The 72,089-nt window shown below is 40.8% G+C and overlaps 3 protein-coding genes across 9 annotated transcripts in view; 1 reads left to right on the top strand and 2 right to left on the bottom strand.

The window, feature by feature from the left end:
• The window catches only part of LOC306890019 (uncharacterized protein), a gene marked incomplete at its 5' end in the record, with an annotated part of 24,230 nt that extends 21,107 nt beyond the window's left edge, over positions 1-3,123 (bottom strand). The window contains 5 exons of the mRNA XM_079449474.1: positions 764-1,030; positions 1,126-1,278; positions 1,863-2,078; positions 2,618-2,884; positions 2,961-3,123. Coding sequence (XP_079305600.1) covers positions 764-1,030; positions 1,126-1,278; positions 1,863-2,078; positions 2,618-2,884; positions 2,961-3,123 — 1,066 coding nt within the window. The remainder of the gene's footprint in view (positions 1-763; positions 1,031-1,125; positions 1,279-1,862; positions 2,079-2,617; positions 2,885-2,960) is intronic.
• Positions 3,124-3,882: 759 nt separating this feature from the next.
• Positions 3,883-18,345, bottom strand: LOC306889455 (vitellogenin receptor Yl-like). The gene is made up of 20 exons (XM_079448421.1): positions 18,222-18,345; positions 17,198-17,317; positions 16,352-16,582; positions 16,008-16,121; positions 14,998-15,117; positions 12,151-12,276; positions 11,867-12,070; positions 11,617-11,785; positions 11,353-11,521; positions 9,815-10,040; positions 9,348-9,467; positions 9,050-9,268; positions 6,550-6,870; positions 6,239-6,457; positions 5,987-6,154; positions 5,258-5,530; positions 4,967-5,182; positions 4,600-4,806; positions 4,250-4,516; positions 3,883-4,165 (listed from the first exon to the last, which is right to left on the bottom strand). The coding sequence occupies exons 1-20, from the start codon at positions 18,271-18,273 to the stop codon at positions 3,924-3,926; spliced, it is 3,783 nt and encodes a 1,260-aa protein (XP_079304547.1). The 5' UTR covers positions 18,274-18,345; the 3' UTR covers positions 3,883-3,923.
• Positions 18,346-37,109: 18,764 nt separating this feature from the next.
• On the top strand, positions 37,110-61,012 carry smad2 (SMAD family member 2). Of its 7 annotated transcripts, none has more exons than XM_079448251.1 (12): positions 37,110-37,437; positions 37,670-37,748; positions 38,681-38,953; positions 52,031-52,120; positions 52,837-53,030; positions 56,124-56,258; positions 56,354-56,428; positions 56,623-56,676; positions 57,990-58,202; positions 58,394-58,531; positions 58,637-58,781; positions 58,942-61,012. In XM_079448251.1, exons 3-12 carry the CDS (start codon positions 38,715-38,717, stop codon positions 59,063-59,065), a joined length of 1,407 nt encoding a protein of 468 aa, XP_079304377.1. In that variant the 5' UTR covers positions 37,110-37,437; positions 37,670-37,748; positions 38,681-38,714; the 3' UTR covers positions 59,066-61,012. The 7 variants fall into 7 exon arrangements, with proteins under 7 accessions (XP_079304377.1, XP_079304379.1, XP_079304374.1 ...); XM_079448253.1 differs by having other exon boundaries at positions 38,559-38,953; positions 56,354-56,416; XM_079448248.1 differs by having other exon boundaries at positions 38,559-38,953.
• Positions 61,013-72,089: the final 11,077 nt, after the last annotated feature.

The raw sequence follows: 72,089 nt of genomic DNA, 5'->3' as shown, positions 1-72,089 counted from the left end.
CTGTGTAGAAGCAGCAACAGGCCGAAACTGTAGAAATCAGTTTGTTTGAATGAATTATTGTGGACTGATGAAAGCAAGATTTTTCTTTTTGGGTCTAGGGGTCACAGTGTATGGGGTTGTCTGGCTTTAATTCAATGAAGACCGACAGTTTGTCACAGTACACTGAAGCATGGTGACGCAAGCATCATGCTATGGGGATGTTTCTCATACTCGTGTTGGGCCTATTTATCAGATTCCGGGGATCATGGATTAGTTTAGTGCATTAAAATACCTAGAGGTCATCTCTTATGCCAAAGAGGAAATGCCCTTGAAATGAGTTTCAACAAGATAACCACCCCAAACTCAACAGTAAGCGAGCAGCATCATCATAACGTTAATCTTGTTGGTCTGGAATGAAGTGGCCAGCCCAATCTTCAGACCTTAATCCAATATTTTTTTAACAGCCTAACATTACTGATTCTTCACTTTCTGTAGAGCAGTACCAAATTTGTCATTTTTCGCTTCATGTTTTATTTAGAAAAGAATGTGCAGTGTTCCCAATGCATTTATGTATTGAAAAAAATTATTAGGATTATATAATGTATATAGACTATCAGGGTTCTTTTCCTATTGGCATGGGCGAAGATTTTTTAACTGCTAATATCCTATGACATTTGACAAGTATCAATATCTACCTAAACCTCCCCAGACCACCCGTCTAAAATAAAACATCTGCTTGACTGACAAGTACATTTTCTTCCCTGTGTTGCTAAGTACATCCTACCTGCTTTACAATTAACACTGCAGTCGGCTTCATCAGATCCATCCTTGCAGTCCAGCTCTCCATCACATACATGACTGTACAGGACACACTCTTGGCCATCTTTACAGGGCTTAGAGCCCACACGACACTTTAATGATGCTGTCATTAAGGTTGTAGGAGCCGTAGTCAGACAACCAAACTCATCAGAACCATCAAGACAGTGAGAGTGCCCATCGCACACCAAATTGCTCGTCACACACTTCTTTCTGTCCTTGCACAGGAAGTCACCTGGAAATGACGCATGAAATTCTCAAACGGCAAAAACAGTCCATCTAGTTAAACTTTCAACACAAGAAATGTAATTTAAACAAGACATGTATTACTGCGATATGGACAGTTGCGAAGGCACGGTCGCTCATCAGAACCATCCGGGCAGTCTCTTCTTCCATCACACAAATATTGTTGCAGGATGCACAGTGCTGTCCCTTGACAAGCCACATAAGGAGTCTTGCAGGGTGATGGTGGGGTTGGCATTGCTAAAACCGTTGGGAATTATTCAGAGAGACGGATTGTGCCAAAATTGTAAAGACTGCACAATTAGCCCATTTGAATGGCACCAAGGGCTCACTCACACTGTCCCAATTGAACCACGCCCTGGCACGTGAGCCAATCAATCGTGGTTTGTTAAAGGGGCGGTTAACCGCAAACCGGTAAGAGGATGGAACTGAAAGCATTAATTTTGTTAAACCTAATGTAACGCTACGTATAACGATCCGTTTTATTCAAATAAAGTATGCGGGATGTATAAAAGCAAAATGTGCCATTTACACTCAATTGCTCCCGTATGACTGACATCATAGTGGACAGGTCTTCACAGGGTGGATGAAATTGAACACACCTGATAAACCACAAACTGAACATTACAATGAATTCCATTGTGCTACGAGAGATTTTTTTAGCTTTGAAGTAAATATAAACAGTCGCATCATAATGATGAAAGTATGCTCGGGTGCAGATGGTAAAGTGCAATAAGCACATGCCAGTGGGGGAGTGGGGACAATCAGACGTGGTTGGGAGCAACCGGGCCAAGTGTGAGTACAGCCTAACACGGAGGACTTACCACAGTCAGCCTCATCGGAGCCATCCCAGCAGTTTCTCATCCCATTACATACGAACACCTCTGGGATGCAACGAGTGTTTCCGTCACAGCGCATGCTGCAGCTCTTTGTGGGTTTCCAGCATCCTACTTCATCTGAATGATCCAGACACTGATGAATCCCGTCACATACCTGCCTAAAGTCAATACACTTCTTTCCCTGAACGCACTGAAACTGACCTGTGAGAATTCAAAACAGCATTCTCTCTTAGCCAATAATGGACATATCAAATTATTTTTTATTACTGTGCATGGCTTAAGTGAGCAATTCTTAAGCCTTAGATTTGTTTGTCACAAACAAATCTATCAGCCAGATTTCCGCATACAAGAACCTCTAGAACACTAGTGATGTAACTTATTATAATCTATTTCGAATAGTGATGATTCAAGCCGGTTGAGATGTTATTTTAATCACAATATATGTTTTGAACAGCAGGATCATTGTTTACTCCAAACTTGGAAAACGTGGATATGCTTAAACATTCAAGAAAAGCACAGGCAAGTTTTCCTGGATTTTTTTTACATTTTAAAATGAACATACAAAGACTTCGTTTTAAAATTATATATTTTTGTCAAAAAAACAATACTAAAGGCAGTTAAAGAAAATGAAGTTTAGTTTATTATATTAAAATTAATTTTCTAATATGTCAACTCATTTTGAAAAAATAAATTGCGAATCGCATAGTTACATCCCTATTAACAATCAATCAGAAATTCACCTGGATTGCACTGAAGCTCACAGTCCTCCTCATCAGATCCATCCTTGCAGTCCATCTCTCCATCACACACATGACGGTGCAGGACACACTCTTCCATGTTTTTACAGGGTTTAGATCCCACACGACACTTGAACGACACTGTGGTTGAGGTTGTGGGAGCTATTGTGGAACAACCGACCTCATCAGAAGCGTCAAAACAGTGAGAGTGACCATCACACACCAGATTACTCTCGACACACTTCTTTCTGTCCTTACACAGGAAGTCACCTGGAAACAAGACACAGTTGAGTACACAATTTATTTATTCAACGCCATATCAGCACTTGAGGAACTGTCATTTCACCTGGAGAAGCACATGCATCTATACAAGAAGCTTCATCTGCTCCGTCAGGACAATCTCTTCTTCTGTCACACAGCTGAGCCTGAGAAACACATACTGATGTTCCCGGACACAGAAAAGAGGGACTTTCACAGCTTCCCTGAGAGGGTCTGGATATAGCTGTCATGATATACAATACAAAATGTACCTTAAATAAAGCTTTACAGAAAGTTTAACTAAGGACTTCAGGTCAATATATACACAAATTACTACAATAATTGCTGTCCATACTATGAACAATATTTTTTACTTTTAAATTTGTAGTTTTCTTTATAACCTTATACAATTTTTTTGTATTATTGAGTAAATGTTAAAGATTCTTGATGAACAAAGACAAAACGTGTAAACCTATCACAGACTTTGAGATCACAAAACAAAGCTCTGTGCGAAAAAAGCATTTGGATTTCGGTTGAGGGAACCAGCGTGGTGCTTACTTCCGGGTTAGACCACAAAAATACATTCTATCTAGTACCTCAGAGATGAAGCTCATTTAGTAAGCTTTCAAATCAGATATAAACAACTATGACGCATTAGCATCCGTTACTATATGCCGCTATACTTCGGTCGTCCACCATATTGGAACGGTGTGAGCCGGTCCGTTAACACACAAAACTACTGTGTATGATTATGAAAACATTGTTGTGTGAACAAACATTATATCTGCTACATCTACATATGATAACAGCAAATGTTATCCCATTTTTAGGGAATTTAAATCCCCGTGGTTTTCATAGCCATGGCTGCACGGTACAGTGTTGGGCATTCTAGTCAACTGTGACCTGAAATCAGTAGACAGTTTCAAGATGGTGTCTACGTGCCTGGAGCTCTTGAATGCGTCATCTAGTTTCAGATGATCTACATTTACTTGAAAAAAGGGGTCATCTCACGCAATTTAATGTTTTCCTTTATCTTTGGTATGTTACAACTTCATCCAAACATTAGGTGCTGCTCACCACAGTTGACTTCATCAGCACCATCTTGACAGTCCATGATCCCATTACAAATGAAATCTTCAGGAATACAGTGCGTGTTCCAGTCGCAGCGCATGCTGCATATCCCAGAGGTTTTCTGGCATCCAGTCTCATCTGATTTATCCAGACACTGAAAAGTTCCATCACAAACTTGATTCTTCTCAATACATCTCCCATCAGACGTACACCGAAACTGACCTGTCGTAATTGAACGAATTAAGATAATGTGATTACTATGAAGACGATGGACAAAAAGTGAATTGGAAAAACAGATATGCCAACCTGGTCGGCACTGACGTTCACAGTTTTGTTCATCTGATCCATCCTTACAGTCCATCTGTCCATCGCACACATTTCTGTACAGGACACATTCTCTGCCATCTTTACAGGGTTTAGATCCCACACGACACTTTAATGATGATGCGGCTGGTGTTCTACTGCCCTTGATGGGACAACCAACCTCATCAGAACCGTCAAGACAGTGAGAACGGCCGTCACACACCAAACTCCTCTCCACACATTTCCTCTTATCTTTACAAAGGAAATCACCTAGCAAGGGTTCAAAGATGTCAGCGATTTGCAAATTTGGGAGAAAAATACAGAATCCAAGATAGATTACAGTAAAGATTTACCAATTTTTGCACAAGTATATATGCATGAAACTTCATCAGAACCATCAGGACAATCTAGCTTCCCGTCACACAGGCGAGTCTTAGTGATGCACAATAATGTTCCTGGACACATTATAGAAGGACTCCTACAGACTGGACGGCGAGAGGCAACAAAAGTCGACACAACTTTGTTCTCCACCAAATTTAGATTTCCACTTTTAGTTTCATCTGTGACAATAAGGACGATGGAAGGGGTTACTTATTTTAATGAAACTGGTTTAAAGTAATTTCGCAACTAAGGTTACCTTAGTGCTGCAAAAAAAAGATGATTTTCAATGGGCATAAACAACAATACACATAAACCTCCATCCGCTTAAAGCTCACTCACTGCAGTTTGCTTCATCAGTGGCATCCATACAGTCCTTCTCTCCATCACAGAGGAAGCTCTCAGGGATGCAGCGTGTTTTATTATCACAGCGGTGTTTGCAGTCATGCGAACGAATGAAGCAGTCAGTTTCATCAGAGCGATCCTGACATTGAGGTGTGCCATCACACACCTGCTTTTTGTCAATACACATCCTCCCATGAGCACAATGGAACTGATCTATGAGGAAACATTTGGTGCAATGTCAAACTTACACGTACCGAGTGGCAAAGTTACAAATGTTTTCGGTTTTACCTTGTTTACACTGATGTTCACAGTCATCTTCATCAGACCCATCCTTACAGTCAACCTCTCCATCACACACATGACTGTACAGGACACACTCACGGCCGTCTTTGCATGGTTTAGATCCCACACGACACTTGAATGATGATGATGTAGTTGCTGAGGTTGTAAGAGCTGCAGTAGGACAACCAACCTCATCCGAACCATCAAGACAGTGAGAGTGACCGTCACACACCAAATTTCTCTTGACACACTTCCTCCTGTCCTCACAGAGGAATTCACCTAAAGGTAAAAATAACAACATTTTTGAAGCACAGATCCTTGTTCCTCTTTTGATAGGGCCATTAAACAATTCATCCCTATTAAAATCGCAGCCAGAATAAAAATATTATTATAAACACATTCACTTAAAGAAAAGCATGTAAATACATGTAGTCAATCAGATGCGGGTGAAGGTTGCATTTGTTATACAACTGCATTTTCTTTTAGAGTCAAATCATAAAAAATACTAAGTTCTTTCCTCCAGTGGACCTTGCATATCAAATTCGCACATGGCGTCACACAGCCCTTGAGATGTAAATCCTTGCTATATAAAGGGCCATGTATTTCTTTGTGTACATGTTTGCGTTTATAAATTCAAAATGAATATACATGTGTTCTGTAAACACAAACTTATTCTCAATTTGATAAATCGAGTTCAGCAATGAACTCACCCTACCTCCTGCCGCACCACATTACCTGGCTTCGCACACATGTCCACACAGAAAGCCTCATCAGATCCATTAGGACAATCACGCTTGCCATCACATTGCTGAGACTGACTGATACACAACGTTGAACTTGGACATAAGAACAGGGGGCTTTTGCAAGTCACCTCGGTAGGACGCACATCTTCAGCCATGTCATCTGGAAAAACGAAGTTAAACAGAACAAGGTTATACAAAAGTGGTCACAATGATAGGTAGACCTCAGATTAACTCCATTACAAACCTTGTGCGACCTCCCTGAGAGCAACAGATAAGCCAACGATATCATTTTCGACAGCAACCCCTGAGATACGAGTTCGATCTTTGCGATTCCATACTGATAGGACGTTTCTGAACAAGGCCACTACATAGGGTTCATAAGCAGCCACAATTGAGCCAGGAATAACCCACTCTTTACCTCCAGAGTATTTCCTAGTCTTTAGAAGACTTAAGACCTGCAAGACTAGAGATTTAAAAAAACACCACAGTTAGCAAAACTAAATACATTTTCAGGAGTACACTGATAGTGATTGTAGACAAAAGGTTACAACGCACAAGAGCCGGCATTCCAAAGAAAGCTGTTTGCTTTTCGGTCAAACGCAATTCTGCTGAAACCATTTTCCTCCAAGCTGAAGACGGCCTCTGGACTTCCACCCATCAAACCCAGTTTAATTCTCATGATCTGACCTCCCTCAAGCCAATAGAGCTTTCCTTTCTGCCAATCCACAAAAAGGTCAAGGATTGCAGATCTGGCTTGATATAACTGTCTGGAAATACTCTCATGAAGGGGGCCAATGGTAGAAACACCGATGGAAAGTTCATCACAGGCCAGCCAGTACAGATTCCCAGTCTTCTGATCCACACGGACAATGCAAGCTGCAAGTGAAACAGGGAATGTCAGAATATAATAGGAACAAGTACAACTAAAATGTTTGGTAAGAATCGGTTCATCACATCTTTATCGCAAGGGTTCAACTTTGCTCACGATTCTGTACTCACAATGATGATTGCACTATAATATTTCTTCCTAAAAATTATACATCTGGAAGGAAAACTTGCACAAATACATATATGTAATAATGTCAGATGCAAAAATAAATGTCTACAACGTTTCTGTAAATTTTTTTACTGTGTTTGACTGTAGCATTTTAACGGCAAAAGGGTTGCGCTGGCGGTTGTTAGTAAATCTAGCAGGTCACATGTTGACTGCTTGAACAATAAGCTTGAACATTCACTGTAAAAATTGCCATAGCTCTGACACAATGTATCACATATCGAAATACAGAAATGTATATATTGAAACAGTCTGAATACATTTTAGACACTTAAATGGTAAAATAAAATATGTAAAGGGTGGAGTGAACCATAAAACAGATTAATTTTGCGCTCTTAATTCCCAATGTTATATTATATTATATTTAGTGCATTCGCCCGATCCCTAGATCAGGCAAAAATGTAGCCTACCCAAAAAGGACCCTTCGATCATGGTGTACTTGCAATTTTTCAAATGAAATATATTAAATGTTTATTGTATTATACAAGTTTGTATAACAGAAAAAATGTAGACGGCCAAACGAGTTGTTTAAAAGTACAAAGGCATCGCTTTAGTATTAAATTAAGTTAAATACATTTGTTTCTAAGTTTAATAACCTCATGAGACCGATTAAATTGAACAAGCGTGGCCATTAGATATACCCAAATTCATTAGGGCTGGGCAATTAATTGGAATCGTTTTTTAATAATTGAATGAAAGTTGTTTGTCAATGCGTAATCGTGTTAATCATGAAATCAGTATTGGCAAAACTAATCATTTGTTAATTATGTCATTACGGAGATCATTTATAATTTACAATATAATTGTCATAATCAAGAAGCCCTATTATAGCTCATTTATAACTAATGCACCACAACAAAGATGTGATTTCATAAAGTGGAACAGTACTTGTACAATTCAATTTTATTTATATAGTGCTTTTCACAATTTGCATTGTTCCAAAGCAGCTTTACAGGGGAAAACGAAAAACTTAAAAAGGGTAAAACACCGAACATGAATAGTTTAACTTGTTATAAAAAAGACATAGTAAATAATATCTAATGTCAGCATCTCCTGGTGGTTTATGTAGCATATTCTGCATTAAGTGAATGCTTGGCTGAAAAGATGAGTCTTTAATCTAGATTTAAATTGGGCAAGTGTGTCTGGAATAGCCTTCCTGATATTATTCGAGGATCATTGTTTAGGTGCTACGTATGAGAGAGCTCGACCCTCTTTGGTGGATTTAGTTATTCCAAGTATTATCAAAAGTCCTGCGTTTTGAGATCTTAGATGATGGGTTGTAGTGTGATAGAAGCTCTGTTAGGTAGGTAGGGGCTAAACCCTTTAAGGCTTTATAAGTGATTAAAAGAACTTTAACGTCAATATATACTTAATGGGAAGCCAGTGAAGGATTGATACAATTGGGGTTATGTGATGGTATTTTCTGGACCTGGTTAGAACTCTGGCAGCTGCATTCTGAACTAACTGTAGTTTGTTTATTGATGATGCAGGACAAACACTAAGTAGCGCATTAAAGTAGTCAAGTCTTGAGGTCATAAATGCATGAATAAGCTTCTCCGCGTCAGCAACACAGAATATTTCGTAACTTGGCAACATTTCTTAGGTGGAAAAAGGCTGTTTTTGTGACATTTGAGATGTGATTTCGAAATAATTTTAATACCGTTTCCGAGGGGCAGCATGTATATGGAGAACAGCACGGGTCCCAGAACCGATCCCTGAAGTAATTCATAATTTACTTGCGTTAGATCTGAATTTGTGTACCAGTCATGACAATTTGGAAGTCCAGAAGACAACATACCCAAGAAATATCCTACAACTGCTACAATTTATCCTAATGCCTGCATTGATCGAATGCGTACTGTATACGTAATGGTGTTATCAGTTATGCCCGGACATGTTGCAGCACAAAGCAATAGACAACCTAGCAAGGAGGGGTGATATTCACATTCATAGAGCTTGTAGAGTATGCTTTGGATTATAAGTCAAATGCTTACGACATACCAGGTTTTAATGTAAGAATGTACTCCGACATGTCCTGATAAAGCCCGTTAGTCTTCACATGACCTGTCCCGTTACACCAAACCACAAATCCACGTTTCCAGTGCATGTCGAATGCCTGAATGTCCTCATCTGAAGCAAAGAGTTCAGTTTTGACGGTGGTGTTCCCCGTAAACTCCAGACTGTAAATGACTGTGGCAGTTGCATAGGCAACCTTAAAATCTAAAAATTGGAGAAAACGAGTAGTCAAAAGGCTTCCTTTGCTTGTACAAAGATGTCAAAATAAGGGGAAATAACGAACTTTCACAAGTCCCATAAGCCACAGGCAACATTCCCTCAGGACACAAACAGGTGAATCCAACAGGACTTTCCTTGGATGGCAAACACAGCTTGCAGCCAGAGTTTTTACATGGTGAAAAACCTATGTGAAAAAAATGCATACCACAGCACTTAGTTTGGTCAAGACCACATCGTGTAACTACAGAATTTTTCAGAAATTAAACATTAAGGGGCAGTTTCCCGGACAGGAATACACTAGTTTAACTAAGGCCTAGTCCTGGTTTAAGATGCTCCAAGTCGTTTTAGAATAACATGCTCTACAAAAAAAAAAAAGAGACCAAACAAACGAGTTTTAAGATTTACCAGTGCTTTAAGATTTACCAGTGCTACAAGTTGTTTCCGATCAAGACACCTCAAGCCTAGACCCAGACTAACGTAAATAAGCCATGTACAGGGAAAAAAAAACACCACTTAAGCAGCTTTATTCACCTTTAGGCTGCTGAAGTTCATGGTAGACAGTCAGGACAGGGAGTGACGCTTTTAGGAGGAACTCATATTTAGCAGAGGGTAGATTTTGAGGAGCTTGCCAGAGTCTCTTTTCATCTGCCCAGTAGAACCAGCCATTGAACACTGCCAGGCTCTGAGCAGGACTTCCTTGAAAAAAGTTCCGAAACGTGTAGCTCCCAGAACCATCCGTCCTGATACTCTCAATTGACTGAAACCGAGGGAATTAAACATAGTAAAGCAATCTTTTTAATAATCAAAGCAAAATTATAGTACTTATTTACATTTAGCAGACGCTGTTATCCAAAGAGAATTACATTGCATTCTCCTATACATTTATATAGGATAATACATTTATTAGTGACACAAGAGCAGTGTGCTGTCGAGTAGTTCTTGCGGGACTGCGATGTCATACACTGATCTGTCTGCACGACGACGCATGTTTAACAATTCCAGTTAACGCTATGTCATTGCCATAGAAACCAAATGAGATGTTGCAGAAAACGAGAGCGTGCAATGGGATATACAAAACTGATCTCGTTAATAGAACTTTGCGTAGATTTCACCCTTAAAGTGTGCGCACGTACAAAAGGAAGATTTTGTACGCCAGAAACGTTGCAAAATTCCTTTTTTAAATCCAACTCAGGGAAAGACTGTGCGTACGTGTATCTCCACCCCTTCTCCTCCCTGATATAACCAATAACCAAATACTGAATATACAACGCCTAGTTCAACTCTGCATCACCTGCATATCATTTCCATAATTTAGTTTAAGATTAATTATAATGCACTTCACACTCCTCTGTCATTTAAACGTGCAAGATCCCACAGGAAAAGGTTTAAATATTTCACTCTTATTAATGGAGTTAATCAAGTGTGTGTATAAAAGAGAAAGTTTAAAATTATTCTGCATGGATTTTTAGGCTTCACTCCTACCAGTAATAATGCGTACACATGGTCCAGTAGTGAACAGTGTGATGGTGAGACAGCGCTGAATAAATTATTAATTTATTCGAGAACTAATTTTGATACATGATTTGAGTTGGATTTTCCACTCTGTGCAAGAGCAAACACAACTGGATTTAATCTTCATGATGACGTGGATCTAACGTATGATAGTGTAAAATTAAATGTATGCAAGGTATTAATACATAATCAATCTTGTCCATTGGAGATCACCAACTAACCATCGGTGTCGCCACTACCCCTTGTCTCCAGAATGTGCGTAGCCATGGGTCAGAGTTTGCGCATATTCTCCGGTCAAGTTTGTTTCTAATAGGTCACAAGCTTTGTGTGGAAAGAGGCATTCGCACGTTAACAGCCTTGTTTATAAATGTTGCGTTTGCACAAAACAAGACCCCACAGAGTAGTAAAAATCAATCATTTATATTAGATTCCAATCAGATACGCATAAATCGGATTTTGACTGACAGTCTGAACATCAAAAGTGTTCAAGCCAATGATGACTCTTATTGCAACTACTGTGAACGTATAAACAACCAGTAAATCAACATACAACCCACCATTTTGAATTCACTGATCCAATACAACCGTCGAGCTGCCACATCCAACGCAAGACCTTTTGCTATCTGTGCAGTAACAAAAATTAGTGTTGTCCGATTCGAACCATCCATTGCCGTCCTCTCAATGGTAATCTGTTCACTCATTCCTTTATTAATCCAAAATATAAAACTGCAAATAAAAAAAAAAAAGTCAAATATAAGACTCAAAAGCTCACCCAAAAATGAAGGCCCTACTATTGACTTATAAAGCAGTGTATACTTTACCTCTCAACTGGACTGAGGACAACGTCACCTGGGTCTGTGTCTTTGGATATGACTACACCCGTAGAACTACCATCAGCGGAACCTGTGAAAATGGCTTTTTGTGTTACACTCGTCCAATAGAGCTGCCCAGTAAGCCAATCACAAGCCAGACTGCTCACACCAGATTGCCCTAATAAATGGAGGAAAAGGGGGTTTTGGTATTGCTTAATATATTTTACAGTGTCTTACAAAGTCTCCCACAATAACTAACCTGAATATAGAACCATGCTCTTGTGGTTGTAAGCCTTGTGAATGTTTCCATGGTTATCAGCCCAATAAATAAGGTTCTTTTGAATATCATAGGTCAGGGCTATTGGGTCGCTCTCAATTGAAAGAAGTGGCTCAAACACCCTAGTCTTAACATTCACTAGCCCAATAAACAGTTTCCTGAAGGTCAAAATCTTCACCGGGATCCCTAATGAAAAAATGTCATACGTTAATGGTAATTTATGGCATTTATTTTCATTTCAGATTTTACAAGCAATAAATGGCTACCTTGAGCTTCACAAGATCCATTCCCAAGAGATTTAAAACCATTCTGACACAAGCAACGAAAAGAACCTGGTGTGTTTCTACATAAGTGCATACAGGGTCCAAATGACTGGGAACATTCATCAAGATCTGGAAAAGTACACAAAATTTAACATTGCGTATTTGTTTACAACTTTTTAATTTAGTAGTAATGGCTTAACGCAAATAAGTGATTACATAGACTGTTGTGTAAAGTCGATCCTGTACAAGGCAAGCATACTATAAATATTTCCCCCAGATTTTCATAAAATTATATATTTACATTTCCCTTTTCTTAATGTGATATGGTACACAAAATAAGTAATGATATTTGCAATTTTCAAATTGATGTAGTGGAAATTAGTTAGATAAGACAATTTGGCAATCAGCCTTAAACTGGCCAACCAATGAGATTGCTCAAGCACAAAACCGTCTTGCCGAGCACAAATTGACAAGAGTAAGCAAGAGGAATTATTCTGTGAATGTCAGAAGCATAAAGTTGCACGACGCCACCTTGTGTACCGACGTATTCCTGGTCTTCATTTTGTTCAATCGAGTACTTTATTTATCGCAAATGTTTCCCACTATTTGTAAATCATGAGAAAATCGTTTACCACAGACACATACCATGTCTGGGAATCGCCTTTTAAATGCATCATAATTGAGTTAACAAAAAAACTAGATGGAAAGCCTGCAACAAGGGACTTGGGACAAGTCAAGAAGATAAACTAAGAGTTAAAACTATGATCAATTCAGTTTGATGTCTTGCATGTGTATTACTAGACAGGTGAGCAACAGGTTTCGATTCCTTTACTGACAGAAAATGTACGATCATTATAATCGATCAACAGTTCGAATGTCATTTTCTTAATTTAACCTCATGTGTCATGTATTCATTTATTTAATAAGAAGCTTCGTTTGCGTTCAGACCATCTGACTTAAAATGATAAAATGAATGTTTTACTATTATTTCTAATAAATATGAGTTATGACATTATTTTATTATATTTTATGACATAACGTTTTTTAAATGTTGCGCTTTATGACATCCATAAACATGATCTCATTCACGTCTGATTGATTACCATTAGTGGTCGAGTTGAAGACTACAGTTCACATAATTCAATGCTCCTTCACAGCTTCAAGCTTTGCAGTTGTTTTGAATGTGCGCCCTCCAGCGGCAATATTTACATATTAAGTCAATGAGTGGTTCAGTCATGTTCTTCAATCATTTTCTTTACGTGTGTGTGTGGTGTGTGTGGTGTGTGTGGTGTGTGTGGTGTGTGTGTACACACACACACACATTTAAATAAAATACATATTCCCATAACAATGAAAGATTTTAAAATCATGCAGTCCTCTTATGAAAACATTGTATTAATTTTATGATGTCATAAGACTCACTTTTTTTAATGTACTTTATGCACTTAAAATGATATCTGATGACATTATACAATTGTTTTGTAAACAGTTGTCACATTTGAGCAGCATTAAAGATAGCTTTTGTTGATGTTGACGTGGACAGGAAAACATTCTTATTTGTTAAATTAATTGATTACATGTACAGTGAGTATTTAATATAAAAGATAATCTATTAACATTAATAAAATTAATCTGGAAATCACTTAAATTTGTACTTAAAGATTTCTAAATAATTATAAATTTATCTGTTTGATTGAAAGTTTTATTGATCACTGAGATCGTTTACATTTAGTAAGCTACATTTGCCATGCGGCTAAGTGTTAACTGTTAGCTTAGCTCACTTTATCTTCCAAGTAGCTTTCCCTACACTGAGAGCATGCCCATCAAAGTGCTTTGTTCAGGTTACAGAAATTCAGCGGTGCAATGTGTTTGTCCGCAGAATTTCAGTGATGAATGTTATATAAATGGTGGATATGATGCAGGATTTGTTAAGACCGGTACAAACGATTTAAGATACAGTTCATGAACTGGGAGCTAGAGACCCCACATTTCCTTTTTGGAAATAATCGTACAGCTTCATCGGTCTTTTATAAATGTGATAAAATTAAACTTCTGAAATATGCAGTACTACAAGATTAACATGACATTGGAAGAAACTACTTTAATAGAGTACCTCAGAACTGGTATATTTTTGTTGCAACATTGATCGAGTGACTGTAGTGTAGTGTGTTTATAACCTTGCTAGCTTTTTACGTCTGCCGATTGCATTTAGGCTTCAAAAATAACAAGTACTGATACTTGATAGAGAAAACTTGTAAACATCATGAACATTTGTTAAATCCCAGATCTTTCAAAAGTCCATGGGGAAAAACTCGTAGGTTTCAGTCGTGGGAACCAGCGCTGCACTAGCTTCCGGGTTGGCCTACAAAAAAAATTGTCATCTCTGAGGTACTCGATTACGCGTCCAGTGTTTTTAGCCAGCGCTTTGGAGGCACAGTGTTTTCCTGGCAGAGACGATTTGGTGCTCTAGAATATTCATGGCAGCATTTCATTTTGAACAATATTACTACATATAAAAAAAGCAGTCACCAGCCATATTAAATTCTGGGCTGCTAGTAAAAAGTGACAGTGGCGAGCAATGAGTTTTAGCCAAACGTTGAACAGTTTAAAAAACCGGTATATATAACGATACATATAGTGCATCAAAATGAAGTGTCATCAGTTCAGCATAAGAGGACATACCACTTATAAATGCTTTACACACAATTTCAACATGGTCGGGAAATAAGGCCCATTGCTTGCCAGTTGGGCAAAATTTTAAATGCTCTCATTTGCAAGTCACTCTGCTATAAATGTAAATACAAAACATTAATTCATTTCACTGAAGACAAACAGAAAACTTGAAATTACCTTTGCAATCAAGTCCATTTGCGGAGAGGGTCATTCCACTAGGACAAGTGCACAACGCTCCCCAAGTTTGATCCACACAAGTATGACTACAGCCACCATTTGCATTTCTACAACTTTTACCTAGGAAAGATAAAAAATAGGAGGACTAAGGCCCAATAGGCATGTAAAAAATATTTAAACTGTGGCATTTTTAAATTATAAATGGTGATATCAAAAATAGCCTTTAAAAAAAAACTGCAACATATTTATCTTGGACATGACATCAGTGTGCTGTGTTGTGCATTATATGACAAAAACGACAGTAGCAATCTGTTCACACATTCACCAAACAATCGATCCTCAGAATAGGTCTCGCTTTTCGTTTTTAGACCAGCGGCTTACAGGGTTGCACAGTGTACCGGTGCTAAAGTAGCATCATAAATGCCTAGTCAAAATACCAGCTGTGCCTCTATTTTTGAAACTTTAGTATCGTAGTACTGTATTTAATGTTGCACATGCGCATTAATAGCAAAAAAGGCAGATGTAAGTGTTCAAATAACTGTTTATCTCCTAAATGAATGTGTGTTTTGAATGACTCGGCCGAGATATTGATTCAAATTCGCAATTTGAAGGAGTTGGTTAAATGATTCACTAACGCCGTAGAAAATTGACACCACCTATTATTAGTATTAGTTCTGCATTTAAAGTAAGCCTAATGTCTTACATATAAAGATTGCTGTATCAATAAAATTTCTCCCACATTTGAATTAGTTCCCACGTAAAAATGATCTAGTGTACATTACTATTTACTACAGTAAATAGACTAGCGTTTTTGAGTCTTACCATAGTAAATACTAAAGTGTACTACAGTATATGGTACCGTGACAACCCTAGCAGCTTATTGTTGCCAACAAGCATTAACTAGCACTATAAAAGGATGTAAATCATCAGTATAAACATTAAATTTACAGCAATGAATATGTTATTTAAGGTTTGCGATATGGCTCTGTATATTAATCAGGATCTTGTACCACATGTATGAGGCTCATCTTTCCTATCCGAACACTGAGCAACTCCGTCACACATATCTCTCTGGGTTAAACATCTCCCATCAGGACAGCGGATGTTCATCTTCCCGCAGGAACCTATAGTGAAACGTTTAAAACAAAAACAAGTAATATGATTCCTGGAGTATACAGATGACAGATATTAGATCATGATCATGTAAACAAAGTCTTCTATACAATCCTCCACATATTTGGTAAAACTGACAAAAACGGAAGGTGTCTTTTCAGTGAATAACAAAGTATACAGACTATGAACGACACAAGGCTAAGAAAGAACTTTTTTGGAGAAAATACCGCTTACAGCTTACCACAAGCTTCTTCATCCGAATTATCACCACAATCATTGACTTCATTGCAGAGAAAGTCTTGTGGGATGCAGATATTGTTCCTACACTTCCAGTCACTGGAAAGGCAGCCTGACCTCCAGTCACAATCCAGCTGATCTGAGCCATCAGAACACTGGGCCCTCCCGTCACAAGCCAGAGACTCCTTCACACACCCGGAACCATCTGCACACTCAAAATCTCCTGGTGGACAGGCTAGTGGGATACATTTCAATTGTGGTGTGCTATTCTTGCATTTAATTGTTTAAGACAGTGAAACAGCAAGCAAACTTAACAGAGGAGATGATGGTGAAGAGATACAGCTTAAAGAGTACATAACATCAGATCATAATTACATTTCATGCAGTGGGTAATGTTGCCGTGTTTGAAAGTAAGCAGTCTGCAAAGTTGTAAACCCGAAGGAGAATGAATCAAGTTATAGGCTTGGAAAAAAGACTTGGGAGTCGAACCTGAATCACACAAACAAGTTGTCCCTAGTCCGTTACTCAACCCCGCCGTGGCTTTACGTCACTACATTTAGTCCCCGCCTACGTTTTGCTAGGACTGCCCGCGGAAACTTCACTCTAAACACCGTAGCTTGTGAGCTTCATTCGCAGTAGACCAATCAAAACCATCTGAGCAATAAAATCAGAGTAGGTTTAGACGGATGAATCGCAGAAAGAATCATTTGAGAGTCGGTCAAGTAAGGTAAGAATAATTGCCTATTATTACAAAATAGTGTTTTTACACCCTTGTACATAAACTAGGACCTTAAAAATCTGTAGTTATGTACTCTTTAAACAATAAGAGCAAGTGATATCTGGTACATACAGCAATCCATCTCATCAGAGCCATCTTGGCAGTCACTAACACCATCACAGTGCCATCTGTGTGGTATACACACTCCATCATTACACTGCCACTGATTTCTGCTGCAGTCTCCGCACACACCTGAAATCACATGCACACGCAAATTCCACAGCATTTTAGCTGTAACTTTTACACAAGTAACTTTTTCATCATTTGCTCACCCTCGTGTCATTTCACACCTGTATAAATTACTTTGTTCTGATGAAAACAGAGAAATATATTTGAAAGAATGTTAGCACTTTTCAATTCTGTGACATCGTTGACTGCCATAGTAGGAAGAAATTGTAGTCAAACCATTTGGGTTTTTAAATTCTTCAAAATATATCACTTTCACATATATCACAAAATAAATACTTTTGTTCTACTTTGGAAGTGAATGTCACAGAACTGAAAATTGCTAAAATTCTCAGAAAATATATTTGTGTTTAACAGAACAAAGTTGTTTATAAAGGTTTGAAACAACCTGAGGGCAAGTAAATGATGAACTATCCCTTTAACACACACAGCCCCAAAATCAGATTTGTTGTCAAAGCGTGCCTTTAGGGTAAATAAGAGGAAAAGTGGAACTGCAAAAACATAAAAAGGAATATAAACGGTTTTGTTACGATTTTTGTCGATGTTTCTGCTCGAATAGTAAGTTTAATTGCGCCCTGCACAAGATTGTAATGGATTGTGAGTGTTGGCGTTTTTTCGTTCATTTTTATCTTAAAAACGCTGAAAGGGATCACACCTCAGTGCATAGAAACGCGATACTATCTTCAACCACACTTTAGGCACTACGATTGCTCCCTTTACATTTTAAATACACCGCATACAGACGGTATTTTATATACCGAATGTACCAAGCGCAAGCATTTGTAGGTACGAGATCACATTCTGCTCTGCTTAAACAGATCGTTTGGTACGTGACATCTTTTTTGATCCTTACAATAAGTTAATACAGCATTTACGACAACAATAACTGAGTACGGGGTGAAATATCTACCTGATGCCAACATAAACACTGCAATGCAGCAGATGAGAAGCCACGCGTCCATCACACCTGTACCTGTTTGGTACGCGCATGCGGGCCAATCAACTACAATCTGTTATAAAAGATTTCGCGGCGCGCGCCATCATGACGTCATATTTTCTTTTCATAACTATCGGCTGTCTTGAACCTAGTGAGATGCCTTCTTTTTTATTGAATTCAATTTTAGGTATTGAACAAACAATATTAACTTACAATTTTCAAAAGGAAGACATATTTGCAAAATACAATAAGTAACAGTGACAAATCCTCAAATCAAATATACAATCAAGAAAGAAAACAAAACAAATAAATAAAAGAAAGAAAGAAAGAAACATTTATGTAAAAGTAAGATCTTGCAAGGGGTAAAGGAGCTAAAGTACGCTACACTTAGCTCATTGAAGCTATTGGCTACTGTAGAAGCTTTTACATTTAAAAGGGTGCATGAAGCAGCAAGAGCTTTAAGTTCATTAGCAAAATGTGGAAAGGACGGGGTGGTTTTCAGAAATCTGTATTTATGAATGAAGTATTTAGCAAATTCCAAAATATTATTAACCAATATTAGTAGTATTGTGGACAATCTTTCTTAAGTACACCAAACTTAATTTGTTTGTATGCGAGGGGATTTACACATGTAATAATACATGACCGTTTACTGTACAATTGAGACCAAAACTATTTTGAGTGATTACAATAATAAAAAATATGTTCAGTGGTTTCAATATTCATTTCACAAAATTGACAAGAGTTTTCTCCGATATTTAATTTAAATTTCAGGAATTCTTTGGAAGGGTATGCACTCACCTAAAGGATTATTAGGAACACCTGTTCAATGTCTCATTCATGCAATTATCTAATCGACCAATCACATTGCAGTTGCTTCAATGCATTTAGGGGTGTGGTCCTGGTCAAGACAATCTCCTGAACTCCAAACTGAATGTCAGAATGGGAAAGAAAGGTGATTAAAGCAATTTTTAGCGTGGCATGGTTGTTTGTGCCAGCGGGTACCACTCATCTCCACTACAAATAGGAATTTGAACGAGCTCACCAAAATTGGACAGTTGAAGACTGGAAAAATGTTGCCTGGTCTGACGAGTCTCGATTTCTGTTGAGACATTCAGATGGTAGAGTCAGAATTTGGCGTAAACAGAATGAGAACATGGATGGTGGTGTAATGTTGTGGGGGATGTTTTCTTGTCACACTTTAGGCCCCTTAGTGCCAATTGGACACTGTTTAAATGCCATGGCCTACCTGAGTATTGTTTCTGACCATGTCCATCCCTTTATGACCACCATGTACCCATCCTCTGACGGCTACTTCCAGCAGGATAATGCACCATGTCACAAAGCTCAAATCATTTCAAATTGGTTTCTTGAACATGACAATGAGTTCACTGTACTAAAATGGCGGCCACAGTCACCAGATCTCAACCCAATAGAGCATCTTTGGGATGTGGTGGAACGGGAGCTTCGTGCCCTGGATGTGCATCCCACAAATCTCCATCAACTGCAAGATGCTATCCTATCAATATGGGCCAACATTTCTAAAGAATGCTTTCAGCACCTTGTTGAATCAATGCCGCGTAGAATTAGGGCAGTTCTGAAGGCAAAGAAAAAAAGAATTTTATAGTTTTAAAATGAACTTTCACTTTAGGGAGACTTGGAAAGGTAAGATAATTCATTCTCAATTCCTTCACCTCTTCTGGGTAAAGATCTTTGAAAATATAGTAACGTCTAACTCTATTTGGATGAAGTCTATCAATAAAAACACATCTAATTGTCACCGGGTGAACGAACCAGGAACCGAAGAGAGACTGCGACTCGTGTTAGGGGGAAGAAATGCCAGTGCGACACCAGAACGAGCGCCAGCTGAAGCTAATGATTAGCGCTTCATTGAAGCATGTGCTTCAGTATAAAGAGAGAGGTTGAAAGCATGGTAGAAACGAAGAGGAAGGGGGGAAGAGAGTGTTCGTGCAGTTGTGAAGCACTGTAGGAATACTCGAGGATCATCGTAGTGGCAGTGAGTGGTGAGTGAGGAACAGAAACTGTACCAGCTGGGGAGACCATCGAGTACGGGTTTATCGTTTGGAACTACTAACCTTTGGATCATTCACCCTAAGAAGAGGAGAGAAACGAGTTGATTAATCGCTGTAAAGAGAGAGTGAGTTTGCAGTGTCTGATAGAGTGAAACCAACACGTGTGAGGATTAACCAGAGTGATTTATGCACGAGTGTGGTGAGATCGAACAACTGTTTTCTCTGAGTCTCTGATGGATGAAACTGGTCTATAACCTTGAAGATGTATTCGAATTGAACTGTCCCCGTAGTTGTTTCCAGGTCCCTAACGATCGTGTGCATGGCGTAGAGGAGGAAGGAGAATTCAATGCTCCGTTGCTGCCACGAATCACGAGCACTGTATCCCGCCTCAGCGAAAGCCCAGCCTTGCCAATTCTTCCGATGATGCCGTTCCAGTATATCCAGAACGAGAGTGGAGGCTGGTAAAGTACCCGGTTTTTGTCTCACCTACTACTGCCTGCCTCACTATCGAATTGTCCGTCCCTTACAGGGAGTTAAGAGGGAGCTACTGTGACGAGTTGGATGGTGGCTTTGTGAGCACGTTGACGAATCCAAGTCCAGAAGCTGCCTGCCCCTAGTAATTCCACGAGTCTGACGACGAGGAAAGTCCCGATCGGTCCCACGAGCCTGCTTAGAGAGGAGTATACTCACCTGGAGAACGGAAAAGTACCTACCGGCACCCCCCCTTCCTCACTTCATCAACGCTACAGCCACAGGCCCACCAAGAGAGGAATATCCTTACCTGAAGGACGGAGAAGTACCTACCAGCCCCCGCTTCTTCATTGCATCAACGCTACAGCCACAGGCCCACCAAGAGAGGAATATCCTTACCTGAAGGACGGAGAAGTACCTACCAGCCCCCGCTTCTTCATTGCGTCCACGCTACAGTCACGAGCATCCCCACCCCTGCTTTTATCCCTTTTTAGATTAATAAAGAAACTTACCTTTTTAAACTCATCCTTGTTGTCCGCCTCTTGGTGTTCTCTGGTGTCTGCTCCTCCGGAGTGTGGTAAATAACCCTCGGCCCTGTCACCGGGTGACATAACTTTTGGCGTAGTCGGCAGGATTACCACTCGGGGTTGAGCGGCCAGAGGACCCAGGATGGCGGATGAGGATTTGCCAGCCGCCCGGCAGCCGATGGCATCTATATTTATGGGAGCCCCGTGGGCTCAGAAGTACGGTGGGCCCGGCTCAGAGTTGAGCTTGACAGACTGGAGAGTGCAAGTCGAGTACCTGGCCGGACTGCAAGGGCTCAGAGAAACCCAGAGGATACAGTTTGTGCTGAATTCGCTCGAGGGGGAGGCAAAGAGAGAAGTTCGAGCAGCACCTGAAGCCGTCCGAGCCACTACACAAGCGATCTTTGAGTTCTTGTCCAGACAGTATGGCGATTCCACTCCCGTGGCAGTGTTGCGGGCTCAGTTCTTTAACTGTAAGCAGGGACCTGGGCAGACCCTGCGAGCATTCGCTCTGCGACTACGAGAACAGTTCGCCAGGTTGAAGAGTCGGGAGCACCATGGTCTAGGAGATGAAGAGACATTATTAAGAGACCAGTTCCTGTTGGGGTTACGAGAAGGTCCAGTGCGACAGAGTCTGAGATTGCAGCTTCGACGGGACGCAGCACTGACTTTCGAAGACCTACGTAAAGAGGCCCTAGCCCTGGAACAGGATCACCACCAGACCGTGGAGTCGCCGGTGTGTATGGCTGCAAGTGGTACTAGTGCCCCAGTACTGCCTGAACCGACGGATTGGAAACAGGCCTTACGTGCAGAGTTGATGAAGGATGTTCGAGAAGAAATGGCTGAGTTCTCGAAGACTCTTCTGGGAGAGATCCGTCGTGGACGGCCAGAGCCCCCGCCTTTGCTCCGAGACCGGTCGTATTCTGACGGGGGGAGGGATCCGGGGAGACGTACCGGCCGACCATTCAGTTCCAGGTTCCAGTGGGATGGGCAAGGGCGCCCGATCTGTAACAACTGCGGAGAGCCAGGACACTACAGCCGCCAATGCGGCCCCCGACGTAACTCACAGGGGGGTTTTTTAGGACGACCGGCCACTGTGGGTCAAGTGGTCGGAAACCCCCGTATGGACCCCTTTTTAAGCTCAGCTCCACGAGACGGCCTGGTGGGACGTTGCCCCCTCGTGGAGATTAAAGTCAATGGAGTTACTGTTCGGTGCCTGGTAGACACAGGATCCCAGGTCACCATGTTTGCCGAGAGTCTGTCTAAAGATCTGTTCGATGCCCATCACTTACTTGAAGCTGAAGTCCCCTGGCTCACCCTGCGAGGAGCAAATGGCCTGAACATCCCCTATATCGGATATCAGGTGACCGACTTTGAGATCCAGGGCACCACGATCCCACAGAAGGGAGTGGTGATTGTGCGGGACTCCTGTCTGGGGGAACATCGAGCCTTGTTGGGGATGAACGTAATCATGGACTGTTGGGAAGAGCTGTTTCGCGTGGGTCCCCTTCGTTCCACTTCTGTAGCCGAGAAGCGAGAGTGGGAACGTGTCATCACCGACTGTCGACGAGTACAGGTCGCCAGCTCCCAACAGGATTGGGAGGACGTTGGCCGAGTGGCATGTCGATACGCTGTCTCCATTCCTGCTCGGAGCGAGGCTGTGGTCTGGGTCCGTCTTCGGGAGCGGGCCGATGGTCCTGAGGAGTGTGTCCTTGTCGAGCCCCACTGGGAATGTCAGGCCGTCGAAGTTGCTCGGGGGTTAACGGTAGCCCGTCGGGGCCGAATTGCAGTTAAAGTGAGAAACACGAACACTTACCCTGTCCAACTCTATCGTCACCAACGGTTGACCCGTATCACGCCAGTGAGTTCCCATCAGGTGAGGGAGGAGCAGGAGGTTCGCTTCTGCCAAGTAAGCGCAACGGTGGTTGAGGTCGGTTTGGCAAGGGAGGAATCTGGTCATGGACCCGCTACCCACAGCATGCCGACCCATTTGCGGAGTGAGTCCCTGCAGGGGGAGGGCCTACAAGAAGAGCAGACCCACCAACTTCAGAGCTTGTTGGTCAAGTGGCAACACGTCTTCTCCACCCACGATGAGGACTATGGGTGCACCGACATCGTCAAACACGTTATACCTACCGGAGACGCTCCACCCAGTCGAGAGCGGTACCGTCCGGTACCCCCGACTTTATACTCCGAGGTTCGTGCCTTACTGAAGGGGATGCTGGGACGTGGAGTTATTCGGGAGAGCAGCAGTCCATGGGCCGCCCCAATTGTCCTGGTACGAAAGAAAACGGGCTCTTGGAGATTTTGCGTGGATTATCGCAAACTGAACTTGGTCACCAAGAAGGATGCTTTCCCCCTGCCCCGGATCGAGGATTCCCTTACAGGACTGACCAATGCCGCCTGGTATTCCACCCTTGACTTGGCGAGTGGCTACTGGCAGGTACAGGTAGAGGAGCAAGATCGAGAGAAGACCGCCTTCACCACCCCTTTTGGCCTGTTTGAGTGGGATCGCATGCCCTTCGGACTCTGCAACGCCCCTGCGACCTTCCAGAGGCTGATGCAGCGATGTCTGGGGGGACAGCTGATGGATTCCACCTTGGTATACTTAGATGACGTGATCATCTATTCCCCCGACTTTGACTCTCACCTGTTACATCTGGAGCAAGTCTTCCGGGCTATGGAACGGTATGGACTGAAGCTCCAGCCAGGGAAATGCCAGCTCCTTAAGAGGGAGGTCCAGTTCTTGGGGCATCGAGTGAGCGCTGCAGGAGTGGCTGTTGACCCGGAGAAGGTGTCCGCAGTACAGGGCTGGGTTCCACCAAGGACCGTCAGGCAGGTGCGGTCTTTTCTGGGATTTGTCGGCTACTACAGACGCTTCATAAAAGACTTTTCAAAAATTGCGAAGCCCCTGAATCAGCTGCTGGTCGGATCCGGTTCTTCACAGAGCCGGAGTTCCCCCACGATTACTTGGAGCCCAGAGTGTGAGACCGCCTTTCAGAGGCTAAAACAGGAGTTGCTGCAGGCCCCCATTCTGGCTTACGCTGATTTCACCCGACCCTTTGTACTGTACACCGACGCTAGCAACAGCGGACTGGGAGCCGTACTGGCCCAGCGACAGGACGGAACAGAAAGGGTCATCGCCTACGCCAGTCGGAGTCTCCACCCAGCAGAGCGGAACGACGCCAACTACAGCTCTTTTAAAATCGAGCTGCTGGCCTTGAAGTGGGCTTTGTGTGAGAAGTTTAAGGACTACTTGTGGGGAGCTGAAGTGCTGGTGGTGACCGACAACAGCCCATTGGTCCACCTCCAAACCGCAAAGCTAGGGGCGGTGGAGCAGAGGTGGGTGGCTCAGCTCGCCAATTTCAACTATCGGCTGCAGTATCGGCCAGGCCGTGAACACATAAATGCTGATGTTCTGTCACGATTACCACCGTCAGGGGAAGGAGGAACCCCAGAACCAGAATCAGAGGAAGGGCTGATGGTAGGGATAGTGGAGGTACCTGGAACACGATCGGAGGGAGTACCGGCAAGTTGGGGATGGGACCCCCACCGATGGAAGGAGAGGCAGGAACAGGATGAAGGGTTGGCTACCCTGCGGACCTACCTGGAGCGGAACAAACTCCCGGGGATGGATGAACGACGGGGACAGCCCGTGGGATTAAAGAAGCTTCTGGGGCACTGGAAGCGACTGACGTTGCAGGAAGGAGTGATCTGTAGGTCTGTCTTGGACTCGAGGACCCACGAGATGGTATACCAGGTGGTGGTGCCTGAAGCCCAAATTCAGCCATTGCTCCAGGCCTACCACGATCGGCTAGGACATCAGGGTCAAGAACGGACGGTATCACTGCTGCGCCGGCACTTTTTCTGGAGCGGGATGGAAGAATCAGTGGGGAGGCACGTACAAGGATGCCCCCGCTGTGTGTTGTTTAAGTCCCGACGAAACGTGAGGGCCCCCATGGTTCCGGTGAGGCCCAGAGCCCCATTGCATATGGTGGCTATGGATTTCTTGACCTTGAGTCGTCCAACAGATCGTTATCAGAACATCTTGGTCGTTACGGATTTGTTCACCAAGTATGCCTGGGCCATACCGACCTTAGATCAGACCGCCACCACCACTGCCAACGCTCTGTGGAGACATGTCTTCCAGCCCTTTGGATGTCCCGAAACACTCCACTCGGACCAAGGGCCGAACTTCGAGTCCTGTGTCATCCAAGAACTATGCCAACTGTACGGATGCAGGAAGACCCACACCACTCCATACCACCCACAGGGAAACGGGGGATGCGAACGTTTCAATCAGACGCTTCTGAGTTTACTGGGGACTCTGGATGCGGACCACCAGGGTTATTGGACGGATAGCCTCCCGGCCCTGGTGCAGGCCTATAACAACAGCGTCCACAGCACTACGGGTTATGCACCTGCTTACCTGATGTTTGGGAGACATGTGCGTTTACCCATGGATCTGCTCCTCGGAGCAGCAGTGGTCGAGGCCCCCGCCACCACCACCGAATGGGTACACCGACACCACCGCCAACTCCACTCTGCGTATGAGAAAGTGTCCAAACATCTCGACGTGGCCGCCCAGAAGAACAAGCGTCTGTATGACCGTACTGCCAGAGAGGCCCCCTTGTTACCCGGAGAACGGGTGCTGGTGCGAGATAACCGGCGCCAGGGGAAGGGGAAGCTCAGCGACCGGTGGGAAACCGTGCCATATGTGGTAGAGCAACGACAGAGACCTGACCAGCCCGTCTATACCATCCGGCCAGAGGGGAAGGCCGGCCCTGTGAGAATCCTGCACCGAAACTTGCTTCGCCCCTGCCCTAACTATCCGCGGCAAGAGACTGAGGAGCCGCCGGCGCCTGTGGCCCCTGCACCACCTTGGGTGGGTTGGGCTATGTTCCCTAGAGCCCCTACTCCTGAACTCAGGGAGGAAGAACCCGCTGCTCCAGCTCGACGCTCCCAGCGGGAGACCCGAGGAGTACCTCCTATCAGGTATAGAGAATAGGAGTCTAGACCCCGTTCTCGGGACTAGAACGGATCCGGTGGGGGAGGATGTCACCGGGTGAACGAACCAGGAACCGAAGAGAGACTGCGACTCGTGTTAGGGGGAAGAAATGCCAGTGCGACACCAGAACGAGCGCCAGCTGAAGCTAATGATTAGCGCTTCATTGAAGCATGTGCTTCAGTATAAAGAGAGAGGTTGAAAGCATGGTAGAAAAGAAGAGGAAGGGGGAAGAGAGTGTTCGTGCAGTTGTGAAGCACTGTAGGAATACTCGAGGATCATCGTAGTGGCAGTGAGTGGTGAGTGAGGAACAGAAACTGTACCAGCTGGGGAGACCATCGAGTACGGGTTTATCGTTTGGAACTACTAACCTTTGGATCATTCACCCTAAGAAGAGGAGAGAAACGAGTTGATTAATCGCTGTAAAGAGAGAGTGAGTTTGCAGTGTCTGATAGAGTGAAACCAACACGTGTGAGGATTTACCAGAGTGATTTATGCACGAGTGTGGTGAGATCGAACAACTGTTTTCTCTGAGTCTCTGATGGATGAAACTGGTCTATAACCTTGAAGATGTATTCGAATTGAACTGTCCCCGTAGTTGTTTTCAGGTCCCTAACGATCGTGTGCATGGCGTAGAGGAGGAAGGAGAATTCAATGCTCCGTTGCTGCCACGAATCACGAGCACTGTATCCCGCCTCAGCGAAAGCCCAGCCTTGCCAATTCTTCCGATGATGCCGTTCCAGTATATCCAGAACGAGAGTGGAGGCTGGTAAAGTACCCGGTTTTTGTCTCACCTACTACTGCCTGCCTCACTATCGAATTGTCCGTCCCTTACAGGGAGTTAAGAGGGAGCTACTGTGACGAGTTGGATGGTGGCTTTGTGAGCACGTTGACGAATCCAAGTCCAGAAGCTGCCTGCCCCTAGTAATTCCACGAGTCTGACGACGAGGAAAGTCCCGATCGGTCCCACGAGCCTGCTTAGAGAGGAGTATACTCACCTGGAGAACGGAAAAGTACCTACCGGCACCCCCCCTTCCTCACTTCATCAACGCTACAGCCACAGGCCCACCAAGAGAGGAATATCCTTACCTGAAGGACGGAGAAGTACCTACCAGCCCCCGCTTCTTCATTGCATCAACGCTACAGCCACAGGCCCACCAAGAGAGGAATATCCTTACCTGAAGGACGGAGAAGTACCTACCAGCCCCCGCTTCTTCATTGCGTCCACGCTACAGTCACGAGCATCCCCACCCCTGCTTTTATCCCTTTTTAGATTAATAAAGAAACTTACCTTTTTAAACTCATCCTTGTTGTCCGCCTCTTGGTGTTCTCTGGTGTCTGCTCCTCCGGAGTGTGGTAAATAACCCTCGGCCCTGTCACCGGGTGACATAATATATTTGTTGTTGAATTTATGATCTCTAATAGATAATTCACCTAGAGAAGGAGATGGGAGAGAGAATGTCACATGTAGTGTGAAAGAATCCCCTTTACTAGTAACACCATTTTTTTGGGTATGGCATTTACAACTGTGTAAAACTCTTTAGGATGACATACAATCCCATGTTTCAAACAAAAATGAGATGCTCATCATCAACCCTGCTTACTATCCAACGTAAATAGTATGTTGAACTTAGAAATGACCAGGATTGTCTATTGTTTTAAGAGTTCTGTCGATTCAAGGTACCCATCGAAATGTGCTACTTCCCCCTACGAAAATTAACCATGTTTAAAAAAAAACCCATGGTTTTACTGCAGTTGAACCAAAAACATGGCTGCTGTTGTAAACCGTGGCTGGTCACCTCAAAATAACCAGGGTTTTTAAAAACATTGGCAGTAGCAAATTGGCTAGCCAATAATCAATGCACCAAAAAGGTTCTGCGCATGAAGCACAATTTTGTTCTTCGTTGCCACGCCCATCTTCAAGCTTTAGGTCACGGCTATCCTTTGGTGAATTATTTTAAAAGTTATTTTGCTTCACTGACTTCATCATTATTCTGAAACGTGCATGTATTAACACCAGTAATGCTATAACTTTACCTTCCATGAGTTTTCCCAGCATTTTCAATATGTTTGTAATGCCTTCACAAAGGAGACGTCGGGCAATCTCGCCTTAGGAGAGCACTGCTGATTTTATTGTCAAGGAATATAAGTATTATTGCTTATAAATTAATTGTACCACAGAAATGCATTGTTAGCCCATGCACCCCTACACTTGTTCCCCATATTATTGATAAGTGCAGACCTACTTATTAATTTATTTTCATGAAAATTATATAGTAGGCTACAAATGTAATTGTATTGGCATGCCAACTATGCATTAATACGGACTATAAAAATGTGAATCCATGTTTTCAGTGAAGCAATAATGTGAAGTAATGTTTAATTTACAGAAAACTATAGAATAAACATGAATAAAAAATACATACAGTTGTAAGAATTTTTTTATAATTATCAATACATATACGTCAAATAAATCAAAGCTTTATTTAAATCTATTGTTGTAACAAATTATCCTGTATCTACTGGCGTTGAACACCACATCCTCCTGCCATCTCGCAGCTGACCCCCATCGCCACCTTCATGATTTTAGCATGTGCTCATCTGTCCCTGTAACAGTCAAACAAGATTCAAGTGACCTCTGTGATCTGTGCTCCATACTGCATTTAAATGTGGAGGTAGTTTCACATAACTCGTTGTTTATTCAACTCCATTGTTCCTGTATTCATCAATGGACAAATAAAATATATACATTATAATAACCCAGTTATAATATAGGAATATAGGAACTGGAATCCCCTAGTTAGGCCTGGTTTCCCTCTGAGGTTTTTCTTTCACCGTTTGCATACTGTTTTGCACTGTTTGACTGGCCGAGGGGCTGCTAGAATTTTGGTTTTATTTAATTAACACTGCATATAGGAATTTATAGTCTGTCTGATATTACCTTCTTATCTTGGGTGTGTGATTCTAGGTGATGGCGTGTGTGTGTCTGTGTGCGCGCGTTTGTTTGTGTATGTGTGTGTAGCTGCCTTCTGTATTTTCCCCTTTTTTGTTTTGACTTGTATAACCTTATATGTTTTGCTTATAGTCAATATGTTTTCTTGTAGCCTACAGCTGCTTTGTAACAAAGAAAATTGTAAAAAGCGCTATATAAATAAAGTTGACTTGACTTCAAGTTATTACTGAGAGCCCCTTTTGCTTCAAGCATATGTATACCACTCTTCATCGCTGAGATCATCTGTACTTGTGTGTTGGCCTTCAGGAACAACATGCAACAGTGCATCAGCGATTAGCATGTCTCTCCCATGTGTGTATTGTACAGTGATGTCATATCTCTGTAGTTGAAGTCTTGCTGGGATTTGCTCAGTGATTTTTTTTTTAAAGATTCCAATAGCTTAAGGTAAGGAGAGTTCGGGACGAGTGCCGCGAGGCAGGGCCGGTGGCGTGAGTGATAGTTGGAATCAGCTGTGCGTCCACCGGTCCTGCATATCTCACGGAGAAGATCGGGAGCTTAAGAGGACAAGCGGCAGGACTGTTGACATGTGTTTGTTTTATGGCCGGCATTCTATCTTGAGGTGGCTGCGCGGCTTTAACTTCCGTGTTTATTGTTTGTTTATTTTTATTAAAGTTTGTTACACAGACGCAGGGACAAACAGGAAACGGGACACAGGTGAAACAAACATACAGTAACAGGACACAATGCATTATGGAAAATGGAGTCTAAAACCGAAACACAAGCAACACCCCTAGTTGGGATAACATTCATCTGCTTTATAAGTGCCTGCCAATTACAATACAGATTAGGCATTATTGTATATACAAATAAATAATATATATATGCTCTCCTACTTGTAAATCGCTTTGGATAAAAGTGTCTGCCAAATTAATAAATGTAATAATCTATAATAATCTAAATTCATCTGAAGATTGAGTGCTAAATAACAAAGCAGCAACAGTTAGAAAGTAACAATTCCTCGGGAAAGCCAAAGACCGACTCGACTTTATGCAGCGCTGGGCAGACAGAAATCAAAGTACCGCAAGACCAATTAGAAAGCACTGCTTCCTCCCTCATGCTAAGACCTCAAGTCTGTCAAATGGACCCTTGTCGACTAGTGCCCAATAGGTCTGCACTTCCTGACGTCACCAAGTGTGGACTCGGAGGAGGTCCACAAGGCCGGAATGTGCCATTTAAGACTAGACCTGTTACAGGGAGCCAGAGACGTTCGGATCCAAATGCAGGGATTATTAACAGAATGGGCAAACAGGCAGAGATCAACGACAGTGTAAGGTATGTAGGGGATATCCAGAATCATAAACAGTCACAAGCAGAGGTCAGGTCAGGGCAGGGCAGGCAGTAGAGAATCGTAGTCAATATAAACAATATCAGATCAAACACAGCAGGAAAAAATACAGGGAAACGCTCGGAAATGTTAGACTGGCTAAACAAGACTTCGTAATGAATGGGTGTGTGGAAGTGGTATATATGCGTGTATGTGAATGATATGCAGGTGTGTGTGCAATCAGTGCTGATGAGTCTGGGTAGTGAGTTATGGGAAATGTAGTTTGTTAGTGAGTGAAAAGTCTGATGTGGAGTGCCCTCTGGTGGTTCTCAAGGGCACTCCAGCTGGTGACCGTTACGTCCCAAGACACAGGCGTGGAGGCAGCCATCTTGTCCCAAGACACAGGCGTGGAGGCAGCCATCTTGTCCCAAGACACAGGCGTGGAGGCAGCCATCTTGTCCCAAGACAAGATGGCTGTTCCTCTGCTGTCTTCTCTGCACTCCCCCCCTCTGATGAGCTCTCTCTTTTGAATACAGACAATGCCACAGACACTCTGTGTTCCACGCTTTCATCCTGCTTGGACAACCTATGCCCGCTTACATCTGGACCAGCCCGTGCATCCCCGTCGGCTCCCTGGTTATCGGATGTACTGCGTGAGCATCGCGCCAGCCTCCGGTCAGCTGAGAGAAAATGGCGCAAGTCAAAAGACCCTGCAGACCTCTCTCTCTACCAATCTCTTCTCTCTTCTTTCTCTGTAGATGTCACTTCTGCAAAAACAGATTACTACCACTCGAGGATCTGCAACTCTCCGGACTCTCGAACGCTCTTCAAAACCTTCTCTGCTCTCCTCTGTCCGCCTGCTCCCGCACCTTCATCGGAGTTAACAGCGGCTGATTTTGCATCGTTCTTCGTAAAGAAAACTACCGCCATCAGCAGCCAGTTCTCTACGCCACCACCTGTCGAACCCGCCCACATCCCTGACACGTGTGTGCTCCCCGCCTTTTCTCCTCTGTCTGAAGCTGATGTCTCCAATGTCATTGGCTCCAACCACCCTACCACCTGCCCACTGGATCCCATCCCCACCCATCTCCTCCAGGCCATCTCTCCAACGGTTGTACCTGCTCTGACCCACATCATCAACTCTTCGCTCACCACTGGGACATTTCCCACAGCGTTCAAAGAGGCCCGCATCACACCGCTTCTAAAGAAACCCACCCTGGACCCTACACTGCTAGAAAACTACAGGCCTGTCTCCCTTCTTCCCTTCATCGCCAAAGCCCTGGAGCGAGTTGTGTTCAACCAGCTCTCCTTCTTTCTCATGGAAAACAACCTCCTGGACAGCAATCAGTCTGGGTTCAAGACTGGTCATTCCACAGAGACTGCACTGCTCTCAGTCATCGAAGCCCTGAGACTGGCAAAAGCATCATCCATGTCATCTGTGCTCATCCTGCTGGATCTGTCTGCTGCCTTGACACTGTCAATCATCACATCCTCCTGGCTTCTCTCAGTGCTATGGGTGTCTCTGGAATGGCGTTGCAATGGTTTGAGTCCTACCTCTCGGGTAGGTCATTCAGAGTATCCTGGAGAGATGAGGTCTCCGCGTCCCAACAGCTCAACACGGGGGTGCCGCAGGGCTCGGTGCTTGGACCGCTACTCTTCTCCATTTACATGACATCCCTCGGCTCGGTCATTCAGAAGCATGGCTTCTCCTATCACTGCTATGCCGACGACACACAACTCTACTTGTCATTTCAACCGGATGATCCGACGGTCGCTGCTCGCATCGCGGCATGCCTGAGTGACATCTCGCTTTGGATGAAGGATCATCACCTGCAGCTAAACCTTGCAAAAACGGAACTGCTTGTGATCCCGGCCAACCCAAAGATTCAACACAACCTTGCCATTCAACTAGGCTCATCAACGATTACTCCGTCCAGCACAGCCAGAAACCTGGGAGTGGTAATCGATGATCGGCTTAACCTCACAAGTCATGTTGCCAGCACCACCCGGTCCTGTAGATTCATCCTCTACAACATCAGGAAAATTAGACCTTTCCTATCTGAGCACTCTACGCAAGTCCTAGTCCAGGCTCTTGTCCTGTCCAAACTGGATTATTGCAATGCGCTTCTGGCTGGACTTCCTGCTTGCACAATCAAACCTCTCCAGATGATCCAGAATGCAGCGGCAAGAGTGGTCTTCAATGAACCGAAGAGAGCGCATGTAACTCCGCTCTTCATCAGGTTACACTGGCTCCCTGTTGCCGCCCGCATAAAGTTCAAAGCTATGCTCCTGGCCTACAAGACCAACACCGGATCTGCACCATCGTATCTCCACTTGCTAATGCACATCTATGTTCCTGTCAGATCGCTGCGGTCTGCAAAGGAACAACGACTAGTGGTACCATCCCAAAAAGGAAAAAAGTCACTCTCCCGTACCTTCTCTGGATCTGTTCCACATTGGTGGAATGATCTACCAGCTGCTACAAGATCAGCAGACTCGGTTGCCATCTTTAAAAAATGGCTAAAAACGCATCTCTTCCGTCAACACGTCGCTGATTGATTTTTCCTAATTCTCTACCCTTTCCTTCTTTAAAAAAAATAAATAAAAAATAAAATAAAATAAAAAATAAATAAATAAAACAAAACACAACCTTACTAACCTCACTATTCTTAGCTTTTTATACTGTGCTAGGCTTTAATGGACTAGTTTGATGCACTTATGTATTTTGTTGCCTATGATGTTATAATTGCTTCCAATGTTTCCTCATCTGTAAGTCGCTTTGGATAAAAGCGTCTGCTAAATGACTAAATGTAAATGTAAATGTAAGACACAGGCGTGGAGGCAGCCATCTTGTCCCAAGACACAGGCGTGGAGGCAGCCATCTTGTCCCAAGACACAGGCGTGGAGGCAGCCATCTTGTCCCAAGACACAGGCGTGGAGGCAGCCACATCGGATGAGGCCAATGTGTGTACAGCCCACACACACATTATAGCTGTGACCATTATGGTCAGTGCCTCCTCCTCGGGCTCGGGAACAGGCTCAGACTCGGGAACAGGCTCAGACTGTGGAAGGGCCGACATGACGAGACTTTGGAAGGGCGGTGGCCATCTCGGGATGAGGCTCTGACTGGGCGATGGCCATTTTGTCCAAGGGCTCAGATATGGCAGACGTGACGTGAACAGTCTCTGGCTCTGGCTGGGAAGACGTGACGTGAACAGGCTCTGGCTCTGGCTCTGGCTGGGCAGACGTGACGTGAACAGGCTCTGGCTCTGGCTGGGCAGACGTGGCGTGAACAGGCTCTGGCTCTGGCTGGGCAGACGTGACGTGAACAGGCTCTGGCTCTGGCTGGGCAGACGTGACGTGAACAGGCTCTGGCTCTGGCTGGGCAGACGTGACGTGAACAGGCTCTGGCTCTGGCTGGCGGACGTGACTCGACTCTGGAAGATCGACTGTGGAAGATCGACTGTTGCTGCCACTTCATGCAGTGGCGCTGGGGTCGCGGCCATCTCGTGCAGTGACGCTGGGCTCGCGGCCATCTCGTGCAGTGGCGCTGGGCTCGCGGCCATCTCGTGCAGTGGCGCTGGGCTCGCGGCCATCTCGTGCAGTGGCGCTGGTGCTTCAAGCTCCGCTGCCAACTGCGCTTGACACTGTTGGCCCCCCCAAAAACGTTATTTGGGGTTTCTACACTGTCCTCTGCCTCTCCCACAGTGAACGGAGAGTCACATAATATCAGAGCATAGTCAATTATATCCCTTAAACTACCCTCTAGGGATCCATGATTTAATTGGATCATTCAGTCTGAAACGGAACAAGTCCTTAAACAAAGCTTCATCAAAGTATTGTACCTCATAGGATATCGCACAGAACTGTTTGACATACTCAATAGATAGGCCTCCTTGACGAAGGCCCAATAGTTGATCTACTGGGTCAATGCTAGAGCTGGGAAGTTGCCATCCTGACCTTGAACCGGGAACAGACATCTCAGTAAAGAGAGGGTACCGCGCTGCTGGATCCTGGTGTGGTGAAGTCTTCTGTTACGGGGAGCCAGAGACGTTCGGATCTAAATGCAGGGTTTATTAACAGAATGGTCAAACAGGCAGAGATCAACGACAGCGTAAGGTATGTAGGGGATATCCAGAATCATAAACAGTCACAAGCAGAGGTCAGGTCAGGTCAGGTCAGGGCAGGGCAGGGCAGGCAGTAGAGAATCGTAGTCAATATAAACAATATCAGCTCAAACACAGCAGAACCAACTACAGGGAACCGCTCGAAAATGTTAGCCTGGCTAAACAAGACTTCGCAATGAATGGGTTTGTGGAAGTGGTATATATGTGTGTATGTGAATGATATGCAGGTGTGTGTGCAATTAGTGCTGATGAGTCCGGGTAGTGAGTTATGGGAAATGTAGTTTGTTAGTGAGTGAAAAGTCTGATGTGGAGTGCCCTCTGGTGGTTCTCAAGGGCACTCCAGCTGGTGACCGTTACAAGACCATTGTCATGACAACTGCATCTTTGCAGTTCTTTGTTATAAATACAGTTTACATTGTGATGCGAATGCTTGTACAGGAATACAAGACATTCTGTAATACGTTTTGGCTACTCCTTGTCTAAGTCTCCAACATTCACACTCACCAGAAATTGTATGCACTTCGCCACTGGACTCCATTTTCCACCATCCCTGCTTTCCACCCCGCCTCCCATCTTGATAACATCCACGCCTGTCACTCATTATCAGGGTTGGGGAGTAATGGATTTCAAGTAATGGCGTTACAAAATCAGGATCCAAAAAACTAGTAACTTGTTAAAGTTATGCAAAAAAACATAGACAGCATTACAGTTATATTTTTTGAAAAAGGGAAATATTATCAGGATTACACTGGTTTCATTTAAAACTAAATAAATAGTATTTTGGCATAATAACACTTATTTTTGAGCTGCCATCCTAGCAGTTCAAGAAAATGTTGCAGCGCTTTTGTTTTCGAAGAACATGCTGAAAAAACATGGTTGTACAGTGCAAACTATGCCTTCCAGCTACACCAGACGCGCCGGCTCGCATCGTGTCCGGTGTAGACATGCTGTTTAGTAAACATTTTCTACTCTAGCAAAAAAAACATTTAATGGTTTTAAAAAAAGAATTTTACAAGATTTACATTGCTCTTATAAATGTTTACGGTGTTGACAATACGTAAATCTTTAAGTTTGTATTAACACAACATATAAAGGTTTTATAAAGTAGGCAGGCTTATTAAGACGGTAACACTATGGTATGGTTTAACGAAAACGACTTAGCCTATCTGAGTCTGATATGAGCTAGCAAACATCCACGTTTCAGTATTCCATTTGTTTCAGCATATTGCAGCAATACATTCGCTTCTTTCTGTCTTTCGTCAGTTGTAAAAAAAATCAAAAATATCTATAATATCTTTATGTCGGAAAGCAGGGATGCCTACTCTTCGGGGTGGAATATCGGGGTGGAAAGCAGGGATGCCTACTCTTCTCCATTTACATGACATCCCACATTTCACAATGCTTTCTTGATATCAAATATTTGCTTGATATTTCATTTTCATTTTCAAAGCATGCATCGGATCTTTAGTGACACAGTGCATCATTCACTAACCTCCACTTATTGATCCTCCACCTTCTTAGTAGGCCTATTCCTCCAGCTGTCTTATCGGCAATTCAACAAGAAACACAGAAATGTAAAAGAATATCTGTTTTATAATTAAATAAGGGTGAAAATGTATACAGTCATCGAAGAAGATTTGTAATAGTGTAAGATTCATAGTTATAAATGAATGTTTATTTAAACAAAGGGTTATTTAATACATTTTTTTCTTTTGGTATGGTGACTTAAATTATGTTTAACATATTGGCTCAGTGGTTGGCAGTGACTTGGCACTGTTGTCTGTCTCACTTCCTGTGACCCAAGATGGTGGGATAGGTTCCTACTCCCCCCTGACCTTTTAAAGGACAAGTTTGATTGGAAAAGCATGAATGGAGGGATACATGGACTGAAATAATTTGATACAGATGTTGCAGTGCTCATGGCGCTATCATGGTGCCTGACTTGTTAGCGTGTAAATTGAACCCCATACTTTTTTTGATAAGTATAAAAAGGATTCTTTAATTTATTATAATTGGTAATGAAGTATTAGAACAGTTTAGAACTATTTGGGCACAATCGTGTAAGCTAAACATCTCGGGTTACTAAAGAGCACAATATGTAATAATGATTGGGGAAACACTTGTGCCTTTAAGGGTTAATGTAGTTCTTTATTATGTTATTATGACTGAATCAGCGCATTTAGGTGTTTATTGACAAAATGACCATTTCAGGCCTATTTCTTCTATACTGAACCGCGGATGAATATAATTATCGTCTTCTGTTGTTCTGATAAGAGGCACTCCACTCGCTTACATTTTCCCAACCCTGTTTAGTGTGCGTTTCTAAAGATGTCAATTGACGGACAGCCACATTGACAAACCATTGCCTCCCTAAAGAACCTGAACGCCACTGATTACAAGAGAAGATGTGATTAGCCAATAAGAACTGCGTCTATTGCGTAGAAATTACGTATAAAAAGTTTTGCGACAAGACGGACGTCGCTTCCAGCCAATCAACACGGGGAACACGCGTGACAGGCTTTTCTTTATCCAACAGGAAAGGAGAAGGCGATGCTAATGCTGACAGCGTGTCACGTTGTGCGCTTTAAGGTTAGGTTGCGCTCATCAGAGCTCGTCGTCTGCAGTTGAATTTTCGGCTACAGGAGGAAGGAAAATATTGCTTTAAATCGATTTTTACACTTTTTAAGAATAATCCGTTTACTTGGATTTTTACCTCACCCCTTTTCCACAGAAACGGCTCCTCGCTCAAAGGGTGAGTTGAAGGGTTAAAGAAAAGACGACGCTTGCAACCCCGTTTGAAATGTGTTTATTTTTTCTGTCAAAAAGTAGCACAGCCTGCTAGCGGTTAACACACAAATTACAGACAACAGATACTCTCACTACCTCGAAAACAGCGCAGGTTTTATTCGGATGTACACAGATCAAACGCTTTCAAGGCAGCATATGGTGCAAGTATATACATTATGGGCTTTTTTATATTGTAGGCAAGCCGGGACAGTGAGTCGTTTAGCGGCCCATGCAACCATAACGAGTTCGTGGTCCAGCATCAGATCACTGGAGGAGGTAAACATTGCCTTTATTTATCAACAATCACCTCATTAAACTAAAGATATTGACGCATATAAACGATCTGATGAACACCGAGGTATTTGCGTAAACTACAAATAATGCAGACAATGGTGAACTTGTGTTTTGTAGTTTTTCCCCTTCCTACTTGATCAGTTTGCTTAAAGGATGTCAAAGTGACCGTTTTTGCACTACCTAAACAAGGCAACATGTAAACATTAATTGTGTGTTAGGAAATGGACCTAAAGGCTACAATACACTACAACACTTTTGCTCAGATTTTGCCCAGATTTTCAGTCTGGACTTGTTGCAGAAAGTCTGTGCCAGTGTGCATATTTGATCAGTTAGTTTGTTTCTATCTGAAACTTTCAAAAAGTCTGCAAGTGTATGAGGTCTAGTTTGAAATAAATCTGTGCAGATTTGAAAAGTGCTGTGGCCATAACTCCGTTTCTGTTTTGATACACTGCTGAAATGTGTGCTGTTTAAACTAAGACCCGTGCATACAGTCGAGCAGAAATATCATTTATAATGTTTTGTAAGCCTAATGCTCTCCAAGTGATCGAGAAGATCACCTTTTGTTTATTTATTAAGTCTGTCAATAAAAACAAATTGCCATGAAGGTAAAGATGCCAGCAAATAAAGAATTGACTTTATTTGTTTGCCAATAATAACATAAAAAAGAAAAACAATAGTTCTAAGAGGGGAATTTATTTTCTTATCCCCTTTCAGATTGATCATCTTTATATAATTTCTTTACCTTCTCCACTCAGGTAACACTTTTTTCCCTTTCCTCTCGTGTTTCCCAAGCATCTCTGACCCCTACTCCTTATAATCAGCCCAGAGACCCACTTCTTAAAGGCCTGTTTGGAACGGGGTTAGTTCCTACACTTTCACCAACCCTCCATCTGTCTCTATCTCCACCTGCCCAGTAGGGGGCTGACCACTCATTGGACACCCCAAAACATGTCCTCCATCTTGCCTTTCACCCCGCCTGTGGTAAAGCGTCTTCTGGGCTGGAAGAAGTCAGCCAGTGGGTCGAGTGGAGCAGGAGGGGGAGGAGAACAGAATGGCCAGGAGGAGAAATGGTGCGAGAAGGCTGTCAAAAGTCTGGTGAAGAAGCTGAAGAAAACGGGTCAACTAGACGAGCTGGAGAAAGCCATCACAACACAAAACTGCAACACCAAGTGTGTTACTATCCCCAGGTATGCCAGAACACCTCACTAGTTGGCTTTTCTTGATCAGTGTTGTCTTACATTTTCGCTTTGCAAGTTTGAATGTTTACAGTTAAAAACCTGAAGTTGTAGTTCACCTGAAGATAAAATTGTCATTTACTCATCCTCATGAAATTCCAAACCCATATGCTGTTGTTTTAATAGCATTTTTTTACAACATTATACATATAAATCACATGCAGCATAATTTAGGTAATCCTTCACATATGAAGGTATTCTAGACATACTTTGTGTGAAGGGCATGCTAAAATATTTTCCCTTTGCTGAAGCTCAGAAATATTATTTGCGTCCATATGTGGAAATAGCTTGACATCAATCTCCATCGGTTCCAGGCCCAATGGGATAAATGCATGAGCGGTAATAACATTTAAGAGTTGCTACGAGGGGGGAAAGCTTTTTGTGAATAATGGCAATATTTCCTCACTTTTGTCTGGATGCATGGACATGTGTGTCCATTTTAGAGCTTGACAGAGGTCATCATGGACAGTTGTTGTATAGACAGGAATTGCAAAAGCTGCAGTAGTAAAGAGCTTGCCGTTTGAAATAGTGACGGAACCAAAACCCAGTGTTAAATGGGCCCTGGAGCTAAATTATGAAAGACTAGAGTGTCTATAACATCCTCACTTATCGATTCTGTTTCTATACATGAAACACAACAAAAAAAACATATAATCAAGTACATTTTATCTTTGGTATTTCTCTCATCAACAATTTCCAATTTTAATACATTTGTCTATGATGCTTGTTTGCTTTTCTCTATTTAGCAGAGTGCACGTACATGTGCCTGCTCAGCACTGCAAATCTCCACGCTTGGGTCTCCCAAAATGGAACGTTAATTTAGTGAAACTATAGCACTGGATGGCATCACACGCTGACATATTTGTCATGTTATTGCGTCATATTTGCCTTAAGACTAGTGTTGGCACTTTTTTCTGTTTTAATTCCGTATATTAATACATCTTACTGCCCAATAAAGGCATTCTCGTTTGCATATTGTTTTTCTATTGTCTTGTCAGACGTGAAAGGCGTGTTAACCTACCTTAACATATGGCTGTGTGCAGTGATTTTGGCCGTATTACTTATTTGTCTTACCCACAACCTCCTTCTGGGAAAACCTTGCATTTCTACAGTAGACCTATGTTCATACTCTATATCCAAACAGTCCGTAACTATGGCTGACTTGGAAACACAGTTTTCTACTCATTCCGATGTGTGAGCTGCTCTATGGTGATCTGAGGGATGCTTCTCCCCGCGGCTCTCTCAACAGACTAGATGCTGAAAAAGAGGCAATTCTGCACCGGTCACACCGGGATGTTCTATTTCTTCCAAAACATATACAGAATGGTCTTATATAAAAGAATGGTTTTATATAAAAAAAGATAAATAGCCTTATCCATGTCATTCTGTGTGCTGCTCTGTGAAGGTGAAGGCATGACGTTGAGTTGCGTCTACAGTTGTAAAATATCAGCTCTTTGTTTCTTTAAATGATTTCTCCAGCATGTCTCGACTTGAGTTAAGGTCATTCTGTACAACCTCACCCTTTCACATCAACTCTGTCCTTTCGAACGGTGCCATAACAGGACTGCTGTTTTAGGGAAACGCTGGAAGCAGGGCATAACGGGGTAGATGGCATGCCGGAACCACAACACATCAATAGATTTAAACCAATTCTTTCCAGATACTATGGTTGGGTGTTATAGCTCAAATTAAATCAAGATAGGTTTCTTTCTTTTGTCACTATTCAAGATAGCGGAGGGTGAAAATGGTTTAGGAGTTATATTGTGTTTTCCTGATAAATAAAGCCAGTTCGGAATACTGTAGTAGGCCTTATCTGCTTTTTGTCAAAGCCGCAAACCTCCCACTCTGATATGAAAACAGGGAAGTGCGTGAACAAGACGCTCTACTCTTTAAAAACGGAGGTAACGAAAACGGCAAAACAACTGATTAAAACTAAAGCCGCATTTGAAGCTTGAGAGATGTCTTGCAGGCAGTGAAGTTCAATACAGTGTATGTCATGTCACATGTATGAATACACCTTATTAGACGTATTATGAACAGTGTTATTGTTCCTTTGAAGGGCACTTCACAAATGGAACTCTACTCAAAAAGTCATTCCAGATATAGAGACATTGTTTTTCATTGCTTCATTGGGCAAGTTAATTTTAAATGGCCACATTATGACATACAATCATGCTGCCCTCTTCAGAGATCACATATCAAGGGCTCTGCTTACCCTAAACTAGAGTTCTTCACGGGGCCACTTAGATCCGAAAGCGGGTTCGGGTCTAAAAGATTCACGGGAGCTTCGGACACGGGTCAGGTATATTATTAGTGTCTTCGGGTCTCGGGTAATATAAAGTAAAAAATTGTTTTGCTTAATTGACCCGAGGAAGACCCGAACTATCGTGTACAATAACAGCGCGTCGTGTGTGTGCGTGTAGTTACCAACTCTCCTCCAACCCTCAGCCGATCGGTTGAAAGCCACGCAAATCTTCCGAAAGTCGCGGTGATCTGAAATCACCTTAGAATTGAAATCCCGAAGTTTCCAACGCTGCAGGGGTTTGCACTCGATGTAGTTACCATCGTATTCAGGAAAAACATACTTCCACCAGTAGATATTAAAAGACGTGCACATTTCAAGTACTACGCGGTTTGGAACACATTGTTGAGACAGACTGTTCGCGCGAGTGGTTGCCAGAGCAAAACAAGAGGATCAACGTGTTCATTGCCATATCAATTTCATTAATAAACGTCGGTTTACATTCAGGTCTAGTCGGGTATAAAAAATATAGACGATGGGTCGGACTCGGGTCTAACGTTATCGGGTCTGTCTCGGGTCGGGGCTTTAAAATAAAAACGTTATCGGGTCTGTCTCGGTTTCGGGTAAAAAGTGATTCGGGTCATTTCAGGTCGGGTAAAGATCTTTGGACCCGAGAAGACCTCTACCCTAAACTTCATCATAACAGCTTGTAACCAATCAAAATTAAGGACTGGAAGTGTCTGTTTTATTTATTTTAAAGATTTACATTCCAGTTATTATTTACATCCTAATTTCAATGTCCAAATATTCTATTAACATGCATTGTTCTTTAAAAGAGTGTACTTGCATTTTTGTATTATCATTACTAAATCAGTGGCAAAAAATAGTTATAATATCGACTATCGTAATTTGTTACTTTGTAGTTACTTTTGTAATTTATTATCAAACAAAAAGGTGCCATCACGACGCAATTACTCAATTCCAACCCGGTTATGTTTTTGCATTTCTGTTCTAAATGTTTATTTTCACTTCGTTGTTATAGTTAGACAAAATCATTTAAATACATTTATATAATTCCAATTCTGGACCTGAAAGCATTTCTGAATGTCTGACCTGTCTATCCCTGATTCAAAGGGTGGGAAACTGTTTCTGAAGCTAATCTCCTCTTTAACCTTGGGGAATGGTGGGAATGGCTCAGTTCCAGTTTGGTAATGGCTTTGTCAAAAGCTTTCCTAACAAACTGTCCTCTCCAACCTATCTTGCATACCTGTGGAAAAAAGACACCACTAAACAGTGTTCTTTTTGGTGCATTCACATGAACTTGTTCAATGCATCATGAAAATAACATTTCATGATGCATTGAACAAGTTCATGTGAATGCACCAAAAAGAACACTGTGGACCAAATGGAGAATGCACCAAAAAGAACAATATATATATATATATCCAAAGGTTTTTGAAATGAATTGTCCTTTTCATCCAATTATTGTTATAATATGTAACGTATTTGAAGCCTGCATGTGTACAAGATAAGGATGACACCACCTTGGTCTCATTTTGAGCCAGGAAAAACCCTGAATGAGGGAAATCTTTTTCCATCGTTGAAGGATTTTTTTTGTCCAGTGACTGAAAAATCTGAAGGCCATCAGTCATTTTGAGGGATTGCAATGAGGGAAAGAGTTTACAGAGTTTAACTTCATAAAAGCGATAGCATCATTTAGGATAAACATTCATACATTTTCAGTGCTCACAACCGTGTTTTGCGATGACCTACTATGTCTTTTAGAAACAACAACAACGTACATGTAAATACATTTCAAAAGCATTACTCTTTGTAAAACAATGTTTCTGTTCCGCTTACAATTGCAGAAACATGCGGTTCGAAACAAAATGTTTAATTCTCACCATAGTTGAAGTTGAACAGATGAAGTTTTGATGTGCCACTCGCACAGTTTAATTAGTGATCGCTTGTACTCACCAACTTTGAAAGATAGTTTTGCGTATGCGCCCTCTCTCTCGGTGTTAATTTCACTGTTAACTTGTAGGATAAATCCGTGGATCTGAACTGTGAGGTGGGAGTTCAGTCAAGTGATCTATTTGTACATGTACAATTTATTCAATTCGAGCTGGTATTTGGGTCAATGACGTATAAGGATTTTTGACAGGCCAATTTTTATAAATAAAAATGAATTGCCAATATTCAAACATTAAGAATATGGTGTACATAGTATTTTTTTCATCTGGATAAACTGGCCATGTGATGGTGTGACCGTGATTTATTTTAAAATTACTTGATGTCCTTAACATGCTTAATTTTCTCAGTTCTTAGACTTTAAAGTGTTTAGAAACAAAGTTCTTGAGTTTTTATAAGCAATCATCTTATTTTTGTTAATTAAAGACAAAATTATGGAGCAAAATTATCAAAATCAAATGTAGCGTCAATTCTGGCAGGTCACACGAGTCAAACTTGCATCAGCCGATCACATCAGGTGCAGCTAATCAATGTTAACCAGTTGTCATTCAAAACATGCTAGCCCGCAAATTTAATTTGCCTTTTTTAGCTCCTTATCAGCTGCTTAATCGTGCCACACTCAAATCCCACCTCCGTCCCCATCGTCTCCGTCGGATAATTTTAATTCAATCCTTTTATGCATCACAAACTGTTCTTGTTTACCAGGTGGGGGGACATGTATTGCTGCGCTCCCACTCTGTCCATGTAAGGCTGCATGGCGGAGAGTTTGGCCAGAAAAGTTTCATTCCGCCAACCTTAAATTATTGCTTTTGTTTAAATATTTCACGGCAATGGTCCTGACAGAACTTTTAAAAATCGCATACAACTGATATACATGTCTTAAAAATACCAATAATTTAAGCATACTGTATCGGAGATAGGGTTGGGCAATGTCTACCAAATTGGCATCGGCCGATGGCCATAGTGAAAAGTACCAAATGTATGCGCAAGTAAGTAAACCGGATGTTCCAAATATGGTAAGAGGTGTTACATTACCGTCACACGCTTGCAGTATTCAACCAATCGCTACACACTGGTTAACTGCCCAATCATCTGCGATGCAAAGAGGGGATACAAGCATGCACGGTATGTGGAAAATACAGTGTTTTTTAACCTTAAATTGTTTTAGTTGTAATGCAATGAGTATACACAAAGGATAATATTAGTTTTAGCCATGTCATATGATTCCTTTAAGAATTGTTTTGTGTGTCGTCTTTAAAGAATAAACAGACTTGTATTTATCTCAACCTGACTTCCTGTTCTCAGCCGCATGGGTTCTCGGCACAGGTCTTTGTGTAGAAATGCTGATAGTGTATCTGTAAGATGCCGTCAAAGAGTGAAAGAATGTAAGGAGGCTTTCTCCTCTTTGTGGACAGTGAGCCGACTGCTGCACATTTTATTTATTTTCAACTTTATTGACTTGTAACCTGATATCTTCATGGTCAGTCTGGCCTTTTTTTTACTGTAATTAAGGCCCTGCTTTCAATGAGCTTTATAAATGGCTTTAGAATGGAAGCAAAGAATTTAAATGCTTTTCTTATTAATTGCATCACAAAAACAGACCTGCAGTTTACGCATTACAAAAACATTATACGCACCGAGCGGGCAGGTTAGCGAACGCTAACAAAAACACATTCTTAGATGATCTCAGTAGAATGGTATGATCAATGGAGGAAAACAGATTAGGAATCAGATAAGCCATTTAAACAAAAGAAATACAATTGTATGAGAAAGGATAACATTATTTTTTGTTTTTCCGAAGCTAGAATAGGAAATGTTTTTCCTTAAGCATTTTTGTTATTCTGGTCATGTCGCTTCACACTGTGATAGTTAAAGTGGTTTTAAGAATTAAATCTAATCTAGACCATTTGTCCTATTAACACCAAATTTTGCATGAATCATTTACACACCCTGTTGACAATTTTAAAATTGATAATTTGCATATCATCTAAATGGTTTGACTAATTACAATTACATTTTTTTTCATAAATTTAAGATGATTCATGCAAATTTTGCGCAATCCAGTCAAGTGGGTAAAGAGGAGATTTTTGCCAACAAAAAAATGTCCAACACGTACTTATGTTCTCCACTAGATGGAAATTTTATCAGCTATTAACGGAAAATTTTAATATAAAACTCAAAACACTGTGTCAGTGTATCATGGTTCTAATAAGTTAACCCATTTTTACTTATTGTATATACTGTAAATACACAAAATACACCTTAAAGGAAAATGGTCACCATTGACTTTCCATTGTAGGAATAAAAATGACTATGGTCAAGTCAATAGTGACCATCGTTTGGTGAACTAATCCTTGAAGTGTCTGAAATAAATTACAGTCATTGAAATTGTATACATGAGACCATCTTAATTTGTCACATTAGTGGCTATTGCGGACCAGTTGGAGTGATCTATAATTCAGTTGAAATGGAATAGGTTGTTTGCAACCATGTGGTTTTGATGACGCGTCGAGTGTCATTCACATGCTCTGTCTCTTCTCAAAAACCTTTCTGTCACTAGCAAATATAAAAGATAAATGAATAATTCACTTATCTTTTATATTTGCTAGTGACTGAACAGATTTGTTTAAAATGTTGAAACTTTTCTAAGGAGTCATTTGTGTCGGAGTCGTTCTGATGGCAATGTGTGTTTATATTGGCGAACTCGCAGTGTACAGTATAACACTGTACTCCAATTGTTCCATGCAGGAAAAATCTGTTATTACTCATCATAGATACAGGCTGTTGTCAAAAGAACGAGCCCCTGATTAACCCGATCATTTGAAAAATCTCACATTAAGCGGTTCACCCCCATAGAATTCCTTTATAAGGAATCCGCTTAACAAAATGACAATAAATTACATGATAATTACAACAATAAAAGACAATTTCATCATGAACAAGAACATGAACAACAATTAAAACATTAGACCACAGAATTTCAAAAAAGACATTTCCCTTAGTCAACTTACATTAGAGCATTCAGCTTTGCCACGTTACATTAATTTAGTTAACTAGTGCTATATGGTGTATTAACAAAAACATTTAATCAAAATCACATTCAGACATCTTTGTTTTTTGAATTGATAATCTTCTGCATACTATAAACCCATTGCATTAATATAACAATATTCTTTGTAAAAATATTCAACAACTTAAAGCCTTAACCTGTTGCACAATCCTTCCAAATACACGGTCTAGGGTCAGAGAACTGTGCCCCCTACAGGAAACACATACTCTACACTTATTCTAGGAAATGCCTCGTTCATCAAGGCATACAGCATGGACAAGAAGAATCTTGTTTTTGTTTTGAACGAAACGTGCTCGTCTAATTGTAGATTGTAGGATGCGGACTCACTGCGTATCTCTTCTTCAGTTAAGCCGGGGTCCTTAACTCTGTTGAAACCTGGCACATGAAGAACTGGTATCTGTGGCTGGATGCCCGAATCTAAGGTTGACGTGCCCTCCAAAAACCGTGTAATACAGGGAGTAGCTGACTAAATTATGATTTTGCTGGTCGAATGGTTCATGCATTTTATTCACGCTGAGGTCACTGGGTAGGTATTTTCGGAAGGTGCTCCCCTTCCATAATGGCAAGCCCTACACATAAATGTTTGGATGTGATCCACCACCAGCTGCTTTTTGGCCTCATTTTCAGCCACCTTACGTGCACCACCCCACGTTCCATTTTGGCTGTAGCATTGAGTGCATAATAATTTGCCACTCGAGACACACAATCTCTTTTATATTATATCATATTTATCTGATTGTATGTTTGTTTGTATTCTTATCTATCTACCTATATATTAATTCTCTGCTTCATTCATTGTTTGAGAGGAAACTCCCCCTTTTCACTGCATCTCTATAGCTTAAAATCAAAGCACAGTAGTGGTGCTTCATTTACTTCATGACATAGCCTATATATCAGGCTACAACAAAAAGCCGGTTATGTGCTGTAGTTTTTTTTTGTTATACTATCGTGACATAGCCTAGGCAAAATAATCTCATCAATATGGTGTTGTGTAATGATGCACACGTCTAAACAGCAGGCAGTCCTGTATGAATCTAATTCATAAACCAAAAACAAACTCGCCCAATATGTTGTAAAAGGTGGTCATGAATCTTTGTCGGATAATCTTTAGTCAGCAAGGGGTATTCGTTTTTGACCTCTCTATTCGTCTGCATATCGCAGTTGTCAACCTTGGGATGTTGCCGCTGAACTTTTGACTGCGATCAGCTGTAAAATAGCTTGGTCCTGCTCATTTTACGTTGACTTCGAGTAAAACAATTGAACGTTTTTCAAAAGATCACCTGGGGTCGCCGTCGTCTGAGAACAAACAGCCGGCATTTTTTCCTCCTCTAGAGTGCCCCACCGCTGAAACCACCACAGGTTCATCAATGCCGTCAAAATTATAAGAATTTTGGTGTGTTTGTTGAACACAAAGTAGATCAGGAAAACTGGGTTACCTAGTGTATTCAGAGCAACACAATTGCGGGAATTGGAGGAATCATTGCACGTTGTCTGAAGGAATCATCTGTTGCTGTATTCCAGCAAATCATTGCATCTCACATTCGCATTGCTTTATTGAGTCCAGTGTGAAGGGCCCGTAATAATACTGCGTCAAATAAGAGCCAGCTGAATTCAGGGCTGTATAAATGGTAATATAGATTTGCATTATGCTTGATTACAGTCATGTCACTTCTGCTCTACTCATTATTGAGGGATTAATAAATTGTTGTGATTGTGTGACAGCATGCGTCTTAAGAGCATTGCGAAACCCTGTATCTACTTTTTATAATTAAGATCACATCCCCCTACAGCAGGTCATGTGAGTTCATGTCAACTGGTTTCACTTCTTTTAATTGTTTCTCATATTTTTTTGTTAACATTGCTGGGCATTTAAGTTTTAATATCAATAATGCTTGACTTGAAATAGTTAGATGAAACTAAACGAATAACTAAGAGACTTTTTGCGGTCATTAAATTGCATCCCACTCTGAAAGAAGTTAAAATGTCTATTAATTAATTTTTATGTATAAATACCACATTTCTTTAATCAAAACGTTACCAGTAGAACAATGGCCCGTTCCATTGATCCCAGTTGAACACTGTCAACTAAGAGACCGTTTTTACGACAAAAATCCTCAATGCGTTTTGATTGTTTGATTACATGTCAACAGCGTTTTGGGGAACTGAAAAGTACTTTTTGAAAATGGGTTTCAAAGTGCAGATTTGTGTTAAATGACACGATTGTCGTCTCTGTGTAAACTGTGAAAAAGCAAAACTGAAAACGCTCTGCGCATGCATATCACAAACGATAATTGTGGCCTTTAGGACTTGTGTTTGTGCTATGCAACAAAGCCAGCAAAAAAGATTCTAAACAGGCATGTACTCTGGCACAGGATTTCAAGAGGCGCTTGGGTTAAACCTTGATATGCGTATGTGTGCAGGCACATAGTGTTTCTTTACAAAGTGACATCGCCAACTACTAGCCTGACATGCATAATAGGCAGTTCTATACGTTTTTAACCGATTGATCGGCCGGCCGTCTTTTTTTATCTGCATCGGCTGATTTTGACACAAATTAGGCAGGTGCATCTGTGAGCAGCTAAGCGTTGTGGAACATGCGACACTTGCGGCAAACCGATAACCACCAGCACAACAATGTGATGTCGCCTTCTGCCTGCTAACTTTTTAACTACCTGATAACTTCACAAGAAAACGGTAAGACTTAAATTCTTTTGACCCTTCGTTCTTATTGTAGCCTTGTACATTTCATTGATTTAATATGATGCTACTTGTAGAATGCGAGTAACTTTTTGGAACTCTCTTGTTAGCGAGCATTCAACCACAGTTTAGGCTACATGTATGCACGGTTACCAAATCCTGGTAAAGAGGCCAGCAGCTAAATTATTACAGTTGTCCGCATTGTATAGCTAATTTTTCTATATAAACATGCGCTTAACAGACTAATTTGGATGTTCGCATGCACATGAGCGGTAACATTACATATTCCGTTCATGTCGCAATTGGAACGCGCACTGAGCAGCTGAACAGCAGATGACTATAAAGCATGTGTAGCAATTGCAAGTTCGCATTACGTTATATTAAATTCACTCACGATCAAACATCTCAAAAGCGAACCCGTTCCCCTCATACCTGCTCAATATAAGCGTCATGCATCCAGATTCCTTCACTTCATCATGAGTGCCACCTCTATAAACAGCATCATTTTCTGGGACTTGCTAACCTATATAACACTAGTTTGGCATTTTTCTACAATATTCACTCGCCGTATGACAGTGTAAAAGGGCATTTTAAGTCAATCAGCTGCAGCAATTCCTCTCTCAATCAGTATAAAATGTGGTTAAAAAATACCGTAATATACCGGAAACAGGTTTAAATCTCGAAACTACCGTTATATAAATTGATGATCATACTGCCCAGCACTACTTTCCTGTCAGGCTTTCTACTGTCCTGTTAAACTGAAAAAGCCTAAAAACTAAATATAACTGAAAAAGCCGTTATGAGCAGCAGGCTGTGTAATTTGAGTGTTTTTTGACTTTATTATTCACAGATTAGGACAATTTGATTTATAGCATTGTCTGCCAACAAACGTAAACCAAAAGCATGCTTAAGAACAGTTTGAAAAAGTGCCTAAAGTTTGGAGCAATGTATTATTATGAATTTAACTATGAACTATAAATTCGAGTAGTATCTCGTACCCTGCAATAAACACTTGCACTGATTTGAAGAGACGTCTTACAGAATATTGCTTAAATTAAACATTTATTTATCACTTCTGAACTTTTGAAATGAACTTTTGGTTTCTACTTTTGCTGTAAGATTTCAGTGTTCATAAGACTTCATGAAATGTTCAATTCCTGAAAAAGGACACGCTATACTTTGAGCGAGCATCACTCAATATCTCGGGTGACAGCATTACATCAGGGTCAGCGTCATTAACTTTTGCTTGCAGGTTTACAGGATGAGGGTTAGTGATACACACAGTGATCAGATAACCCAATTTAAAGTTAATGTTTTCCCCATGGGTTCTTTTATGCACTCCTTTTGTTTCCTTAAAAGTTTTAATGCTGATTAGTTTGTTTGATAAATGCTTTCAGTGTTGTTAACGCCACTCAACGTTTTACAAGGGTCACAAGTACCTAAATTAGTCAATCTACCCTTTACTCTGTAACTTGGTCATTACACGTGCAGTACACATAACCGTGCCACTCTTTTACTCAGTCGAGCAAAACAAGCAGATTACATATTTAAACCGCAAATTTTAATTTTGTTAGCTTTTGAGCACTACTCTCTGGTTAAGAGTGCCAGATTTCGTGTCATTCTGTGGTTTTTACCCTGAAAATAAAATAAACGTGTATGATAAGGTTAGGATTAGAATTGCTTGCTTGAACGCACTAGATTAGTAACTAACTATACATATTTACATGTAACGTGTATAATAAGTGAACTGAAAAATGGTGTTACCAAAAAACCTCTTCACTTGCCTGCCCACAGCGTAAATTTATATTTGAAAACCTAAATAATTCATGCAACAAATAAAGTATAAAGTTCAAAGTATTTGTAAAAGGGTTTTTAAGTGCTCTTGTGATAAGATATCACACATCTGATAAGAGTTTGGCATGTCTTATTTTGACTCTTTATCTTTTGAGTCCAGCCTGTTTCAGGCCAGTACACCACAGGGGACCAAACTTCATGTAGCATTCAAAGTCTGTGCAAGTCCCGTCACTTCACCATGTCGGTCTTTCATCCGATGTGTGTCGGATTGATGGCATTCACTTTCTTGATGTGGTTAAAGGGGTCATATGGTGTGAATACGTGTTTTTCTGTGTCTTTAGTGTGTTATAAGTTGCCCATGCATGTATTAGATACGTAAAATTGCAAAAATGTAAGTGTCGCAACAAAAGATGCATTCTATCGTAAAGCAAATGCTCACCCAGACATGCTTGAAACGCCTCGTGTAACCACACCCCTACAGATCTACGTCAGTTCGTGGGCACAAGCAATCCACACAAGTGAGGTGGGCGTACCTGTCAGTCGAATTGCTTTGGAACCTGATGTTCCAAATATGGTTTTACATTTCCGTCTCTCGCTTGCAGTATTCGAACAATCACTATGCACTGGTTAACTGGCCAATCATAGCACACCACGCTTTTCAGAGCGATGAGCTTTGTAAAAAATCTACGTGTTTCAGAGAGGCGGGGCAAAGGTATGTGGAAAATACAGCGGTTTTTAACCTTAAGTCATGTATACACATTGCATAACATCTAATACAAACAATAATAATAGTTTTAGCTGTGTCATAGGGCCCCTTTAACAACCATAGGTTGTAGGTTCTTGTCCTGGGCTGCATGATGTAATGTTAATATCTAATGTGAACTCCAAGCAAAATCCAATCATCTTGAAACGCCTTTTTATATATCTTAAGCTGCCCTGTTTGTTCCATTTTATAATGTGCATGTTGGAGTTATGCACTGTAACTATGAATACATTTGTCAGTTTCTCCTCGGTTTTCTCATCTCACTGTTGTATGTGAATTCTCCATCAGAGTGGCTTCTTTTATTCAAGGTGGACCGTGTTGTTTGCCAACCCGAGGTGACCTGCACGGAACATCTCCAATAAAAGAAACTGTGCCCTTCGAGTTTCCCCATTGTACTTCATCTTGGTATTTTTGAATGAATCATGCCCCATGTTTATCATTTTTTTTGTTTCTTTGTGTTCTTTTTTGTTTTATTTTACTTTCTGTGCACAGCAATTGCTCTGAAATTTGGGGACTGAGTACACCAAATACGATAGAACAGTGGGATACCTCAGGCCTTTACAGCTACCCTGACCAAACCAGGTGACTATCTTCTGACATTGTGCCGCACTCACCCCATGGGCCACAGGTGGGGATGAAAGAGCACAAGGGGCTCTCTGGTTGTTAAACTTGGATTAGATTAAAGTGTTCCTTAAGCACATTTACATTATTGTAGAAGTGTAATTCGCAATGTTAATTTTTGAAGAAGAAAACTCACTCTAGAAAAGCAAACTTATGAATAATGAAAATGTGGTTCTCAGCTGGTTTTGCTTAGTTTTGTATATTGTACTTAAATGTCAAGTAGAGACCCAGTGCAATAGTGAAATAGTTTTTATGCAAATGTAAACTTAACTTTTAACTTTTCCATACTGTGTATTTTGTCTAGCTTCTGCCAAGTGCCAAAATAGTCTGATAGAGCTTGAATGGAAAGCCTTGGCTGATAACAAAAGATGGAAAGTGTGTTTTACCCAATTTTTAAAGTCTTTTTAACCAAACATTGCAGGCTTATATTGTTAGTTTGTATCAATTGTTTATTATTGTTTTGTCAATCACCTGTTGAGAACCACTGCTTTAAAACAATATGAATATTTGATTGTAGCAAATTTTTTATTTTTTAAGCATAATGGAAGAATAATGTTTCTCTTGTCTGATCTCGCTTTCTTTGCTCTTCCCTCCATCCATGCATGTTTTCCTCTTGTCATTTGGCACGTCTTCCTCTCCATTTCTCTCGATTCTCTCTCTGGGGACGCTTGGGTCAGATCTCTGGATGGGCGTCTGCAGGTGTCTCACCGTAAAGGTCTGCCTCATGTCATTTACTGCCGTCTGTGGCGATGGCCCGACCTGCACAGCCACCACGAGCTTCGTGCCATTGAAACCTGCGAATATGCCTTCAACCTCAAGAAGGATGAAGTCTGCGTTAATCCCTACCACTACCAACGGGTGGAGACTCCAGGTATGATTTTTTTTGTTTGGTTGTTTTATGAATGTTGGCTGTATTATCCAATTAAAGGTTAGGTTAGATTACCCAAAAGTCTTCAAAAACAAAAAAATTATCCGACTTTGGGCAAGTACAAACAGTGTGGTTTTCCCTTATGTCACCCAAGGGATCTTTTTCTCTGAGCATAACCTAGTAAGCCATGTGTCATTTTTAAGCAAAACATCTATCTGCAGTATGCTGGAAAAAAATGTTGTCAAGTATCACTATTTTTAATATTAGTACAAGAAGATTTGCTGTTTTCAGGTACGATAGTGTTTTGCACACCAGGAGAAAGTAAAGCCTTGGACACACTACCTTACACATTTATATTTAGGCATTTGGCAGACGCTTTTATCCAAAGCGACTTGCATAGCATTATCCTATACATGTTACATAGGTATCTGCAATTCCCTGGGATCCAACCCACAACCTTGCGTTGTTAACGCAATGCTCTTACCACTGAGCTACAGGAAAGCTACATGACACTACATGACTTTTGCTCAGATTCCCCCCCTATTTTCAGTTATGACAAGTCTACCGTTGTTGTAGAAAGTCTCCACCAATCTATCTTTACAGAAAATCATGTAGTGTGTGATACATTTTTAGATTCAGACTATGATTCCATCCCTTTGGAGGATCTCAAAACATGATTGATTTTTTTCAGGCATAAAGTGTTGGAGCCATTTTATGGTATTGTCATTTTTGTTTGTAACACTAGAGGGCATATGAGTATATTTAAGCCAAGTGCTGATGAATTACAGGTGGCGCAATCTTGGGTCTAATAAACTTTTTGACCGTGTCGTGCGTGCAGCGTAATGTGCTGGACTGTGCTCTTGCCCGTTAACAGTATGTTTGAAATGGAATTTATGTTCATTAAATAGAAGAAATCGAAGTAAAGTTTGAAACCTTGATTTGATATAATTTGTTTCATGCAATGCCAAAGGAGAATAAATGGATGGGCATATCCGACTGGTATGGACAATCATTATATTTATTCAAGGCAAAGCACGCGTCAAAAACAGACGTCTAGTACCATCTGCGTCCCTACATAAAGCATTTACCCTCTTAAGACCAGATAAATTACTACTTGAATTGGCAAGCAGATTTTTTCTTTTAAAGCCAATTTATGCAAAATAATCTCTAAATATTGCTCAAATTTTGCGAGTTTCTTTAATTTTGCATTAAATTCTGTCATCGCCAAATCATTTGATCCACAATTTCAGGGAAGCATATTTGGTGCTCTAATAAATGCATTTCTGGTATTCAAAAGTAATCTTGATTGAATTTATAACCCTTATGTCTGTGAAAGCACCAAAGCTCTTCACATGTCCTGAGAATATTTAGACACATGGCTTTCCGGGACCGTGCCGGATCTCCTGCTTGCGGCGCTACATTAAAAAAAAGCTTATTGATACTGATTCCGTAACCTTTCTAGATTTAATAGGAATTTATATTGTTTTCCTTTCACAGTTTGTAGTGCAAAATTTGCCAGGAGGAGTTGAAAATGGATAATAAATCTGCCTCCACTCATTTTTATTTAAAAAAAACGAGCTTGATAAGGAGATGACTTTTGCTTTTTTGAGGGCTCATTTATGCATCACTGCTTTGACCAACCGTGATCTCATTACTATGTGTTGTGGAGGTGACCTGTGCCATATCATCACCGTTAATACCTTTGAAACGAATTATTAAATCACTAATGGAGCACAAAATAGTTCATGCAAAAAATATTTGTCCTATTTGTTTCTTTTTAAAAAGTAAGATTTTTATTATGATGAATTTGGAATGTATGCGACGTTTTTATATACCACCATTGTATAAAACTGGTTTTGTGGGTTATATTTATGCCTCCACTTCTTTTCAAGTCATTCTGTCATTTGTACACATGGCATAGCATCACGTGGCACGTTACTACTTTGTAGGTAGATAATGTTTCAAGGTAGATAATGTTCTAATAATGTTCTTTTTTTGTTTGAAAAATAAACCTGCTTATGTGTCTTCTCTCGCAACCACGCCAAAAAAGTTCAGGCTCAGGATTTTTTTTGCTTTAACCCTTGGACACACAAATGCCTGAACTGCTTAAAGGAATAGTTCACTTTCAAAATGAAAATACTCTCATCATTTACTCACCCAGTTGTCATTTTAAACCTGTGTGGTTTTCTTTATGTAAAACACAAAAGAATATATTTTGAAAAATGTTGCTGGCCAAAAAAACGTTGGTCCCCATTGACTTCTAATGTATGGACACATAACCAATGCAAGTAAATGTGGACCAACGGTTTTCCGTTATCAAAATATTTCTAAATATCTTCTTTTGTGTTCTGCGGAAGAAAGTCATACAGGTTTGAAATGACAAGATTGAGTGTAAATAATGACTTAATTTAATACAGATTAAGACTGTTTTGGTACTTGGAGTTTGGTTCTCGGTTATTTTTGTTATATTTTGTTTCAGAATTTACCAGATATTAAAAACAATGCTGTGTGCCAGGTTATACATGCTTAATGTATGCTTGCACATTTGATTGAGGTCTTGGTAGTTTTACCAAGCCTAAAACTCACATAGTCTGTGTTTAGAGCAGTCAAAATTATGCCAGGAATTCCTCTTTTACACGCACAAGTTTAGATGTAATAAACACTCCTTGATTTCCAGGGTTACGTCTTGTTAACGCTTCCTGTTTTTGCCTTTGGTCCTTGTTGCGTTCATATTTCATTCGAACCGCGCAAGAGTTTGCCATCTGAACAAGCTTTGTGGTTTCGAACAGAGTTCACATTTACTCAAATAAACCACACGAACGGTGCAATCGCAGACCAAACATAACATGCTATACTTGAACACACTCTTAGCTGTTTTGCATATAGAAATGTATCACTTTTCCTTTAATATTTTTTTTACATGCGTGAATTTAGGAGATCATGCTAGAAGCTTGACAATGTTTAAATTGGTCCCAATGCAGAACTGCATAGCCACACAATGGCTAATCTCCATTTCAAGCCATTGCAACGTATGTTCTCTTTGTGCTTCGAGTACTAGCACTGACCTGTTGATTCTAAACTCGCTCTCTGCTGTAGTCCTTCCTCCAGTCCTTGTGCCAAGACACACGGAGATCCTGACGGAGTTGCCACCTCTTGATGACTACACCAACTCCATACCTGAAAACACCAACTTCCCGACAGGCATCGAGCCCCCTAACAACTACATACCAGGTCGAGATATTTCACATAATGAGCTTTTCATGCTATTGTTCTATTGTGATTTTTGTTGTGTAGTTTAAAAGTTGTATGATGTCAAATCTGTTCAGAAACTCCCCCGCCCGGATACATCAGTGAGGATGGGGAAGCCAGTGACCAGCAGATGAATCAAAGTATGGACACAGGTACATTTCTACAGTGAAGTCACGTGTGTTTGGGGTGTTTGTATTTTGCTTTATATTTTGAGTTCAATTTACCTATCCTCAATTATAATATTCTGTAATAAAATGCTAAACTGAATGATAGGGAAACCTTCACAGATGCTGGGACCGTATTGCACTAAGAACAGTCTTGTTTACTTATTTACTTATCTTGTCAGGTTCTCCTGCAGAACTGTCTCCTAGTACACTGTCACCGGTTAATCATGGCATGGGTAAGCACTGTGTAACTTCTTTGACGTGTTGGTGTGAGTTTTAGAAACCTTGTCAATTTGGTGTCGAAACATTTGGCTATGAGCTTGATTTAAATGGGTCATTTTTAGCCTTGCTTCATTATTCACTTATTTGCATACAGAAGTTTGTCAAAAGGCAAAAATAATCTTGACTATTTAGCTATATTTTCTAATCCTAAATAGGGATGCGCCGATAAGGATATAATGTACGTTTTTCTTAACCAAAAGCAAATAAATCCAGTAATTGCAGTTTTTATTTTAAATAGTTGACTCCAGAAAAAAGAAAATATCTTTTGGGATTATATATACATAAATTATATAGATGTTCCAGGGCACCATAGAAATCAGTGGTCTCAAAGTTAATAACATGACGCTTGTAAAAGGCTTTTTATTGAATGCTGTCAATTAAACAGAGAACATACAACCAAATGAAATAAAACCCAACAACGGTTCACAAGGTAGATGCCAAGTGTTCCAAAATCATTGTGGAATGATCACAGAATTCATTTATATTAATGGCGAATCTGAGATTTGAGAAGCGCCTGATGTTCGTTCTTGGATGGAATTTCTGACATGGCTTATGCGAGACCATGATGACCACAATAATGATGTGTGATTCTCTTATAAGAAATCCAATGTAAATAAATAAAGAATTACTTTGAGTAATTACTTTGTGGACAGCAAATGTTAATGGTTGTTACGCTGTCATGAATGTATGAATTTTGTGCTATTTTGCTGCATTAAAGTGCATTGCTCTGCTGAATCTGCGCATTGTCACTTTCGTAGGTCCTACAAATAGTTATTTACTGGAAGAAAACATTAGAAATACTCTCACACATCCGACACAGCACTTTATCCCCTAACACAAACTCTTAAACAGTGCGCATGGACTGTTACATATGAACGTGTGATGTCATGCGGAAGGCGCAAGTCAAGACGCTGGTGAGCAGCATGTGATTAAAATGGTTCGGCTGCAGAAAATTACTAATAATTTATTTGCTTTAATATATCTGCCTCATTTTCTTACCGGACTAATAACGATAACGATACCATGAACTATCAGCATGTGTCGGTCTATATCAATTTGCCCGATGATATATCGCAAATCCCTAGTCATAAGCACACAGTTCATAAAGGTCAATTTAAAATGTGATTTTACAAAAGATCTTGTATTTCATCCTCTTTAATGTTACAAAATCTTAAGGAAATTGTTGTAACCCTATTATTCAACATACATGTGTTCCATAAACCTCCATTCATTTTGTTTAATTACACTTTTTGTCTTTTTGTTTCAGACCTACAGCCTGTGACTTATTCAGAGCCTGCGTTCTGGTGCTCCATAGCTTACTATGAGCTGAACCAGCGTGTCGGGGAAACATTCCACGCCTCTCAGCCTTCCCTTACCGTGGACGGCTTCACAGACCCCTCCAACTCAGAACGCTTCTGCCTTGGGCTGCTGTCCAACGTCAACCGCAATGCAACCGTGGAGATGACTCGCAGACACATAGGTACACGTCCCATAGTCTCGCAAACCTGTCTGACTGACACCGTTGTAACTGCATTCAATGTTTCATAAATTTGAGCGTAATCTTGCTTGATAACACTGATTTCAACATTTGCTTAGTCTGGTCAGGGTGTTGTCAAAAAACAAATCCAGTGCAGCGTTGGATAGGGTATTTATGCAGTGTTTGTGTCTCAGGACGAGGGGTCCGGCTGTATTACATTGGGGGGGAAGTGTTTGCCGAATGTCTCAGCGACAGTGCCATTTTCGTTCAAAGCCCTAACTGTAATCAGAGGTATGGCTGGCACCCTGCGACAGTCTGTAAAATCCCCCCAGGTAAGATAAAAAGCCATTTTTCGGTGCGCCTTTTACCCATGATTCCCGCTTTACTAATTTGTTCAATCATGTTTTAATGATAATGATGCAAGCCTCCTTTCCTAGGCTGTAACCTGAAGATCTTTAATAACCAGGAGTTTGCTGCACTACTGGCACAGTCTGTGAACCAGGGCTTTGAGGCTGTATATCAATTGACCAGGATGTGCACTATTCGCATGAGTTTTGTCAAAGGCTGGGGAGCTGAATACAGGTATTTATTTCCCCCACAAATGTCCTGTCTTATCATCTAATTCATCATTATTCAAAACCTGTACAAATAGCAGACTTGAAGGTGCCGTTACATGATGTTATGGTACACTACACTTGCTCCGTCTCCGTTAAACATGCATTGATTCTAACCTGTTTGGCAGACGGCAGACAGTGACGAGCACACCCTGCTGGATCGAACTGCACCTGAACGGTCCATTGCAGTGGCTGGATAAGGTTCTGACCCAGATGGGGTCACCCTCTGTACGCTGTTCCAGTATGTCCTAATCGCCATGATGAATCTCTTTCCCTTGCCCCCATCAAAACGACTGACTCTACAATCACATCAACCAACAACTCGAAGAACAACAGACTTTCTGTAATCCCCCTTTCTCTTTCATAGTACTTGTGACCCTTTATCTATCTCTAAATCACCCCGAACCCCGATGATCTTGCTCTTCAGACCTGAACATGGCACTTGCTGTCACATCAGCTTTATGCACCTTTAATTCTCTCTTTTCTTTCATAAACCCTCAATATTAAATGTATTAGTAGTAGAATTTGAAATTTATATTGTTTATTTTTAATGGTTTTGAAAAGGAGGGAAGGCGTGTATGTTGTGTGAAAGTTCTAGAAGGCGGTAAATAACTTCACACATATGTAGCAGTAAAGCTCTTCTCCCCCTGATGAAGTGAATACTCGTAATGCTCCGCTTGAAATCTGTCTGTTTAAGAAAGTCACTTTGTCTGGCAAAAAGTTGCATCCTTTGTTTTACGTCAAATAATTGACAGTTTAGCACATTATGACTTAATCGTGGTTTTTGACTTAAAAATCTGAAAGTAATGCCAAATGAAACCTTGTTTTACTGTTCAATTGCCCCAAACCACTACTTAAGAATGTTGCATTGATTTGAGGTATGCTGCTGTTAGACATGCTTCTTGTTTTCCAAATATGAAGGGATAGGAATATTTAGCAAGTGACACCAAGCCGAAAAACAAAGTTCAATTTAAACCCTCCTCTTGTGCGGTTATACCATCCTTTCCTATTAACTTTTTATTCACCTGGTTAAATATTCACTAGTTTGCTGCAGTTTAGGAGTCGGGTTTCTTGCAACAGAATAGTTTCTTTTAAGGACGAACAAAGACTTTTAAAGGTTATTAAAACAGTCCAAATCTTTCAAAAAATAAAAGACAAAAAAGTGAATCCAAGTATTTAAGCTGTACGTGTTAATAAACTAGGTTATCCTTCAAGATTTTGTTCCCTTTTATCTTTCTTTTAGCAACTTTTTTGTATTTTCATGTATTTTTATATATAAATATATTTAAGATCTTTAAAGCTCTCTTCCTTTTTATTAGAATTCAATATTTTTTTAGATCATGCCCTCTTTTTAAAGGAACATGACTTCATAATAAAATGTCCTGTCAAGATGGTTATTTAGCATGACGTTTTTATAAGCGTACCTTTCTTTTCCGTTCAAGCCGCTGTCCCGGTTAACCTGATTGTAAAAACACCAATTGTCCTAAAATGCGTTTTCTTTTTAGGTGCTTCTCCCACATTTACTTGCCAAAAACCTGTTTAAAACAATTCGTTGCTGCACTGGAGCAAATGGTTATCTTAAGGGGAAATTCAGCCTGCTGTTGAATGCTACAAAATCATTGAAATGTTCTGTTTGTTTGCAACTGGGGAAAAGACTTTGGATCAGGTTGCTGCTTTTTTTTAAACGAGGATAACTGTGCAACTTTAGTGTGCGTGATCGTTGTACAACTTTTACTAATGACTGAAATAGCTGTCTGTTATTTACTTGTTGTGGCAGTGACAAAGGCGTATCAAATATCCATTCCCCTCTTCCCACCAGTTATCATATTTTCCTTCACCGATCTTTCTACTCTAGCGATTGTACTTTGAAGTGCATCTGGTAAAATCTTATGAAGATGTTGTGGCCCATTTTTAAACACCACGCAGTGGCCATACAACACTGGGAACGCTCTGCTTGACATCTTTGACTGGGTGTGGAATGAAAACCAAATAGAACTGAAAGTGGACCAGAAGTATATGCATATAAATGTGTATATATAATTTACCTTTCTTTTTTGTTGCAAAGCGTTTTAACAGTTGGTGAGCTTGTTTTACCATTAGAAAGATGTGTTTGTAGGATGTGAACTTCAGGAGATAAGCTTTCAGGCGTGTTGCATATGCAGACTTCATAAATACACTAATAAAAAGTTTTAATTCTCATGATAATGACACTTGTCTTTTTTCACAATGACTGACTTTTTTGTAGAATTACATTAGTAAAAGGTTTATATTAAAGTGGCACTTATCTGTGATGCCTTACTATGCAAATATATATTTATTTGTTACTTGGTTTGTCTACCGACAATGTGAATATACAATACACTGTTAAGAATTTCTGTAGAAATTACAGTATTACTGGCAGTAGTTTTCCAGTAACTTACTGTAGATTTAAATTTATGTAATTTACTTGCAAAAGTTTGTTTAAAGATAAATGATCAATAAACACTAACAGGTCTTTGTCCTGACAGAAAACAACAATAAAATAACAGCCTCATGCAGGGAACCAGAAGTCCACAAGCCATTTTTTTCACATTTTGGTTCCCAGAATTGCTTTGCATGAGGCTTTTTATTTATAGTTGTTTTCTATGAAGATAAAGTCTAACAAAAATGTTTACATTGTAGGTTCATGAACAAGTGTCAATTTTTGGCACATCCCAAATGACCTTCAGTCTGCTATGGGAATGACTTCTTACATACATTTTCTATCTGTCCTACACTTTTCTTCACTGTGTACACTTGGAGACAATTCAAGCAAAATGTACAGTATGATGGTTTACTTTTCTTTTTCATATAGTTAATGTGTGGTAAAACAACTTTATTTCACTATTGTCTTCTGAAGCTCTTTGACTGATACTTTGGCAATGGTCTGCGATGGTTCACCTAATTCTAAACGAGGTGGCCTAATATTTTACGATTCTTTGTGTATTTTAAGCTTGAACGTAAAAGGTAAAACGATGAAATATATGTATTTGAAAAAGTAATTGTACTGTAAAAGCTCGAGTTTAACGGTGTTTTCCTTATGTGGACATCAGGGGGCGCAAGAGAGTCACTTAACTCCGAGCCTCTCAGACTTGCGGCTAAGCAGATCTGAAATCCCGACATCTACGGGAAAAACAAACCAGGGACAATATTTGTCGCTAAAATGTTGATAATGTTTCTTAAATAAATGTAAATATGTTGCTGAAGTGGAAGCGAATTACGAAATGCCTACATGTCTGTCACTGGACTGAAATATTTGTTATAATTTTGAAAACATTTCGATCTGAAGACATTTCTCAATGTGTGAAATTAGGTTTTTGGGGACAATTTGTGCGAACATTATTTATTAAGTAAGGAAACAGTAGAGGAAATGGACAACATAGCCTAATGAAGAAAACGCAGCCAACAAGAGAGGTGAAAACTCACGAAGATGCTTGAAAAGAGAATCCTTGTACAAATTCTAGACAAAAAGTGATTACACTGACAATGATAAAATACAATGTTTTGAATTATTTAGATTTTTAAGTCACAACAACATTTGGCAGTTACATTTGTGCTATTCCACAGATTTGGAAAATTGATTTGTAAAATGTGGAGAAAGTGAGTGACACTAAAAGTTTGAACAATTTTGAGATGTATGTCAAGTCAACTTTATTTATTCTAGCTCTTTTTGCAATTGTCATTGTTACAAAGCAGCTGTACAAGAAAACATATAAGGTGATGCAAGTCAAAACACAGGTCAAATATCAGACAGACTATATGCAGTGTTAATTAAATATAAAAATCTATGTACAGTACTCTATATATTAATACAAAAGCCACCATTAGATTTAGTTTTTTTAGCCATGGAAAATTATAAAAGCAGTTGCAGGAACCTGGCTCTCTTAAACCAATTGGAATAAACCCTAATTCTAATCCACCGTCTAATCTCTCCAAAAGAGCTGATAATGTGCTTAGTACCAGTATATTATGTTCATAGTTCCTGTATTCTGTCAGTTTTTAATAAAGAGACTAATAAATATGGATGTCATTAAATCTTTGCTAAAATAACAAAGCGGATGGTGGCCTAAGAGAGAGAATAAGAGAGCGAGAGCTGCATTTCAAGCTGCATGAAATGAATTTCTAAATAAAGAAATTTGTTACCATTAGACCTGTCATTATATCAGTCTTAGATTGTTTTTTTACTTTGTTTATTACAAAGGGATTTTGCCAACCCCCTTTTAAGTCAGGGCCTCATGACTGTTTAGGTCTTAAGGGGTCTTGATCAATTTGATTTTAGGGAAAACCACACAGAGCAAACGGGTTGCTAAAAGCTCAGAGATACATCGCAGCGTTCGTTAATCATTTCTCTCGCATTAAAACTCATCTCTGTGGTCAGGATGGGCACTAAGTGGTTTCTCCAAGTTACACTGTAATAGTTCATAATTTATGCAGCATTAAGTCTTGAAGTTACATCTGGTTTGGCAGCATTTCACGGTGTAATCCCTGATGGCTTGTTAATGCGCTACAGAAAAACATTTCCCAAAAATTTATATTTACTTATAAACCGACTTACTGGAAATGCATTCTAAATAGGCCCGTTTGGTTTGCATATTGCTTTATTTCAATGGCCGTTCAAGCGCAGGAGGCCGTTAATCTGTTTGGATTCTAGTTTAAGAAAAAATAAATGGGTGTCTCGTTTAAGACCGCTGGTACCCGGGGTCAAACTGTTATGTCCAAAAGGCCGTAATGTAAGCACTCTATGAAACTGTTCCATTCTGAGCTCACCATGTGTAGCTTCTCTACGCCTTTTTGTCGACCTGACTGGTTAACTAACTAATTTCTTTGTGTATTATACCTTATAACCCACACAATGACTCCATCATTTTGTGCTATTCTGCTTGAATCGCTCTTTTGTTGATTTTTGGCCATAGGAAAAGAGTGATCATGTATAAGTTATGGGCAACTAATTAAAACATTGTCCTAACCTATACTTGAACCTGACTCCTTTACAATGGGCTTTATGGATTCTATTGTGTACTGCCCTCTGACTTGTCCAGTGTGAAGTGTTGGATGTCTTCTGAAGTCCTTTTCCTGATACTTTGGCAAACGTCTGCAGTGGTAACTGGAGCACAAAGACCCTTCAAAAAATTAATTAGGCTCACGTGAGGTTTTCCAGCCATGGTAAGCACTGACAATTGCCAGCGTATGCATGACATTGGGGGTCAGGTAGGTGACCCTTAAGAGACCTCAAATGGCAGTGGTGGTTAAGGCGAACAACTGGGCGGTTACGGGTTCGATCCTTGCAAAATACAAATGAATCATTTTCTGTAATTACTGTGGCCTTGCATAAAGCAAAATTGCTTTGGGGGGGTTGTAACTGTAATACATTTATGGACATTTTTGTCTGATAGTCCTTAAAGTATGTTCAGAAAGGCAATCCTTGTTTGAGAGGTGGTAGCATCAACAGACTGAAAATCAACATAAATGAAAGACGCTTTTGAGTCTGGTACAGCGAACCACTGTTATGCACATTATTACCAGCAGCTGGCAGCAGTTCTAGGGCAAATAACCGGAATGAGCTAACAGCCAATGTGTGAGCTGTGAATTTGTGTTGCTCTTATTGGCAGGATAATTAAAGCAATTATACAGATTATTGCTGCTTTAACAGATAAATACCCTTTCAGTAATGAGCTCTTCTGTTTGCAGTGAGATGGCTTTAACTAACACACTGTTTTGGCAATTTGGTAATCACAGAAACAATTGGAGCTGCTTACGGCCCAGTATGCTTCTAAAACAGCTGGACTTGTTAGACTGGCATTTGAGTGGCTGCAAATAAGCCCACCTTCCCAACAGCAGTTTGTTGTTAAATTACCCAAACTTTAAAACTTATACCAGGGTGAAGATTTTCAGAAACTCCGGTTTTAGCGCTATTATGTATTGAGTTTCTAGACTACTTGAACTGGTAACTATTTTCAGGCGTCTGATTGTCGAACATGGGTTTATATTAAAGCCCCATTCAGACCAACAGGGACACCCAGCGAAAAAGCGAGGCGATATCATTCATTTCAATTGTAGACAAGCGACATCCAGTATAGCGACCGTGACTGTTGGTGACAGGAAGTGGGCGTGTTTTGTGTCTCGACAAAGTCGAGATTTGCTTAACTTTATGCAATTATTTCTATGCAGTTATAGCGGTACCCGATGGTTTGACATGCTCTCGAAAGCGCTTTATAGCGTGTTTTTGCGTTCTCATGTGGACTGAGATTTTTTTGAAATGAAGGAAAAAAAACTCAGTTTACCCCATGTATATGTGGACCAGGCCTCAGACGGGGATGTTTGAAGCAAATGTTTTTCTGTGTCATTATGCACATTTCACAAGGCTTGATAAGAAACTTCCAGTACATACCCTTGTTCCCTAATCCTTGTTATTTCATACTTTACTTTCTTGTCTGCAACGTGCACAAATTAATGTGCACAAGCAAACAGCTACACGCGCAGTTTCTTCACTGACTATGTAGATGTCTCAGCAGAACAAGAGAGACATGGTTCGTGACACTTTTCTGGTTGAATGTACGTAGCATTCACATGTCAGATAGGGATAGATAGTGAAGATCTGAACTCTCATCCTCTCATGTGCCGTCCGTTTTCAGAGGTTAAACCCAAAGATCTGCCATACCCACTCTCACCCAAAGAGATGCGGGAGGGATGTATAAAAAACTGTTACGCTTAATAATTGATGTTCTGCATTTCAATCAATTTTACCACGGCACTAGGCTAATTATGGGTTGTCTCTGATTCCCAGGGGTAATTTAAAGAATAAGCGCTGAAAAGGAGTTTATTCTCTTGTCTTTTTTATCTTTTCCTTCATCTCTCACCCTCCTTCCCTCTCCGTTTCCTCGCTAGCTCCTCGGTTCATGGGAATTTACTATTTCAGGCAGCAGAAATTCATTCCTCCATGCGCGTCTCCTGGGGCGGAAGCCTAAATGCAATTAATACAGCCGCTTTACTGCCTGCTAATTATTAAACGATAAAAAGAGATTATTTTACACCAGACTAATTTAAAGTTCATAGATGATTGTTTTAATTAATTAAATAAGAAAAAGTACACTTAAAGCATGACTAACAGCATTTGCATATGAAGGTAATAATTAGCGACAGTTCTCACCTAGCTGGGCTGCGTGAAGGAGAGGCGTATTAATGAGAGCTGCTTAAAAATGCTTTTCTGTGAGTATTTAACAGTAAAATTAATAACTAAGGAACTCAGTTAGGGGAAGGGGGAGTTGCTAATCCTTAAATATACTAAAGCACCTCCTCCATTACAAAAACCATCTGTGACTGTAAAAGTCAGACTCAGTCATAGGCCTTATTTAGCTTTTAGACATTTCAAGGTCAGTTTTGTGTGTATTGTAAAGTCAAATAGCAATAGTAATCGTCAGATGTTCTGTCCGGTAATTGTGCTTTGTATGCTCCATATTTATTAAAACAGCATCAGAAAGTTTGACACATCTAATCCAACAAAACACATGTAACCAGTGTCAGTCAGCCAAAAGTCTACGACACACTACTTTGATAACAGACAAACATCTGGCAGACTTCTGTAGGATGTCTGCATTTACATCTGCAAGACGTCTCAAAGACATCTGCTGTCAGACGTCATATGGACATCTAAAGTATAAGATGTCTGTAATATGTTTATGATTTAGAATGGATGTAAAACTGCTCTTTTAGCACAGCAGATGTTTTCCAGATCTTTAGCAGACGTCTTACAGATGTACGTGTCCTAGCTGCTGGTCGGCCGTCTCGCAATGTCGGGTGTTTTTCAGTGTTGGTCGGCTTCAGTTTTGTGTGTGGGTGTTCTGCACCATTGGCTCTAGTGGGTTGTTGTCAGCTGTTTTCGACAGATTCTGCATGTCAAACCAGTTGCGGAGCTCGCTGTTTAGCCTAGCGAATCAAAAACAACGGAACTGGTCAAAGCAAACCAACGACGCCCTTCGTGTCTGACACTGCATAATCCACCCTTCGTTTCTTTCTTTTATTGTCCACGAGAAGATCCAGGGCTGACAACGGCATCCCATCTGGAACTTGAAAATGGCGACACAAATCTGTCAGTAATGCTTTGAATTTCCACAGTTATACAGAGTACTGCCACCTGCTGGTGTGAGAGAGTTGTTGGCTGTCGGCTTTAATCAGTCCGATGTGTTCAAACACAACTTTTATCCACCCGATGCAGACGATGCCAGGCAAAGCAACACCACAATGCTATTTCTTTGGGATCTGCGTGGTGTGTCCCATCCCAAACCGTCACAGTTTTCCTCAGAAAGGCATTCAAGAGTTCTTCACCATCTTAATTCATAGGACAGACTGTTATGTAGAACTTCAATGTAGAGCACAGCTCAGGATCCTGACCTTGCTAGGGCTGTTGGAAACGATCATGCGCTGGACAATCTAATTAAAAAGTGTGTCAGAATATAAAATAAGTTGGCGACTGATACAAGGGCCCTGGGACACAGAAGCAGAGGAGGGCTCACTCTCGAGTGTTGATCATTTTTGAACAGCTTTTGAGAAGATGAAACGGGAGCCATGTGTGAGCCTATTAAGCATTGCTTTACGGAGCTTTGTGTTTGTTTGTGTAATTCTGTGTTCTGCTCTCTCCCGCAGCCGTGGAGGGGACAATCCCTCTCCAAATAGCGAGAAAGCATGGAAAGGATGGATTTCATAAAGATGAAAGAAAAGCTTGTGTGAGTGTGGTAAGAGGTTTGGTGGCAGGAACAGAGGCCTCGGAAATGTGTGGCAGCCTCAGGTGTTGAAGGAGCCCCCCATTACACTCGGAGCAGTTATGGACAAGGCAGCTGCAGGCGTACCTCTCGCCACATGCACCATCTTTGGAAATGGTCCTTTTGTACCGAAATCTTATTATCTGTTTTGAACAACCGTTGGGCTGATGACACAGCGCCCGTGCTGTCACTTTTGTCTTGAGTACACTCTTCTATATTCGACTAATCAATTTCATTGTATGCCTTTTATCTGATATAAAGAATATACACTTGACTGCATATGGTGCAAACTGCAGCTGAGTTAATTTTCTTTCAGAAGGTAGCCATACTACATACAGTACTAATAGAATTGCTTTTGAGGGCTTTTGTTCAAGTTCATTAAGGCTTAAAGAGCATTCACTTAAGAGTGCATTCGCTGTCGTAACTTGCAAACATTCTTCATGCAGGATTGTGTTGATTGGTGTAGTTTTCACATGTGGTAAGGCACGGATAGGATTGTGCTACACATCCTCAGTACACAAACTTTTATCTTGTGTGTACAAGATAAGTGACTAGTCTCGTTGTGTTAAGCTAATCTTCTGTGAAATTGATCTTGATTGAATGTGACAGCCGACTGGTTGGCTAATTTTGGGACCCCATAAACAAACCAAATAGAAACATATTGATTACTCTCAACTTTCTTGCAGAGTAAGATTCGACTACTACATGCACTATGCGCTTCGTTTATCAGTGACAAACCAGCTTGATCCTAGACTTTTTGGTTACAGTGCACAGGGCATTATCGTGTCTCTGCAATTGAATATTTTCAATAAATGTGTCTTTAATGTTTAGATGTGTTTTTATCGAAACAACTGCATCTGTCAGTACTCCTCTCAACAAGAACACATTTTCAAACACATTTGATTTTTCCGTTTTTCCTAGTCCAGCTGCTATACCATTGTATAATTTGCCCCATATCTGACATGCATCATATGGGCACACAGAGTACAACAAGTCTCACATATTTTATGATGTATGATGTATTAGTGATATGAACCAGTGGCCAGACCCCTGGACGGTCCCATCCTTTGGCTGGTCAGAGGGTGGTGTTGACCCCAGGCGGGGTCGAGTTGATGACGGATGGGAGGGCTGTAATGTTGGGGGTGCGTGGCAGAGGCCTCGGGGTCTCACAGCGGCCCTGCTTTCTTCCCTCGACCGGCCTGGCGCGGGCGTTATTGATGCGTCTGCCCCGGGGGAGGAGAGGAGAGTGGTTGAAGGGCGGGGGTTGAAAGGGGCTTGTGGGAAATGGATGCACAGGAGCAGCTCGCCGTTCTGTCATCAAACAATGGGCTCGTGAAGGATGGGCGGCGGTCAATATGATCAGTCATCTGTTGATCAAGACAATATGGCACTGACATCATTTTTGATCTTTTTTATGGCTATTTTCTTTTTTCTTTTGCTTGTTGGTACTTTGAGTTTTTGTTGTTCGAGTAGGGCGGCAGAGGGATGGAGTTTTTGCACGCAGGGGATATTTATGCGCTCCCACAAGCTTTTGCTACACACTCCATGGAAACCACTTCATCTAGTATCATATAACTGTGACTGCTGAAGACCTAATGCACACAAACAGGCAGTCTCACTGTGGTGAATGGGTAATGCGTCCGTTCAGAGTGAAGTGCTCGGGCTACTCTGTGGCCTGACCACAGTGCATTTGTTTAGTTCCCGCAAAATACATAATGCAGCAGTTCTGACCACTACCAAAGTATTTACGCTTCTCTATTCACCTTACATTAAAAAAGCTCTCGCTGACTTAAGTATGCTGAAAAGGCAGGAGTCGGAGGTAGTTAAACAACAGGGCCCATGTAGACCAGATTTGTGGCTGACAAGATTATCATTCTGCTAGTCTTTTAAAACAACACCATTAAAGGGACAGTTTTCCAAAATGAATTGATAACTTAAATTTAATAACTTTTTGAAAATAATTGAAAATTCTGTCATGAATTACTCACTCTCTAGTTGTTCCAAACCTGTATACATTTCTTTGTTTGGTTAAACACAGAAAAATATATTTGGACGAATGCTTGTAACCAAACAGTTTTTGGACCCCATGGACTACCATAGTAGGAAAAATTACAATTGGTAGTCAAAAGGGCCCCAGAACCGTTTGCTTTCCTACATTCTTCAAAATCTGATTTTGTGTTCATCTAAACAAAAAAATGGTAGTCAATGGGGTCCAAGAACTGTTTGGTTACAACCATTTAGCAAATATCTTTCTCTATGTTCATCAGATATTTATACAAATTTGGAACAACTCAAAGGTGAATCATTGATGACAGAGTTTTATTTGTGTGTGAAGTGTCACTTTAAGAATATTTTAGGTGTTTGATTGCAAAAATGAAATCAATGGCGGCCAGAAGTTTTAAGTTAATCCTATGAATTTATAAACTGTCCCTTCATTCTAGTTTAATTCAGTTCGTTCTTCTATGAGATCATGGCCTTTCCATTGTGTTAAATTTTTTTGCCTTCAGTTAACTAAATAAAACTGCACAAAGGCCCATCAAGAATAAACTTTCTAAACTTGCGTATGATCAAAATGACAGACAGCGTTGCATTTGTCTCTGCTTAACATTAAGTCTAATGATTAAATGATCATTAATGAATGTGCTTTGTGAATACTCTGAACTAAGTAAACATAAAGCTCTCATGATGACTACACAATGATAATAAACACATGGGGTGTGAACACTATGTTTTCAGGAAATTAGAATAACTGTTAATAGCTTTTTCTAATGTTTATTATGCTCCTGTCAGTTTTAATATTAGTAGTATTACTATTGCTCATCCTTGCTTGGTTCTTTGTTCATGTTTTCAACCTTAAGTTTGAAACTTCACTGTGTAAATAGGCCTACAATGTGGTACTGACATTAAAACGTTTTTTGACCCCCCCCCAAAAAAAGCATTTTGTAATTTCACAATAGGCTACCTGACACTCACAAACATTTTTGACGCTCATTGGGGGCATTTAATGCATCATAAAAAGATATAGAATTAGCTCCGCTGGTGTTCCAAAAAGTCTGTTGTTTGGGTTTGGAAAGAAATTAAAGCAAGTTAACGATGACGAAAATTTTTGTTTTTGGTTTGAACTGTCCCTTTAAAGGCTGTTAAGGAGAGGTATATTAGCCTGACGGCTGCCACTACTTCTGAGGCGACGTGTGCCTTTTTGCCCTGTAACGTTATCCATCTCTTTAAAGCTGGAAGCCTACGCCTTTGGCTGACCCTCCTGTCTGACCCTAGTGTAAACACCATGTCATGTTTAGCCCTCTTAAATAGCCAGAGCGCTCATCAATGTTTTATCCTGGGGTAAATATCATATGCTCTTGACTTATTTACATCCGCTCAAGGAGCTCTGAAACCCTTGTCCACATAAAATATTCATCATCATTTTAGCAAATGCATGCCTTTGTCAATACTGTTGGCTTTGGGTGCCCACCCTGTCCCACTCTGCCTGGCCCTCCGCTCTATTGCCTGGATCAGTGCTTTATGACTTCATAGATGTGGGAACAGTATGGTTACGATGAATTACATTAGTCCAAGGTATCATCCAAGTCTCGTCAGTGCAAAACACGATCCTTCTTTTAAAGAGCAACGTTTGCTGAGTTTATTTTTGTCAGGAATCAATGGGATATAGAGACTAAATGGCACATTCATTTCACTTTTGGTCATCCTTCTGCTGTTTGTAAATGCCTTGAAACAGTAAAAATATGAGCAATAAAAAGAAAGAATCTTCATACCCGTTTTATTTTATTTCTTAATGATATTTCTTTAACGATATCTGCCGTAAAATTGTAGTTCAATGATTTATTTTCTTAATCTGCAATGTTCTGGTTTTAAAAATGCTGAAAGAATCATGATTTCATCTGTTGAAGAATCAGGTACAGCCCTATACTTCAGATCACACAAGTACATTCACTCTAAAAAGACTCAGGTGTTAGATTAGATTTCATGAATGAAGTCTATTTAACATTCGATTCGTTTCAACAATTCAACATCTTTTTGTTAGCACACTCCTTTTGTCACACACTTCTGCGGCTGACTGTTTTATTCACCTTTCAAATGATTATCCTACTTAGCACATTCAAAAGTAAAGACAACCCACCAATCAAGTCAAAGCAAAATGAGCTGAGTTTCCAGTACTATTTGTGTCCCATTTTTAAAAGGTTATGTTTTTTGTCTTTGCTGTGAGAACTTGTGGATTTCATTTAAATTTATTAAAACAGTTTTTAGGCATTTCTCAATGTTCTAAAACAGATTACACACTCATAACATTTAGTTTAGGTCCTAATGTGTACAGACAGTCTTTTTCCATCCCCATTAAGCTTGATTATTACATTTGATGCCTCATGTACTTTTTAAATCTTTACATTCTGTGAAATCGTTTTTATTGTTTTCTATAATTATAAGAGTGTTTCTGATAGATTTGGTGATGCGATATTGGACCCACCGGTGGGTCTGTGGGGAGTGAC

Source organism: Barbatula barbatula (assembly GCF_947034865.1).
Source record: "Barbatula barbatula genome assembly, chromosome: 24".
Classification (NCBI taxonomy): Eukaryota; Metazoa; Chordata; class Actinopteri; order Cypriniformes; family Nemacheilidae; genus Barbatula; species Barbatula barbatula.
Note: the sequence above shows the minus strand (reverse complement) of the source record. Positions and strands in the feature narration are given on the sequence as shown.

Coding starts and splice junctions, on each gene's coding strand:
- LOC306889455 (XM_079448421.1), bottom strand. CDS start 18,273: ATGGACGCGTGGCTTCTCATCTGCTGCATTGCAGTGTTTATGTTGGCA. Junction 17,318..18,221: donor AGTGTTTATGTTGGCATCAG/GTAGATATTTCA, acceptor ATGTGATTTCAG/GTGTGTGCGGAGACTGCAGC. Junction 5,183..5,257: donor TGAACATCAGTGTAAACAAG/GTAAAACCGAAA, acceptor GTTTCCTCATAG/ATCAGTTCCATTGTGCTCAT.
- smad2 (XM_079448251.1), top strand. CDS start 38,715: ATGTCCTCCATCTTGCCTTTCACCCCGCCTGTGGTAAAGCGTCTTCTG. Junction 52,121..52,836: donor AGCTACCCTGACCAAACCAG/GTGACTATCTTC, acceptor CGCTTGGGTCAG/ATCTCTGGATGGGCGTCTGC. Junction 58,203..58,393: donor GATGACTCGCAGACACATAG/GTACACGTCCCA, acceptor TTTGTGTCTCAG/GACGAGGGGTCCGGCTGTAT.